The following is a 68925-nucleotide window of genomic DNA, read 5'->3' on the forward strand; positions in this document are numbered from 1 at the left end:
AAGTAATGTGAACTGACTAATTTTAAGTCAAGAGGGTAATTAATTAGCTGTTCATAATTTGCCCTCCCACTGAAAAGTTTTCGACTTACCCTGCGCATTCAAACTTCATTTTTATCCGCTCCACATATTTTTGCCTGTTTCCCCTCCCCACTGTGAATATTTGAAGCTCCCCTGCCCTGTAGCGAAAAAACTTGCAGATTTCCCCTGCCGTTGAAAAAAATTCCCCTCAATATATTGTCATTCCCTTTCCCCTGCAGACATGAAGCTACCCTACCCTGTGATAAAAAACCCTAAAAACTGTCAATTTTCCCCTGCCCAGAGAAAAAATTTCCCCTTAAAATTAACATTCCCATGCAGACACATACTGCAGTGGCCTTGTATTTGGTTTCCATCTTGCAGTACATAGAGTGAGATGTTGGGTCAATCGATAGGCTAAGTAGTCTGGGTAACCTTTAAAAGGTATAAGTACTTGCACTGTGTCCCCATCCCCGGGAACACCTTGGCTGAATTTCCCCTGTCCCCGTTTTAAAAGTAGCTTCCCCTCTCCTCGTTTTTCGCCAAGCCCTGTCCACAAAACAATCAACCAATATCTGCCCTGCCAGACAAAAAAACTAAAATTTGCTCCCCTGCCAGCTAAAAATTTGTCCCCTGCCCTAGCAAAATTAAAATTTCCCCTGCCCTCAAAAATTGCTTGCGGAATAGCTTTTTCGATGAATAGCTCCGTTGGCTGCACCTGATACTTATACATGGTCACCATGTCTAGACAGGTCGGTCGTCTTCAAAGATGTGGTCCACCACAGTCAAACAGACTGGGGTTCTTACTGAAGTCAGTACGTCAGAGTGTCAGAGCGTTTACATCTCAGTGTCTAGACAAGCATAAAGTGCGAATGAGGTCTCTCCATAGTCCCTCCAAATTACGAGTAAAAGTTGTCAAGGACGAACTTTTAGCAGTCAGTTGTTTCATATAATGATTGGCAGCTGCACCCTACGTCATTTGCATCCCAGTGAACCGCTTCGGCGTGCGATTTGCATATATGCTTGTGAAATGAGATTTCAACCCGTCGTTTCACTGGGTTGAAGCGGTTCTCGACTGGACAGTTCTTCACGGCGTTACATGGCATGACAACGTTTTTATTAAGTTTTATCAAGTACAAAATATAAAAATAAAGACTTTGTTCCAAGTGTTTGTTCAACTGAATCGTTCAGCTCAAAAGGGAGCAATATATTTGCGGGTAGGAAAAGCCTTGTATTGTTCATCCTAGTTGTGAGAAATGATGCACAGATTTATCCGCAGATTTTTTCCCCTAAAGCTGACAATTGATTATTTTCTGAGTCTACTTTTGCACAAACGTCTTGGTAATATTCCACTCTTTCTCATAACAAATAGCAGAGAAGTGAAGTATTCAAATTAAAAAGAACTTCTACAGATGAGTTAACGTGGGTGTGCGCATTTAAAATGCTTCATTTGTGTAATATTTCTATCATTTGACTTGGTCTATTTTATCTTATCTCATTTTGTCCCGATTGTCTGATGAACCGTTTAAAGTGAAACATGTCGTTGGCAATAAATTCCGTATAGTTTTTCAGTAGGCGTTACTACCCAAATATCAGTGAAAATGACTAAGTCATTTATACATTTTTAATGGAAGTTAAGGCCTGCAAACGTCTAATAAAACAAACAACTAAACAAGAAAACAAAGAAACAAAGAAACAAACAAACAAATAAACAAACAAATGAACAAACAAAACACTGCAGCCAAAAATAATACACTGTACCTTTTTTTCACTTCAGAGATTTCTGAAGGGATGAGGTAAATTTAATGTAAATAGAAAACACTTTAACATACACAAGTAATAAAATTAAACATCTTAGTATCACCTTGTCAAGTAGTAAGATGGGCATTAATGCTTATGAAATACTAACAACAAAGTAAATGTCACTAATCTTAGTAGACCCCTGATAGCAATCAAGATAACTTTTCCCGTTTATTTAAAAACAATAACGACAAATAAGCTATGTGGCAATACAAACATACAACAATTTGTAAAAAATATTTTGTCAAATTGAAAATTTAGTTGTCGTTTTTGTTAGTTACAGTGATAGAATTGAATGGATAACGTGTGTTAAAAATAATAATTGTGCACTGAAAAAAAATAGTTGGGCCTTCCCAGCGACACACCGAATATTTAACAATAGTCCAAATGCAACATGGTGAAACCTACCAAATATTGTTGCCTGTTTTAAGTAAGTTCAAGGGTAGAACAAACTTTTTCACGCCACCTTTCTTAAACATTGCCATATTGTTACAAGTACAAATAAGAAAAATTGTATCATTGAATTAATCTAAATCTAGAAATGCACAATAGGAAGGTCATTTTCTCACTATCATTCCGTTACTCACGTAACTATAAATTCGTATAACTTAACTGGGTTTTACTACAGTATACATGTCACTTGCAATGGTATTTGTTGATTTGTTAAGTGTTTTTCGCCCCCACCCATCAAAATTTTAAGCGCTGTAATACTCTTCTGTGTTCCAGTGTCTCTAAGACATCTCTGTTCATAGATTTTTGAACATCTGTAGTATATCTTGTGTATCGATTTGGCAGTCTCTGTGGCTTAGAATTTTCAAGAGGTTGGTGAAATTACTCTCATAGATACACTCGCCCTCAGTTGCTGAACCACCTTCATGCTTTCGTTTTGCCCATCGTTTTGACCACTCTGACAAGATGTGTTTTGTAATTGACCTTGGAAAGGCTGTGACTTCCCAAACTGCAACTTCGGCTTGATGGAAGCCCATCAGGTCAGCCATGACTCTATAGTCAGGTCCAAAGTCCTTCTTACGATCCATGATGAGCGAGATCTTCTGTAGAGTATCGTTTAGCATCCATTTTACATCAGTTAGATAACCAAACCTACGAAGGACCATCGTATCGTGACCAATGCAAAGCAAACTACTTGTTTCTTCTTGTTTGTTTTCTATATCGTCGTTGACTTTCTCATTCATTCTCTCTGCTTTTAGTATATTATGCTTCAAGTAGTAGACGATACTTTCAAGATCCCTGTGATTTCTTAGTGAGTGTGAACTCAATATATGACAGTCGATACTGGTACCTGGACAACAGATATTCACCATGTGATACACATAATCTGTGACTAATTCTAACATTTTGTGGCATTCTCCAATTTCTTCTTCCTTCTCTGCTCTGACACACACATGTATTGCTCGCCAACCCTTCGTCATATATACTAAACATTCTACGTTGTGACATATCTTTATACCATTTTTCCAAAGACTTACTTTGGGGCAATTCAAACATCTAAAGTGCCTCCCAAGACGAGTTTGAAGGCGTGGGAACATTCCTGGCGAGAAGCTATCTGTATCATTTCGACATTGTAATCTTCTACCGTAGTAGATCTTCTTGATTTGATCAATTTGCCATTTATGTTCGGGCATCACATTCTGCAACAACCCAGGTACGATGTAAGACATATCAGTGTCCCCGTAAAGTAGTTCCATTTCACAAAGGAGATCTATCAGCATGTCGATATCAGCTAAACCGTCGAACACCTTTTCGAAGTCACTTCTTTGATATCTTGTCTTTGTTTTATCAGGTAGTCGCTTCGTGTATTGTTCAAATATTTCGGTGGCAAGCATCGGTCCGATTACTCTATTACACAGCCATTGAGGGTTCAGTACAACTATGTCATCTGTCTGTGTTAGGGTACTTTCAATACGAAGAATCTGGTAAACATAGCAATACAAATAATGATAAATTTTAAATTAAAACTATTATAGTATGTGCAATAACCTGCAGTAGGAAGGCACGAAACTGATACAAAGTGCATTGTCCTTGGACCAAGTTGCTGTTACTTGGAATATAGCTGCTGTTCTTTTCTATGTCGTCGCTTACAGATAAGAGCGACAACATAAATATAAAAGAAGGTGACATAATCATATACATACCTCCCCGGAATAATGGAGAAATCGTGTGGCTATAGCAAGGAACTCCGTATCAACCATTGGATCTATTTCTCTTACTTTCTGGACATATGAATGCCACTTGACAATAGGAAAGGACCTATCAACCCACTTTTCTTTGCTGTCACTTATTTTCGCACACAACTTCGGGATAAATTCTTTCTTCTGGAATACATTAATAAGACACAACAAACATTCGAGATTTGTCTCGTCAAAGTCTTAAATTAGCGTAAAAAACTAATTTCATTACGTAACGTGAAGAGTTTGAAAAATTGACGAATTTCGTGATGATTCACCATTGCGGGAAGTCACAATGTTTTGTATAGAATGAATTCAAAAATGAAGCCAGGTCTTTCAAATGCAATTGATCCACTTTTCTTTACTGTCATTATTTGGAGAGAAATATTTGGCAGTTAAAAAAAACGTTTCGGAAAGAAACATTGCAGGTAAAACACTAAAAGACAAAATCACAATCATGGAAAAAGATTTGATTTGAATACTGGTATGGGCCCATGTAGGCTCCGTATCGTTTGTTGTTGCGAGTTTCCTGTGTGGTATTGTTGACACTGGCTGAGTCACTGTCAAATAATTCCATCGTTATGGAATACCTGCTAAACCACACTGACCTGGGCCTTTCTGTCTATTCACCTGGGAAGTAATTTTCGATCAACATTCACCTAGTACCTTATCACACCCCCGATGAAGGCACAGGGTGTCTTTTTCTGATAATAATTTTGATATAAGTGGCATGTTCAGATATTCTGCAGAAGTCACTAACTCAGCCTACAGGAGAGTCAAGAGCGCAATGGTTGAATGTGCTTCCCCTGCTGTAGTGAGATTCAGGAAAACCTATCGCCAGGATAATTCGGAACCTCAGGAAAAGCCACTAAGAAATTTGCACTATTATGTTCAAACAAATGAGGGAAGTTCTTCTACGCTCATCCGCGTCAACTCACTGCTGGAAATGACTTTAATTTTGTACAGTATGCTCCTAAACCACAACTGCTATACTTGCTTAGTCAATTTTGTCTGCTGGTGTGGCGTACGCGTTATCAGTTCGAAGTTGTGGCGTCCGTGTTTGTTTCAAATAGGCAAACGTAACAATATTAACGATATGGTAAATACGAGTGCGGCACGCGTTAACAAATATTTTGCTTATATTCAAAAGTTCAGTCGTGAACGGAAGTTGATAATGCATAGCCAACAGTATGATTTTCGGCGTGAACTGATGGTAGTGTGAAAGTAGAATCTTGAAAGTAATGGCAAAAGTTTCAGCCATTGGGGCCTTATTCGGTTTCTGCTGAACCAGCGTACACACTCAGCACAATAGTATACACTAAGTTAATTTACCCGTGTGCTCCTACATTGCTAAACACATTCACTCGTTAACCAGATGTAATTAATGGATCCTTACCTTTTCTCCTCGAAGGCACTCACGCAGTCTCATCATGTCTGCATGCTGTGAGTCATGACAATTCAATATAAAGATCTCCTCTGCTATGTTCAAATATCTTCCAAACTTTCTCTGAGCTTGTTCAAATACCTCTCTATAACGCAACCCGGCTGGAAGAACAAGAAAAAAAAACAAAACTATGTGACAGAGTGCATTCAAAAGTTGGATGAAGCCACATCGAACCAAATGGGGCGATAGGACCAAGCGTACGAAAAACATATGTTAAAGTAACAAACAAATGCAAACGCCCAAACCATTTTCAACCAAAACCGACCATAAATGAGCCTAATTGATTTAAATCTGAGTTGAAAGGTTTACGTTATGAAGCAATCATAAGTTAGGGACAGGACAGGTTGGGTCCAGGGAAATTGTCCATTATTACTGCCCTTAGCCATAGCCACACTTCATACTTATAATACAATCACTCATGAAAGTTTATGCTTTCGTCTCCACATACTTTTTGACAGACCATAATATCACTGAACGACTTATCTACACCTATCAACATATTGTTCTAATCTCTGATACAAACTGTCGAGCACTTTCTCTGTCAGTGCCGGTCATATCTACCGTTATTACTCTTTAGATATTATGTAAAGATCATATTAGAATACTTTAGCAAAAATATGAATGTTAATACTAAAGAAGCGTGTGTGATAACGTATAAATTACCTAGGCTGTACAAAGTATTCAGTTGAAACAGAAATAAGCATATTTTCAAGGCTAATGGTAATATAAATATAATATAACAAAACCAAGTGACGCTGATTAAGGGAGCATTAAATGGCCTCTCCAAATTGGCAAGCAAAAAAAGGTCACGAGCTTTGACCAAGTTTGCCATGCCGTTGATCCCTTTATTTTTTACCTTTTCGACTTAAAATGTCAACATTTCTTTTGGCTGCATACGTCTTTTATCAACACTAACAACATATTGAACTTTAGGAAGACGATTTCAAACACACTGAGTAACATCATCAGTTCCAGACAAATGTCTACCGTTGTGGTTCGAAGATGACATGGGAGCAATGTTTGCCTCTGTTGTACGACGACCTTCAAAATAACACCTATAGCTGTCTTTCATTGTGTCAGTAAGCTTTCTTATGTTCATACCTTGTCTCTTGGCTCCATCTTTCAACAAGTCAGCTCTACTTGCTATCAATATTACAATTGGCTTCACATGTCCCTTTCCATCAATTCTCATTATGATTGCCTTGATGAAAGCAAGCCACGAATTTACCTATTATATAGAAAAGTATCAAAATTCAACCCAGTAAACAATATATATATATACATAAATATTATATATATATATATATATATATATATATAATATATATATATATATATATATATATATATATATATATATATATTATTATATATATATATATAAAACCATTACTATGGCGTTTACAACTAAGTGAATACGACACATGACCAGAAGTTTGTGTTAGATGTTGTTGAAAAGTGTACTCTCGAAAATGATTTCATTGTTTACCCCAGTGACATTAGTGATGCCATAGGGAAACTACAGGCTGGTAAATCTGTTGGCCCTGACTATCTCTCAGCTGAGCATTTTATGTATGCTAGCAGTAAAGTTTCAATTTTACTCAGTATGTGTTTTACGGCGATATTTGTGCATAATGTTTGCCCTAGTCGCCTATCCGATACTGTTTTAGTTCCCATCATAAAGGACAAAAACAACAATATCAATGACAAAAGTAACTATCGTCCGATTGCAGTTTCGACAGTTGCTTCTAAGCTTATGGAATTAATTTTACTTAGAAATATTGAATGTTATCTTGAAACGTCACATTACCAGTTTGGTTTCAAATCTGGTCACTCGACCGATATGTGTGTCTTTGTACTTAAAGAAGTAATCAATTACTATAGAAAGCATGGTAGTAATGTCATTGTCACTTTCATGGACGCCTCCAAAGCATTTGACAGAGTCAACCACTGGGTTCTCTTCAAAAAGTTGACTGATCGCATAGTACCAGTGTATGGTATCGAACTCAACAGACTTTTATTCGCTGGGGTGCATGTACCTCCAGTGGTTTTACTGTCTCCAATGGTGTAAAGCAAGGTGGGATCTTGTCACCAAAGCTTTTTAATATCTATATTGATCATTTGAGCTTTATGCTGTCTAATTCCAAAACAGGTTGTAACATTGGAGGACTTTTCGTCAATCATTTAATGTATGCTGATGATATTTGTCTGATTAGTCCTTCTGTCAAGGGAACTCAGAAGTTGGTCAATATTTGTAGTGACTATGGTGATACTCATGATATTTTGTTCAATAACAAAAAGACCAAATGTATGTGCGTGAGATGCGATTCATCTATGATTCGTCACATTCCTTCTGTGTATCTCAATAGAGTTAAATTAGTATTTGTCACAAAGAAGACACATTTGGGTTTTGTTCTCAACGATCACTTTCGTGATGATGACGATATCGAGCGACAGATGAGATGCTTTTCTATATCAGCTAATATGCTTATGAGAAAATTTTCTCGATGTACTTTTGAAGTCAAGAGTGTTCTTTTCAAAACATATTGTTATCAATTGTATGGCGGTCCAATTTGGATGAAATATTCTGTTAATATTATGAGGAAATTGAAAGTAGCTTACAATAATGCTGCTCGTCTTTTATTGGGTTATGATAAACGTAGTAGTGCAAGCTCTATGTTTATATCTAACAGAATCAATAACTTTGATGCCTTGCTAAGAAGGCAAATTTATGGTTTAAAGCAAAGACTTCTGAGAAGCAGTAATGATATTGTACGATGTGTGTATGACTCATTATATTTAAACTCCGAAATGATAAAGTTATGGAACAAGCTTCTTTTTGTATAACTTAACCAAGCTGTGTATATTTATCACCAGATTTTCTTTTGTTGTTATATGGACAATGAGTCCGAAATAAAGTCTATAATAATAATAAAATAATATATATATATATATATATATATATATATATATATATATATATATATATATATATAATTGACAAACAGATATCTACACATGTGAGAGAGAGAGAGAGAGAGAGAGAGAGAGAGAGAGAGAGAGAGAGAGAGAGAGAGAGAGAGAGAGAGAGAGAGAGAGAGAATGTAGTACCTCTTGAAAGTCAATGTACCCTAAAAGAATAAAAGCTCAAAATCTACGAAACACATCAAACTGTGACAATACAATTATACACGCAGCAATGACAAATGACTCTACAGGTACATATCGTATGCTTTAACCGAGTGGTTTTGATTGGTTGCCGTACATTAATGAGTTCCAATCAAACAGAGAATTTACTGAATTCTCTACCCATGGTTTATAGATCAGCTGGTAGCTGGTATACCCCTGAAGCTAACTCCGCTCAGTTAATGCGATAAAGTCACCGAGTTGATAAAGTTCGTGAAAGATGTGTGATTAGGCAGGTGCTTCATGAAGTCAAAGGCGTGAGATGGGTCGCAACCAGAATAATTGTAACACATTAGCTCGGTTATTTAACACTTTTTTAAAGGGTGGGGATTCGGCCTACCATTTTTGACGATGTTTTCTCTAGGTTAAACGGTACCGTATGTCTTGAGTTGAAATTATATCGAGAATTTACTGAAATTTATATCCTGAAATCTTCGACAGGCTTGTTACGCAATTAAGCATCACAAATTTCATTTATTAGATCATCATTTATATAAGAGTATCTTACTCTTACATGTCATCATTTTTGTCTTATATAGTTTCGAAATGGTCCAAATCTTTCACTATATTTTAAAATTTGTTGTTTCTCCCTTAATTCTCGGCATGCAGTCACTTTGAAATCACCATTGTTCCGGTGAGTACATACATCTAAATCATATTTGCTGAATTTTATCCTCAGATGACATTAACACTCACTTTCAAGCATATCTTTGTACATTTACATGACTGAATTCTTTTTGAGGAAAACTGCATTTTCAACACCGTGCAACATATATTGTGAGATCAGTTAAGGGTCTTAAATTGCCATTAACATAGGCCCAGGTACCAAGGCCTTCGGCAGGGTTGGAAGAGCAAAGATAATTCAAAGTCTTATGATACGGAAACAATATTGCATTCTTGTTCAAGAATTAAGCTATCTTATTGTGAGGAGATATGCTGCCCATAACACAGTCACGGTAACAAGCCATAATAAACACCTATTGCCTGGTCATGAGGGCTATAGCGCCCGTCTATTACCCCGAGGGGCCGTCTGTTACCAGAAACACATTGCTTTTCCCCAAGGCTGTAGGCCCCATGCTCATGTTGTATTGTTATATATTTTTTAATCCATTGTGACAAGTTTACTGGGCGATGTTTCCACAGCGGTTTCAGTTGTACGTGGTACCACTTTCTTTCAAAAAATATTCTAAGCATACCTAGCGACATCCTTAGTTGCACTTTAATCTTTTCCATCGATGAGCTGTTCAAGTTCCTACGCTGTTGGAATGTTGAAAAATGTTGACAAATCTGTTTTAGAGAATGTGTCGTCTCCTGGACGCACATCACGTTCTAGTCACCCACCATTGTTGCAAAGCTGCAGACGACACTACGGTCACGTGACCGGGCACTTTTCCAAATTTGGTCTGAACAATTTTCCAAGGGAAATAGCTTTAAAAAATACCCTCTGACGTCACTTTTGTCGATCCGATGGGGACTAGACGTATCGATTTTCTCGTCACTTGACGTATTCTGGACAATCGCGACACGGAATTAGCATGTGGCGTGTTATAATTATATTTAATATTAATCTCTAGAAATTTATGATGCATAAAGGCGTACTTTTATGTCCTTCCTGTACAGAAGTTATGGAAATAAATTTGCAAAACTTCTGTTTTCCAAGTAACTCTTTTGTGCATATGTTTCTGAAAACCTTAAAGGAACCTGTCTTTTCGACTTTCATGATAAAAGCAATCAAGGTAAAACAAGCCTACATAGACTTGCTTTCGACTTGATAGCATGGCAGAAAATGCAAAAACTTGTATTGAGGCAATAATGTATTTGGTCAAGACAATAAATAATGAAGAGAATATCCTTCGCTATCACGGATATTTTTACACCGAATCAAGGCTTCTTTGAGCCGGTTGGACCTGTTTTTCTTCATTTACAAATCATGAACCTATGTTACCCTGGGTTGGTTGCTCTGCTGGTCGACAGAATTGTCCCCGAGGTTATCGTTCGCCCCTGTTAAAGCAATGAATTCGTTTCTTCGCTTCGATAAAGTTTGTATGTGCGATGTGTGATAGTGAGCACGCGTGCGTGAGTGCTTCACAAACTGTACAACGTGTGGAGCGGTCTCAGTCAGAAAAATGTAACAACTTAGCCGGCTATTGAACCACTCTTTTTTGGAGTGGAGATTTAGCCGAGCGGTTCTCTCTGTGGCCTCTCTGCTAGGCGACTGATGCCGTATGTTGTGGGTTCGAACCCGATTGAAAACTAGCCGTATTTTCTACCCTGGGTTGGTAGCTCTGCTGGTTGACAGAATTGTCCCCGAGGTTATCGTTCGCCCAGTTAAAGCGATGAATTCGTTTCTTCGCTTCGATAAAGTTTGTATGTCCGATGTGTGATAGTGAGCATGCGTGCGTGAGTGCTTCACAAACTGTACAACATGTGGAGCGGTCTCAGTCAGAAAAATGTAACAACTTAGCCGGCTATTAAACCACTCTTTTTTGGGAGCGGAGATTTAGCCGAGCGGTTCTCTCTGTGGCCTCTCTGCTAGGCGACTGATGCCGTATGTTGTGGGTTCGAACCCGATTGAAAACTAGGCGTATTACATTAGTCCAAAGACCCACCCCTTACGTTCGTATTTGCGACGGCGACGTAATCACTGAATGACCTCTAAACATAACCTGGTCGAGTCTAAATAATACTTTATCGTTTTTTATTGATAATTTATAAACAAGCTACGATTTTACGGTTCGCACGTACTGTTAGTTTAAATTCTCAGTGAAAGCTACAACGGAGAACATAGGCGTAGTGGATATTGGATTTGAATTTACTTTTGCTTCCTGTCTTATAGATTTGATCGCTATTGCTTCCTGTGTTATAAATTTGATCGCTGAATAGTTTTAACCAGGAAATATCATTAAAAAAAAAGACAAAAATCTAGAAGGCAAACGTTGACGTTTGTATGTGAGTATTTTGCGATGAGCCGTCGTTGTTGTTTTATTGGTACATAACACTCTTTTCAACAAATTACTGCTACAAAACAAAACCCCGGCCATACACGGCAATTGGCAATGACGATGGGAGGATTGAGCTATCGTAATTATTGTCAACATTCCCCCTCCTTATATCGTTCACGTTCGAAACCGAGTGATACTCTTCTAAGACTTCGCAAAATGCCTTGCTGCACTATATTATGGCTTTTATTAACTTTGTCTGTTGAAAGTGCCCGCAAAGACAAACATTGGCAAAATTATAAAAGTAATGAAAATTATATATATATATATATATATATATATATATATATATATATATATATATATATATATATATATATATATATATATATATATATAGATATAGAGATAGATAGATAATAGATAGATAGATAGATAGATAGATAGATAGTTCGGAAGAAAAATAGTGCAGACCTTGACGTTTTGATATCTGCATGGATGCTTGTTTAGTTTGAACTTCAACGTCAAGAATTTTTGTAAAGATGTTTTTTCTGCCTCAATCAAAATGCAGACTGTTTTGAATAATGGCTGAAGCATTTGTTGGCAATATTAGGAGTTCTAGGGCTAATTGAAATCAAAACAATAAGCCTGAATTTCGTCAAAAACACCACTGAGGGCGCTATTTTAATCGCTATCTCAAAATTTCTGTGGGCTTGCCCACACGAAAAATTAATCAGTAATCAAGCTGACATTGACCTAACACCTGTTAAGAGGATTCGTGCCGCTGAATGTTTTAAAATAGGAAAATCGAGCTCAACGCTACTGTGGTGGCCTATAGGAAATTAATTAGTGGTCTTGTGCCATATATATATATATATATATATATATATATATATATATATATATATATATATAATATATATATATATATATATATATATATATATATATATATATATATATATATATATATATATATATATATATGATTGCGTCTAAATGTCAGTGTCATACATCGACTCGTTGCTCCGTAACCGTAGATTTTAAATGAATGTCTGAACTGTATGTATGTACAGATAAAGCAATGCTGTTTGCCGTTGGAATATAAATTGATAGAATTAGCTTATTACTTAATGCAGTAGTTAATTCATCTTACCTCTTCCTCCTGTATTGCGGGTTCGTCGGTGATATTAAAGAGGAGCAGAAAGATAGCGTTCTCCGCCCTAAGGAACATATTATGTGTAATGTAATATTCCACTTGTCCAGCAAAGTCCCATACACTGAATGTTCCAACTTTGTAAATATGAACTTTGTCCACGTCTATACCGGGAGTGCGCACGTAATTATCAGCCCCTGAAGCTGGTGCTTTTTCCTTTGAACGTTTTTTCGTTTTTGCTTCAAGGAAGCTCTGAAAGCCAATATGATGAATAGTCAAATATGGGTTAGTTAAACAGCGTGACTGGATATTATTTATTTTTATCAATAAATCTAATGGTAGATTATACATCAAAATTATGACAATATAACCCTATCATCAGACGTTATTTTTACATCCTAGAAATATGGTATCTCTTATGTTCTTTGTTTTTTACATTGTAAAAAGACTTATATTACGCATAGCCCGACATAAAGAAGATTCCTTGATAAAACTCAATATCGTTTTGCTTGTTTACAAGTACATCCAAGTAAGTCAACTTGATTTTCCATAAAGCTAGCGCTGCATCAAAAATTCCTTCCTTCCTTTATGCAACCACCACCACGAAAACGACGACAGAGTTTTCGTTCCATTCGTTCATGTTCTTTTTCTTGATTGGCAAACGAAAGTGACGAAATATTTGCATATTCAATTTTCTGATTGACTGCATGGAAAGAATGAGCTATTGTCGTTCCTCAAAATGTTTGCGCCTCGCTCTCATTATATATTCACCATGTAATAACTCCCGTCTTTGAAATACAAGGAATAACAGTGAACACAGATTGAACAGAGTTCATCCACCGTGATTTCCATTCAACTCGTGTCATGAAAGTATTTCAATCTGTGCTCAGTCTTTTTCTTGTATTTCAAAGACGGCGGAATTACATCATGGTGAATATATAATGAGAGCGAGGCGCCAGCATTTTGGTTAACAACAGCTCGCCCTTCCATGCAAACAAAATGAATATGCAAATATTTCGTCACTTTCGTTCAGCCAATCAAGAAAAAGAATGCGAACGAAAGGAACGAAAACTCTGTCGTCGTTTTCGTTCAGCCAATCGGAACAAAGGATTGCATACGAAAAGAATGAACATTGCAGTGTCTAGCCAATCATAGGGCGTGTATCGTTCCTCTCGTTTCGTTTTGTCCATGCATTTAGCAAGCTCGCTATTTAAATGGGCTTCCATTAATACACTTTAGCTTGTAACAAAAATGTTGTAACACATATACCTACCATAACACTGTTATATCAGATTGAAACAAAATTTATCAGGCGGAAAGAATGGTGAGTAATGCTTCTGACATAAAATATTGTAGATGAAAAGAACAGACTGACCTGATTGTGTACCAAAGAGTATACCATCTTTTCCGCATTTTATCAAATCGGTTCAAGTATATCGTAGCATTGCAATTGACTCTGCATAGCATACGCGTACATTCATACTTGATTGGCACACTATGATCAACTTAGTCTCTTTTTTGTCCAAGGGAAATAAGTTGATTGTGGGGACAATCTAACAACATATTATGAGACTTAGTGATATGGATTCGCCCGAAAGGTTTTTTGACTGTTGTCTTCACAAGGTGACTAAGACTAAGTACGTTGTTGTTTGGGATCCGATCGAAAATTTACTGAATTATAATTATTTACACGTAAATAAGCAATGCAGTACATACCCGTTCCAATGAATGTTTAAGAGTTGTCTTTCCTCTACCACCGTATCCACAAAGACAAATTCTCATGATATTGCGTCGAACACCTGGTTCCCTCATTAAAATATTATATTCCTGTTTGTGGCGATATTGCTAATTGTGTAGAAAGGAGAAAAGGGCACAAAAACGACAATTTTGATCACTTTTACATATAGTAAGTCAACGAAATTGCAAAATATTAAATTGAAATCAACGAACCATCAAACGTTTTGGCGATTGGATTATGTATCGGGAACCTTTGCGAGTCATATAAACGATAATGGAAGATTTTAAAACAAGTAGGGAATTTCAATAATCAAGAAAACAATTATTTTGTGACTTCATCCATTGATGGTTGCACGAGAAAATGACGGTATTGCTTAGTGCCCAAGCGAAAAATGCAAAAACAATAATATTAGTGACTTCATAGAAATGCAAATAAAAATAGTCAATAACCCAGAAACCCTAGTAACAACCCTCGAAAACATAAATTTGTTTAAAATGTTTTTGTACCTCACAGATCAATTTGGTTGGATTATTCGACCAAGTATTATCTGTCGAATCTAAAATTTCACAGCAAATAATTCCAGCTCGCCATTGCATTGTGATGGTGTGTCAATGAATTCATTAAACAAATGAATGTTAATCTATCGCCCTCTACACCGAGGCAAAATAGGTCTGTAGATGTCTTTCAGCATTAAGGTGGTTGGAAAGGCTATTTTTGCACCAATTCTTTTCTCAAGTTTCAAGTGTTAGAATCAAGATATTTAGTTCAAATTTTCAGGATATCTCCCTCAGTTAATACTTTCTCCAAAAAATATGAAAATTGTATATTTGCAGCCATGATTTTGAAATATGACACCAGTAAATATTAAAATTTTAATTTTTCAATTTTTTTTACATATTTGAATTTTATAATAATTGGATAGTATTAATATTACCAAATTAGTTATAAATACGTTGACACCATTTATTGTAAGATTTGTACGGCAGGATTTGTAAATAAAATTTGTTTTTATGATTTTACATGGGTTTACATATCAAAAAATTATTAAAAATTCTTTCAAATTTCAAAATGTGATTTTTCAAAAAGTACTTCAAATACAGGAAAATTGTGCCATACAAATCTTATGTGTAACCTTATTAATGGGCTGTAAAAATTCCATGTCAATATCTCATTTCAAAGGTTTGATTAAATTGGTATACAATTTTGTAGGAAAACTGTTATTCTGTCAAAAATGTTGAAAACAAGCCATATTTGCACCCCTCTTTTGAAGTCACAGAGCAGTTTTTTTGGTTAATCTCACTTTTGACACCTCTTTGACACTCAAAGAATCTAAAAATGCATTTACAATAGCAGTCACTCACTCTGAATGCCAGCACCGCCTTGTCAAACTTTCCTGAAAAACAGCAAATAATGACTTTCCCTTTTCAAACATTTTATTAAAAGCTAGGGGACCTCTACCATAGTTTACACACTAAGGACTCCCCAACTTCTTCTTATTTGGTCAGTTTTTCAGAAGTTTCAACAGGCTATAACTCTGCAATGCCTTTGTGCCCAAATGTCTATTTTTTTTTATTCCACAGAGAATGTTGACTACTTTTATATTTTAATAGTTTTATTGAAGTTTATAACAGACGCTCTAGCCTTTCCAACCACCTTAACCAATAGCAAGTCTGTGTCATTTCGAACATTATTTCTGGGGTTAACATTTTCGCTCGATGGATTCAATTACTATAATACCTTCTGGTGATTTAGCAGCTCCATTCTCATATCTCTGTCATCAGGGGCGTTGATAATAGTCTATAATATAGGAAAGATTTACTAAAATAAGATTGTATGAAATAACTCAAATTTCAAAACGACACTGCATCATAATGACATCAACAGTTCAGGACTTTTCACATGATTTGCAATTTCTTCTTTCTTAATGACTAACACTGCAGAGCTTCATTTTGACTTTAAAACGGGGTCTTAATATATTATAAATTCAACTTAATTGTTTCTGCCTTTTAAATGCGAATACATAGATGGCACTTTTGAACTTCCGCTATAATTTTCAAACTTTCATAGACGTAAAAAGTGATAATCAGTTAACACCATTGTAATCTCGTACTCCCTTTTTAGCAGCACCCAGAATCGTCATCGCCACACTGACTGCTAAGTAACAGCAGTACCGTACTGATTTATATTGTTTGCCCTTTACTGCAATCGTCGATCTTAGTTTCAAACGTTTCCGTCTTGCGATCTCATTGGTCTTCTCAACTTTAGGTTAACCCATACTGTTTTTAGGAAAATAGCTATGTCAACTTAACTCATATGTGTCAGCAGCGTTCGAGATCACTTCAGTGGGCGCGCACAGATATACACAAGAAACCCCATGGTCAATTTTACCACAAAGAGCGGGAAAGATCTGACAATCTAGTTGTATCTTTTTTAAATCATTCCTGTGAATACATCTAAGCCAATCAAGACAATCGAATGATGCAGAATAGATATTTATGTTTTTCCCTTTCGTTCTGCCCGTCTACTATTGTGCTTCACTGGATTTGACATTTTTTTCTGTTTCAAAATAATACTAAAAAAACAATTTCCTACAGGTACGACGTAACTGTATGATATTAAATTCCTTACCTTGCATACTTCATTGTTGTCATAGTGACATTCAATGAAAGCTTTTGCAACATCTTCGCCCCTCAGATTTGATAATTCTCTTTTTACTATATCAAGAGGTCCTTCGCCGTCCTTAAGGAAGAAATCGGTTTTTAGACTATATAATATGATAAAGTGAAACATTTGATTTTGTCGAAAAAGTAATATAATAAACGACACCGACATAAAATCATAGACATATAACACCCGTTCAATATATTTAAACTGCTTTGAAAATCAAAAGTAAAATTAATATTAGGCTTAGCTGCTACCAGGAAGAACTTTGTCTACAATCTTAGTATCTTTTACTTGTGATTAAGACCAAACTTTTTCGTCAAAAATTTAGTTGCCAGGTCATGCCAGAAATAATATAGGCTATTCTGAATAAAAACTAAGGTGTGATCGCGTCACATATACCATATAACTGACATATATTTAAGAAGGAAATAAGTATATTTGCATAGCATGTAGTTCAGAATAGTTCTTTTAAGGTTCAATAGTTACGACCTTTTAATAAAATTTGAGGAGTATTTACCAATGAGATATCGCTTTTCCTATACATTATGCATTGGGGCCGAACTGAGAATATGCATATTCTTGACATAAATAATTGTAAGTCCATGATGGATCTATATCAAAGTAAGATCTATTCAGGTGAGCACGTCATAATTGCACTAAATGTGTACGAATTTACGATTTCAATAGCCCTCAAATAACATTTTGTTGAGTGTTTAACGATGAGAAATGGCATAACCCATGATAAACACTTCGGATACGATATCTGTCACAGATAATATTAATCCATGATGAATCTGTTTCAAACTAAGTTATATTTACAATAATACATTTATTGCGCCATATTTAATTGAAGTGACAATATCACCTGGCTTCTTATGTAAACCCGGAACGTGTTTACCTATAGTTTAGCCTATACCGTTATACTTTGAAAGTTACATGACAAAAACATACGATGCTTGACAGAGATGATATATTTACTGCATGGTTGATCTGTATCAATATTTTTGATAACACAACTAGCATTCTGTGTTTATTTGAAGTTTCAATATTAACATCTTTCTGGTAAACATTTCGGAAATGCTTACCCCGGTATCGAATATACTGGCCAACATTGCACAAAATAGTTCAAAGTTGACTTAAACTATGTTTACTCCATGGCGGACATTTGCCAAAAATATGAGATTTCAATATAAACAGTCTCATTATAAATATTTACGAAACAATAAGCTACGTGATGCAGGGTAAGTGATAAATGCGGCCATACTGCACAAAACGGATGATGCTCTTGATGTTTTTGTCAAATATGTAAAGGTAGCAGCCTTTTTAGATTAAAATAAACTGCAAATAAATATATCCACAGATGAGGCGCAAAAAATTGCTGGCTCACCCAGCTATAATAACTGGACGCCCTGAAAGTTTGCGTAACGACCTTGTGGTGGCGCACTTTCCATGGTAAGTTGAACGACATTTACAAAGGTGACCATGTACCTTTTTACGCAAAGACACAGCAAGACACATACAGATATGCTTTCTTATCTCCACGGGATTGGCAACGTTGTTTTGAATCTATACTCGCCGACCCAATGCGTGCAAAGTGTGTGACAAAAGATGTTGCTGTACCACCAGCTGCAATACATATGACTGTTCATGTAAAGCAATCAAGGCTGAGAGTCATGTCACCAATGTACGGACATGCTGTTCACTACAATCCGTAATATTACAGGTTATAAAATATAGTTTTCAGGTACTTTAAAAATTTGCATTTTATCATGATATGAAGATGCATGATTTAAACATGTGTTCAATAATACAATGTTCTTTTGTGTTATGAAGACCAAAGATGAATAATTTCAACATTTTTCTATAGTGATTGCTTGTATTTTCTGAAATAATATGACTTTTTTCTTAAAGTTTGCTTAAAGTCATATTTTAAATGTTTTTGTTTTAATTTATGAAGATAGTATCTATGAAATAAACGTGAAAATGTTGAAACTCTTTGCTTTTGTTTTCAATTTGATATATCCCCCAAACCATTGTAAAGCCCACTTATAATTTAACAATTTCTATAATGACTTTTTCTATTTTGAATTTTTGTGAATTTTATGAATCTCCATCATTGTGAAAGCCAGTATGGTGCTGACCCACTAGGCAGGTACCTGATCCATAAAAGTAAGGAAAATTATGATAAATATTTAATAGACACAAAGTGATGATGCAAGGAATGTTGCTGTGTTATTAATTTATAAAATAGAAATAGGATTCCTTGCATACTGTGAAAGAACGCCATAAGCTCATTGCATGATCTGAGGGTATAGGATTTATTTTCATGAGTGATGCAGTGATATTCGGCTGTTGATGGCAAAAGATAAACCCTATTTTGTTCAGCCAGAGTTCACCTTCACTACATGCTTTACTGATACATCATAGTGTTGGGATGTTTTTTTTTAATTGGAAGCTATCTACCAATATGAACAAGTAACAAAATAATTATTTTTCTGAGAGGTGGTGACTTACAGAAAAATTTCAAGAATGTTTTTTTGAAGAGTTGAATTAAAAAAACTTTGAGTTACTACAAATATTTGGTTTAATGATATCAAGCAGAAATATCTCGTGTAAAGCTATTGTCACACTGTCAGACCAAGCCAGAAAAACTATGGGCGATATCTTTGTTATGGTTTTAAACACGAGCACTTTACTTTTTAAAGCGGTTGCATGACGAAAGCATGTACCACAAACAATATATTGTGTTATCAGAAAATGCAATAAAATAATTTTACGAGTAAATATCGCAGTCACTCACCTTGTTCTTTATATTAATAGAGGCTTTGTGTTCCAACAGTAACGTGGCAGTCCTCTCTACACCCCGCTGTGCTGCCAAGTGCAATGGTGTATTACCATCCTACAGGAAAGCCATTAATACTAAGTTTAATAACATCAATGTAGCATATTGATTGTTAAAATACTATGTAATTTTGCAGTCACTTTCCCTCTATTAATCATCAAGTAGAGTATTGCAGAAATTTTGTCTGCAAAAGCTATGGCAAAAGGAATGATTTTTTAGCGACAGCCTGTAATGTATATCTTAAGCGAGGACTGAAGTATCGTTATATGCTGGTTGAAAAACTATAGGATGGTTGTTGGTTAATATTATTGTTGTCTTGCCACAACATTCTGTTGTCGACAATATAACTCTAACATGCACTGTAAAGTTAAGTGTTCAAGGATAGAACACCAATTAAGCGCCTTTTGTAACACTTTTTGAACGCGTCTAGACGTTCAGAAATTTAACACTTCGTGTTCAACCAACGTTCATTTTTGTACACACGTGTGCAGATTTTGAACACTATGTGTTCATCACACACCATATTGAACACCATGGTGTTCCATATCTGAACACACATTGCACATGAAATGTGTTCAAAAATTGAACACATTTACGCGTTCAAAGGGCTGTAACACTTTTTGAACGCATGGACGCCGTTCAACGATAAGTGTATCAAAGGCTAGAACACACGGTGCGCACTTGTTGAACACCTTTAATTGCGGGCGTTCAGGGGGTGTTCAAGCCTGGAAATAACAATACAGAACCGTGATATTCAGTAAAATTATTTCATTCTAAAATTACACAATTTTTTTTTGAGTATTTCTAATTAAACGACGCATGTCACTTCTGCTTCATATGAGATCAAATATTAATGTTTTCGATAGCGGTAGAGCATAATAAATTACAGTTTGAATAAGTCGAAATAAAATGCATGCCTGTTGTTGTTCAATACGATGGTATTTATGCGACATTGTGCATTTTAACGTCATATAGCTTCATGAATATTTAATAGAAACAGTATCCACTCTTTAATATGTTTCGCTGACAAATATTCTCGATGGTATGCAGAATTTTAACTGCGTGCATCGTCCTAACATAAGCGCACGCTTAGGTTTTCTTAAAATCTTCTAAATCTTTGTAGATTCACTCGCGAAAAGTTCAACTACAAACTTGCTAGACACTTTACTATGTATAATTTTTTATGGAAGCCGTAGAGAATTCCAATGTCTGTAATATACTTCTGACGTAGAAATAATGCACCGTGATTAATAAAATAATGAATCGATCTAGATACCGCCATCATGTGAATATTGGTCAATAGAGATAAACTTAATTTAGACTTACTTTGTCCTGAACGTCAATCTCTGCTCCGGATTGCAAAAGCAATCTAGCGAAGGATTCTTTACCGAACCTCGTAGCATAGTGTAACGGTGTCCAATCATTCTGTTCAGACATTAAGAAATATTGATTAACATTCCAATGCCTGTGTCTAGAAAAGGGTAAAAACAGCATGTACAATATCATGCTTTAAACGCACACTTTTGCACGTGCGAAATCTTACCGTTCCGTTGTTTTCTATGAATATTCGACTCCTCGTATTTTGAAAATGCTCAAAATCTTTCAACTCTCTCAATTGCAAGCCAATTGAGCTGATTTTTGTAGGATTATTGAAGTCATAGGTGAGAGTATAGATAAGCGTGCGTTTCTAAAATTTCCGGACAGTTTATGAGATATCACCGCAAAACCCTTCATAATTTCACAAAATGACACAGTAGATATTTTCCTGTCCAAAAAATCGTTTGTACTTGAACAGATAACTTAATCCATGCTAGGGGGTCTAAACAGGTATCTGATGTGTTACATTCTTTGGAAAATTTGGTGCAAATTTGTAGGAGCTGAAGCGTTTTAAAATAGAGCTGTGAAAATTTGAATATGCGTGACGTCACTAATCAATCGTTTGACAACCCTGCGTCTTTTGGAATTGTAAGGTTCTATATATCTTTATTATGCAAAGAAAACTATGAAAACTTTGCATTCTGATTGATTTTGGAAAATACCTTTAGCAGCCGTTGCTTAGCTTAGTATCGTCTTAATAGACGATTTTCCGCTGATTGCGAGATCTCGCGAGACTTTATACATGCCCGTAGAAACAGGTTTCCAGCTTAGTAATACAAGTCAAACTTTGTATGGAACTAGAAAACGTGCAGAACTGAGCAAAGATTGCAACTTCATATATTTTATGCAGTGTTTAACGTAATTAGCGACTTGTCCTGTTTTACGCAGTTTGTCCTGTGTTGCGAGAACGCGTCCACTGCGAACCATATATTCTCGCGATATCTCGGAATGTCTCGCGCGGTTCGGAACATGGTCTATTGCATCTATAATTTCCAAAACCCACTGCCTACTGCGTGCTGAGCCTTCCTAAAATCGGTACCGTACACGGATTACAAGTGAATGGCGTTGTGTAACTCTAATAATGCAGAGTGAAGAAAAATCCTTGCGTCGAAATTTAAACTCCAGGAACCACGGTTAGAATGGCTTACTCTGCTACATTGTGAGTGGTAACGAACATGTAAGGCAACGGCACTACGAAGATAAAATCCATGCCTGATATACTCACCGCATCCGTAGTATTTACATTGCAACCATTGCTGATCAATACTTGAGCAATGTCTACATTGCCTTCTCTAGAAGCCACATGCAATGCTGTGGATCCATACTAGAAGGGAAATATCAAATTAAAGCTGTAAGCAGCACTTAAGGACCCAAACAAAACGATAGCACGTTGATAAAATGATATGCTTGCAGCGTAATGATATGTCACTTGATGTTTTTCTTCGATGTACAAGCTAAGCAATCATTATTGTTGAAATGTATTACACGATTGGAACTAATTTCGGATAGTTGGATCTTTCAATTTTTCAAATTTCTCAAAAGTGTTAGGTGCCCTATAAGGGAATGTTGCAATATTACAAATTACTCTTAAAACAAGGGTATAACTTAATAAGAAAAGCATAGGAGGCTACATTTGCAGATTAAATCGACATTACTTCACCATCCAATTATCCCGAATTAGTTCCAATCGTGTTGTATGTGCATCACTCACCAAAATGTGTGGTTCGATAAATCCAATAATAAACGGGATAAGGTTTGTTTTTCAAAAATATTGATAAAGCCTTATGAAAAAGTTTCATATCCTCCCTACGGTGAAGCTTACTTTTAGCAGCACATTTTACTACTAGAGTCAACAACTTTAATCTACTGTGCGTCGAACACCTTTGACCCATCTCCTTGGATCCATGACCTTTGAGCTAGCATTGAGGAGGACGCCTCCTCTTATGTGATGCACTATGTAACAAGATTGGAACATTTGCTAATTGAATTCGCATATGCGAATTATCTTTGTTTGACGATGTCTCTATATGGTGGCATTATTTTACGTTACCCAGTGAAAAACGTGTTCTCTACCACCATTAAAATTGAAGTATATGTAGGGAAAACAAAAAGCCCAAGCACTTTTTACTACATGTGCGGTACACGACTACTCACACCATAGCGAGAAAGAATTTTTGTCACGTGTATCGATAGCACTACATACAAATGTCTGTATATGCGAACATGAGGCCTGTGCCCCTTGTTGGGCATACTTATACCATTTCATAAGAACCAGCTTGCATACTTATCCGTGATCGTCATATTATTTTAGTGTGCGAGACCAAGAAACAAGTGCTATATCAAAATGAAGGCTAGCGGGTGTAATCTGAATTTAATGTACAATACTACAACTTGACATATCTGAAAAAATTGACAACGAGTGCTTCAAAGGTACGTATATGTGTGCACTTACCTGCGTGAGACATCAACAAATTTAGCGACATGAAAATAAGACTAAGATAAATTGACCAAATGCTTCATCAATTTTCTTTAAACTTACCCAAGGAGCACCATGTTCATCAGTGTATATACCTTTACCGTTGACATCATATTCTTTAGCGACCAATAACTTAATCCGCTCGATATCACTTTCTGCGGCAGCATCAATAAGTTCCTGTAATTAAGAAAAGGGAGCTCATTATAATTTGTGATATATTATTATACGATATACAACATATATAAAACTTTAAAACAAAGCAAATATCAATTTATTGATAAATCCCAGTATGCTTCAACGGTGGAGGGCATTCTCTCTGCAGCAACGCATTTTTGGTAGATGAAAAAGTATGCAATAAGGCAACCTAGTAGTTTCGTACTCAGTAATATCGGTAAATTCTCGATTGAATTTGTATGTACAGTATAAAGCATAAATTCAGTTAGCGGAGACATTTCGACAGCAGTCAAAACTACTCTGCTAAATCTCTAATCTTCTACACCGTCGTGTTACAATTTAAAGAGTCGAAAAACAATATTGGAACAGAAGTACATTAGTAAAAGCCAGAACTGGTCGTGTCCTCTTTTCACCAGGAAGGGGTCAAGACAACATCGCAATTTAGCTGCTTTAGCCCTGGTCAGTTCTAACATCAAACGGTAGCTATATCATGACTTCTTCACAGGACAATATGCACCCACTTTTGGGTCTTTCTTTCAAACGTCGACTAGGACATATATGCGCAGAAATTCAAACAGTAATTTGCGTTTGTCCCAAGTGCGCGTCTTTGTGAAGGCTACTTAGGGAGCGTTCAGTTATTACGACCGGGGGTGGGCCGGCAATATCCAGGGGTCACCTTAAATTTTAAAACTGCAAAGGGGGTCATGTACTTTTCAAACAGCTCAGAGGGGGGTCACTTAATTTTCATAAGTATATGTCCCGTCAAAAAGCAGCTTCAGTGTTCAGAAATATTCTGAGAGATAAAAATGATTCGCTGCATGATTTCATTCTCTGAAGTAATTTAGCTGTAAATCTGAACAATAGTGTAATTTTCTGTCATATGGACATCTTGACTATGCAACTCTGAGGCTTGTCTTATTGTAAATCAAGCACACTGAGGTCATTCCTATTACTTACATTTTGGAGATATAGCAAGTTTTGTCAGGCAAATTATTTAACAGTTACCTATAGACTACAAATTATTTAACAGTTACCTGTAGACTACTAGTACCATGAAAAGTGAAATTATACTTTTAGGTGAAATTCCAATATAATAGTTGTCAACATCTGGACTTTCAAATACCCTATTTGAATAAGTACATTGGTATCAATTATCAAACTTAGGCGCAAATTAATTAAGTCTAGCATTGTAAAAAATTATTCATATTTTTCTCACAGACTCCAATGTATAGTAAATCAACATTCTGGTGAAATTCCAAAATCAAATTCGTTGCACACATATCAACCTTTAACCATCCTAATCTAAGTACACTAAAATAAATTATCAAACGTCCATAAATACACAGATTTAGATAGTTTTGAATTGGAAAATATATTCATAGTTAATTCATAAACTACCGTGTATGGCGAATCAACATTTGGGTGCAATTCTAAAATCCATTTTCTTGCACACATATTCATTTGTAACCACCCTGGTCTAATCAAGTACATTAATATTAATAATCGAGAGTATATAAATACACAGATTTACCTAATTTTGGATTTAAAAAACATATTCATAGTTTCCGCATAGACTCCCATGTATGGACATTTTCAGTGAAATTCCAAAATCAGATTTCTTGTACACATAATATGCACCTTTAACCAACATATAAAATATTCAAAGTTTCTTCATAGTCTCCCATGTAGGACATTTTTCAGTTAAATTCCAAAATCAGATTTCTTGTACAAATAATATGCACCTTTAAACACCATATTCTAATCAAGTACAATTATGTTAACTATTCAACGTCTGTATATGCACAAGTATAGCAACATTTTCATTTGAAACAATTATTCATCATTTTATCATAGGCTCCCATGTATAGTTGATGAACATTTTGGAGAAATTCTAAAGTCATTTTTTCCACATACCAGTGGTAAAACCTTATTTCAATTGAGTACTTTTATGTCAACTTTCAAATATCTATAAATGCATTGATATAGTTTTGTTTTGAAAAAGTATTAGATAGTTTTCTCATAGACTACGATGTATAGTGAATCAACATTATCAACAGCTGATTATCAATTAAATCCAAATATCAACATTTTGTACACACACGCATGCGCAAAAATATTGCGATCCACCTGTAATTTCAGTGCGATACCTTTGAGGGTAATTTCAAAATTATAGCAAGTCAGAAGGGGAAATTTGTACATTAACATCTTGTGAGTTTGTAAGGAGAGGGTCAATTGAAAAAATTCTGAGAATCATTGTTTTTGGATTCCATCGCCCCCTCTCTTCCACGGGTGTATGTGTGTACAGCTTTACTCAAGGAATGTGGTGGGGGCGGTCATGAGATTTTTGTCATCTTATAAGGAGGTCATCAATTTTTTGGTGCAATGGGTAGGGGGTTTACTTATTTTGACTGATGCCCAGGAAGAATTTGCCGGCCCCAGGCCATGATAACTGAACGCTCGCTCCCTTAAGTGGAGGTACCTTACATTGTTTAGGATGCTGTACGTTAAAGACTAATCCCCAGATATAGCATTTACAAGCATCGGTAAAAACGATTACATTTTTCAGTTGCAGGGTTAGAGGCTATTGCTGATAGAGTTATTTGGTTCATGCAAAAAAATCGGCATTTCAACGTTCGCGTATTAATGCAGGTTTTGCATTATGCCTGCTGTACGGCAAACATGCGGGACTTCACTTGCAGATGCACTGAACAAACACTTAAGGAACACAGGATGAAAAGCCAAATTTAACATTCTTTATGCAATTGCATAAATTTGCATAAAGTTGGTCAGCTCCTTTACGCATCTTTATGCAGTGCATAAAGGTGTGTAAACATGGTGTCAGTGGTGGTGCCTATATGCATCTTTATGCACTTGTGCACCTTTATGCAATCCAAGGAAGTTGCATAATTTTACGTGTGAGGTAAAGATTGTAAAACAACACTGAGGATGACAATTTACAGTCTCTACAAATTGGAAAGGACTATATGTGTTAAAGAATAGCTGGATGTAAAGTGAGAAACATCTAGTCACTTCCCTGGGCTCACATTTCTAACGTTCACTCTACCTATCTGGAAACCATCTTGAAGGGCTTAGGGTTTGCACTTTGGAGTCCCCGCACTGTAGAAGACACATCCCCCTCCTTTAATTCTTATCATTTTGCAACTGTCTCTTTATCTTTCAACTGAAATAAAGATTGCGTTTTGTGTACCACAGTATGTTGTTGCAGTCATGAAGAAGATATTAATAGGTCAGGCAATGGCAAGTCATGCACGGCTCTGATTCATTGCTCCATTGTCTCAAGGTGTAAATAGCCATATGTCATTAACATATCAGAAAGGTTGCCATCGATATCGCCACAGCAGTTACACATGGGATACTTCCCTTTTCGTCATCGTTCATTCAAATGACAAATGTGTGGAGTCAGTAGATGACTGCCTATCTTGTGATAGTATTTGGTAGCCAGTATCAGACGATCTGCCCTCTTGCGAGTTCGACTTTGTGAAAAAAAAAGATATGACCTGCGACCAAAATTGCTTATTTGACACATAACCAGGAGACCTGCATTTCATTTTGCACCGGTATGTCATAAAGAAAATAGTGATAGGTCAGGCAATGGCAAGTCATGCAGGGCTCTGATTCATTGCTCCATTGTCTCAAGGTGTAAATAGCCATATGTCATTAAAAACAATCAGGAGGAACCCCTTGACTGTATAAACAAAAGCGGTTTTCTTGCTTCTGTCACTGTTGCTAGAAAGTTTAACTGAAAATAGACTTTGTTCAAGTCTGCAATTTACATCAAACTCTTGTAAACTTGTTTTCTTTTAAAAGTTGATTGAACGCATTGTCATGGAGTTGCACCCGAAATCACATTTGCAGGATCGCTGTCAGCCCTACTGCACTATGGATGGAAAAAGGAATGTCATAATTTGAAAGATTTTTGTGATGTATAGAAAATTATCAGTGAAGTTTGTTGTGTGTGTGTGTGTGTCCCTGGACGTACCACAATACGTCCATGGAGTGTCTTGGCCGTCCTGATAATGGCAGCCATGACACAGCTGAAAAGGCCAGCGTCGACAAAGATAAAATAATAGGTGTGAAAGGGATTATCAGGCCGTCCTGTACCCTTACATCCATGACTGCACAGACTCCACTTCTAGTGCGTTCTACAACTTTTAAGAACGTCTACACTCAAAAAAGTAACTTGAGTAGTTTTGCGTGAAATAAAGATGACCGTGATAGCCGTGATTGAAACAGCCTTTGTTTGCTGTGTTACTCGACCTCAGCCGACTACCATGGCAAAAGTCGGAGACTGCTGAGACGGGAAGACAATTATCAATTTGAAAATTGTGAATGTATCGGTCATTTATCTAGATGATTTAGTGTCCTTTCGGATATTAAGTGGTCGAACCAAGGCCCCCGGTATGCACTCTGTGGTCACAATGCATATGCAGTACAGTCAGGGTGACGTGTGCAACACAGACAAGGGGAATTATTTGTTTGTGTGTGCAACAAGCATTGTCAGGGCAGGGACTTCCCTAATTACCGTGGTCAATGTCGGAATGTGGAGAGGTTGCCTGATGTCCTCCCACATTAAGTGTATGGCATAATGTTATGAACACTCTGGTGCACGAATGCTTCAATCGTCGTTTGTGTGCAGAGGGTCTGTGCCTTGATGAAAACTCTATGATACAACGAAGACTGTGGTGGAAAATGCCTTTGTGGTTTGTTGGTCACGTATCAGGTTATGACGGCCATCGCTACTAGTATTTCACAGATAACGGCGTACACCTTAATGATGCATGTATTGGACGGTACTAGTGTACAGGGTGCTCTGCTTCGCGTTTGTCGAGCTAATTCCTAAAATTCCCACAACTTTTCGAAGCCTTAGGATATCTGAAAATCATGAAGTTCTGACAGGGGAAGAAACCACAATACTAATGCGTTGCCATAGTGTGTTGCACAGGTACTCGTTTGACCTTTTGTAATACGAAAGTTGACAGGGGCAATTGGCAGGCTGTGCTTTATCTAGACTGCCATAGCAGTAAGTAGGCCCCATTAATTTACTGTGATGCTTTGATATAAAGTAGGCCGATAAAGGTCAGCCAGACTTGGCATGTACACTGCCAAAAGAAGGCTATTGCACGGACTGCAGTGTATTGTTCCTGTATTTAGACCGAAATTTAAACTGCGACCTGAGGCGTGTTGACGTATTGCATAAATTCAAGGCACACAAATGTGAGGACCAAGACACAATACTAGGACAGGCTGCTTCTATTTCTGGACTGCAAAATTAACAACGAGACGTTTTTGATGATGAACGGATTATCGGCAAAGCTCGAATAATGACATTGAAGGTTAGAGAACAGACAAATAGAGAGACAGTCCTCTATTTGTCTGTGGTTAGAGCTATGCAACCGTACCTTATTTAAACATGAATTATTTAAGTGATATATCACACAGTATTATGCACCATAAGATGATCACTGTGCTGATTAGCTAAACTGTTTAAAATATTTACTCGACTTATGAAAACTTATAGTGCCATTTACGCGTATTAAGTCCAGTGCCCGTATTCTGCAGTCCAGTGCCCGTATTCTGTTCAACGTCTTCCAATATCGTCGGTCTTTATTCTGAGTAAAAAGTGCGTAAATCATCATATCTTGGTTTCTGAATCAAGAATATTTGGTTCTACGTGGCATTTTGTGTGGTAAATGATCATTTTTAAGTAATTAATTATTGAAGAACACCTCTGTGCCCATTTACGAGTGTCCTCCTTCAGCGCAAGACTCTGTATCATCAAAGTGTCACTCTAACAGTGCTCTGACGTTATCAAATTTACCCTCGACTTAATGTATAACTCTAAATCAGAAACACATAGTCATTCAAAGGGAAAGTCAATACTGATTCACTTAAGCTTAAGTTTGAACAAAATAACACATACCAGAAATCCAAGGACAGTATCTGTACTATGTCAGTGTATGCTAAGCCACAATGAAATAAATTGAATTTTTTGATTTGAGGAATTGTTTAGGCTAGGCTGTATTGAAGGGTCTAAAGTACGCGCCTATAGATATATTTTGCTTTTTTGACAGAGACGCTGACGAATATTATATATATTTGTTTGACAACACGGACCGCGGATACATTCGCAAGCAGGGTGCGTTTAGTTACTTCATTGCCCTGTATCCTTATCAAGCTCTATAACCTTCACACAATCATAAATCTGACGTCCCCATAGCCATATTACCGTCATGCGACCATATTATCTTATTTGCCACTTACTTCAGTATTGTTGTTCTTTGTATCAACAATGAATTTTGATTTACCTGTCAAGCTTGTCTAGACGCCTAGTATTTAGCTTGTGAAAATACCATGTATGAGTGACAAATATTTTTATTCCAGTGACGGAAAATAGTAAATTCTTTGTTGAAGAAAACAATAAACAGCTTTTTAACGCGCTTATAATTGTTGTCATTCAAACATACGTTCCAAATGCCTTCAGGTTTGCGTTTAAAATCGCCTTTTTTCAAACATTTTGTAAGATGTTGGTGTTTTGCATGTTGCTCACTATCGGGCCAAATTTTATCCCGATATCATTAAATGAACTTTGTCGACATATTACCGACTTTTATGTTACCAAGAGTACCTTATCAGAGACTAGTGCTCTTCAGTAAATTTGCGCGCATGAAATGTTAGGCTAATCAAGACAGCATGCCTTGGCTTAATTTAACAAATAAAAATGAAATTAAGGCATCTAAGACAATGTATATTGCTCACACCCAAACTTTTCAAAGATTCATTCAATTCTCATTCCACATTTGTTGTGGTTCATTTTTAGCATGACAAGCATTCGTAAGTTGATTCAAACCTATATGTGAATTTATGCATTTAATTTCTTAGATTTCGTTTACCTCACATTTTGAATAACTACACTTTATAGGTGTTAAATTTGTCCGCTATTCACATATTGTCCTTTAAATGTTGCAAAACGACAATTTTTGTTCGGCAATACAGTTGTCATATAATTATCATTTGAGTTTTTGCTTATAATGATTTTACTAACTTTTGTGAATAATGATAATAATACTTGATACTACATAATATTTTAAAGCGCTATAACAATTTAGGACGTATTCAAATCTTTTATCAGAAAAAGTTAAATTTGCAATCGATCGCAAACTTGGAAAATCGCCACATTTTAAAGCCGACTACATATTTTCTCAGTGTAGTTGGCAGCATTGATAGCGCTAAAGTCACTCAGTGATATCTCGAGCTTGTTGTTTGGTGGCCGCTGAACATAAAGTTCAAAGTACACAAGGCTGTGATCGCACTCAAGAGACTTGTCAACTCTGACGGAGGGAAGAAAAGAATCAGCCAGGCGCGTAATCAGCAAATCCAGAGTGTGTCTTTTGGCATGAGTCGATTCGTTTACATGTTTTAGTTTCATTGAATGAAGCAAGTTCGACAGCTTGATGGTATGTGGTGAGTGAAGGTTGTCAAAGTGAAAAATAAAATCACCCGCAATTAGCAGATGGCGAGGTGAAGACACAGCTGTTTCAAAGAGTGGCGAGAATTCAGAGACAAAGTCACAGGTTGCTGCTTTATTCTTCTTAAAGGTTGGAGGACGGTAAATAGCGACAGTGTCAAAGGGTTGACTGACGTATTTGAAGGTAATGTCTAAACTTTCAATGGATCGGGACACATGTGATTGGTTTGCGACGACATGGAGATTCCAACGTGCAAGTATTGGGACACCGACTCCCAGACGAATGAAGCGAGACAGCTGATGGATGGTGTAACCAGTTAATGAGGAATTGATCTCAGCAATAATTGAATCATCTTGGCTATTCAGCCATGTCCAGATTAATTGATTAAGTCCAAACCACAGCCATCCCACACATAGTAAAATAATACATAGTATAAATATCACAGACGTAGGGTCATTAGAAGTGGCCAGACAGAAGGGGTGACTGAACACTGAAACAGGTGTTAATAGGGATTTTACATGAAATTGATAGACAGCTACAATAATAATAAATTATATATCAAAAGAAAGCTCTCTTCGAGACCAATTGATTGCATTTTGTTTGATGAAAATCGGTTCAGTACAAGCAGAGATATGTCCTGTTGAATTTGAAAAAACTTCCTCCTATTTAGAAATTATGCCATGGTAGACACCTGTAGTTATCATAACCACCAGGTGACCCCATTTTGAACATTGTTTGAGGAAACTAGAATTGCAATTTCTTGTGCTTTTTGCAATAACTCAAGCATTTCTTATTGAAAATTGATGAAATTTTCTGTGGATATTGCTGACGAAATGTTCAATGGTTTTTAATTTTTATAAATGAAAAAGGTTATTTAGAATGCTGTTTACAAGGTAAACAAAAACAATACCTGTAAAAAATCAAATGATACCTGTGACATTGATCGCTGTATGCATTATGTATTGTGAACATCAACAGAAATATGATAATCATATTCCATCATATTTACTTTGCATATACGAAAAAAGTTATTTAGATTTATATTTACAAGGTAAACAAATTAACAACAATACCTGTAAACAATCAAATGATACCTGTGACATTTTAGAACTTGATTTATATTTAACAAAATATTTTTTTTAGATTTTTTTTAATTTGAACTTCGAATTTTTTTTTAAATTTTTTTTGTGTGATTACAACTTTTATTAAATGAATATGAAATATGTCTGATTAATGTAGATTTTAAGTTAAAACAAAGAACTTTTCCAAAAAGTCAAAAAACTTCGTTCTCAACCCTTTGTCTATGCCGTAAAACAGCAACATGCATTTATAGAATGAACAACTGCATTAAACTGGATGCAAAGTTAAGCTGCCACGGAAATAACATAGACCCTCGAACATGTCGAAGTCAGCGGTCCGAAATACAAACCAGTATAAATACAACTTTTTCAAAGTCCGGGACACCATCAATGAGGAAAGAACAAATTAATAATCTATGGCCTTGTTCTTCAGAGAGAACCAAAATAGTCCCCTTCTCGGGAACTAAAGATAGAAACTAAAATTTCAGTATAGTATCGGCAAAGTGTGGTGCTCGTCCGTATGCCTACACTGCAGTGCAGTGCTGGCTTGACAACTTCTCAGTGTCTATCGAAAAATATCACCCGGAAGTCAAACTACTTCGAACAAGATAACGTTTGAAAGGGTAAAGTATATTTCTCTAGATCCTTGCGTTAGATAAGAAATCAGACAAATCTAGCTGCAAAATCATGAACGTCGGAACTCAGCTTAGACCTCCTGACACAGAACATGCGGCGAAGCGCCGATTACTTGTATGTGATTCCTGGGAGTGCCCGGATGTAAAGTTGGGGTGAAACCATACTCGCTAAAAAGGGCCTTAAGCATCATTTTCGCATCGTCAGACTCGTAATTATTGCAGAATTACAATTAATATTTATCATAGAATTAATTTTGGGGCCGAACGTTTAAGGAAATCAAGATTTTCTTTCAAAAAAACACAAACGAAACACAAAGTTTGATCACAGATTGAGTTTTTCTCGGCCGATTTTAACGTTTGCCCCCTCAAAATGAAGCCCATGATCGCTACTTTTGTACCAACAACCCCCCAAAATAGTGATGCGATCAGAATAAGTCATGCGGACAGCCTTTCAAAGAGGTATATGTTCGATCTCCTTCGCGGGACATTCGAGGTCACGGCACAACGCTCATAATGGACGCCAAAATCGCCGGTACGCGTGAGTTTGTAGTCGTGCTGCTTTGCCATTATCGTAGTAAAAAAGTGAAAATTTCCCAAAATGAAGTTAAAATGATAATCTTCAACACTACAGTTTCATTTCTCTGATTATTTGGTCTATTTAAGAATTAACACGAAAGTTCGGACTAGACCTGCATCGAACGCGTACGTTCAACACAAATGTCACGTGACCTAAAATCCCTAGTGTTAACGTAAATTTACCGTTTAAAAAGACGATATTAGTCACGTTGTCCTGAAAAATTTGTCCACGAAAGGGACTCAACCTTGCTGCCAATAAAAATAGTCGAGGGAAGTAAGATTTCCAAATCCGTTTATAGCAGAGATTTACCCTTCAGAACGGTCATCTTGCGACTACATTATACAAAGCAATAGTTTGCCGAACCGCCCGTACTATGCTGATCCAGGAAGCCATGATCACGAAATCGACATATCACATGGGAAAGCAAACTAATGATGTACGATTTGGGTTAGCCGAGTGTGTTTGTTGAAATAAGTAGTATGTACGTTTCGAAACAGATTTCGTGACCCAACATATGTAAATTTCTAATGAATTATTGATTTTGACCTGTCACCTTTCAAGGCAAACAATCAAAGACTTAGCACTCTTGTCAATAGTGGCATTATATCATATATGGCAACATACAATAGTGTCGCGTTTCCTTACTCATTCGATTTTGGTTTACCAGGGAATCGTCCCGACCAGTAATTCATCAGATATCGGAGGCACATAGGCTGATAGAATGAGAGTTGATAGCTTTACTTACAAAAAGGCACTCTACTCGAGCTAATGTCGCAACTGTGTTCAGCTTCACTCTGGGTTTACTTGGGAATAGCCTCAAGCTGTCCGTTGCGAACAGTAGACGTACGTACCAGATACAGGAGCTACCACGGTACCGTAATACTTGTGTTATTGAAGACGAACACGTCGGTAGAATTGAGGTCGTAAATACAATAAACTAGCCTTATAAATTGAATATAAACAAACAGACAGCTGGATATCCTATGAAATTAAACTTTTCGGAGTCCTAATCTTAAAAGTAGAAAAAACATAAAAACCGGGCACGTTACTGTTACAGCTTGCATATGCACTTATGTGACTCTAGAATGCTTAAACGTTGGCTGGAGAATTTTGACTGGTTAGTTATAATATATGGACTGCCATTGCAGTAAGTAGGTCCTATTCATGTATCACGATGTTTTGTCATCGTGCATGCCTTTGGATCATATCTCTGGTGAAGGTCAGTCAAAAGCGGCGTGCACACGTACAGGGAAGGACATATTAGTTTCTTGCACAGACTTCAGTGTATCGTTTCCTAGACGGAAATTCAAAGTGCGACAACAGGCGTATTGAATGTTACATGAAGTTAATGAATTGTGGTAACAAACGAGATGCCCTACACAATGCTAAGACAAACTACTATATTCTGCAACTTCAAAATGGTAAATGCTTTTCAGTCCCGAGAGCTTTTACGACACACAGGGATGTAGACGTGGTCAGATGTGGCCATCGCAGCATAAGGGGACAACTAGCAATATTCGTGTTTACAATATCTCTCAGCTATCAAACTAATGGCACCCTAAAAGTCACTGGTTACCACTGACGTTAGATCGGTGACCCCACATAACTTTAGCTGACCACACTTTCTAAATATACTTGAAGTCATTGTTAGCCCAACTATTAAAAAATGGACTTTCCTTTGGCTGGTTAATAATGTAGCACCATGAGCCCGCGTTACAAGACACAAAATATACAGCATGTCAACAAAAGTTATGAGGTCACGATCAAGTTTAGCGCTATTGAATGTGAGATCGGTGGTACTGTGAGAAATCCTAATTATGATCTTTTTCTCTTATAATTTCAACAAACAGTGTGACTTTTACACCCTGCAATGCAACTAGAAATTGACGCAAGAAAGTGCAAGCACAGAGGTTTCTTGAGGTTAGCAATGACCAGCGGTGGCACTGCACTTAGACTTGATTAAGTAAAATAAGGGAACGCGGTTCTACATTCGTATTCATCATAATCACGTTGTTTATTGTGTTTTGTGTCGGCTATTTGGAGTGAGACTTTAGCCATGGCGAGATGAAATCGTATCAGTTATGTCTGAGACACAACACATTACCTAACATGAACATATACAAAAACAGTCATAAAACGAGCACACATTCAGGTCATATCAAAAAACATGAAACCGCAACTCCTAGCACAATTTTATAGCAGATATGTGGAGTCATGTTCCCTTATTTAACTAATTCTAATATTTCATATGTCAACCAAGGAGGAGAAACACGTCACGTTACCTCCATGCAAAAACAATGAACACACATTAGTGAAGGAAAGACTTAACAAATAAACGAACACCATCGACGCAGTCACAGCGTCATCTACACAAGCCTAAACAAAGTCAAACATAGACATTTTGTAATACTTTAGAAGAACACAGCGATCAAACATAAACCAAAAGACACACAAACTGAAGCGACTGATGAAGGAACTATCTGGCCGAACACTGGAGCAAAAGTTTACATGACTTTACTATTTAAAACGACGATAATTGTCACGTCCTGTAGAACTTGTCCCCAGAAGGAACTCATCCTTGCTGCCAATCGAATTATAATGTCGAGGAAAAGAAAATTTCCCCATCCATTTATAGCAGAGATTTACCCTTCAGAACGATTATCCTGAGCCGGCGATATAGAAAAAAAAATAAACGACCCGCCCGCCTGCAAATAAGCAAAATGTTTCTATGCAAGAATAGCTAGAGATGTTATATACCTTAAATGAGGTCACGCTAAAAGTGCCTTAATATTGCTCTGTTCGTTTATAGTGAAGAGGAAACTTCAAAGTCACAATTTGTTAAATACAATGATCTTTCAGGGTTAACTCGTTCGACCTCTCAATGGTGGAAAATATGATATGTTGTGCCATCTGAATTATTTTAGCTAGAAAGATCTTAAACCAGCTCACCTGTCGACGACCCCGTACTATGCTGATCCAGGAAGCCATGATCACGCAATCGATGTATCACAGGGGAAGGCAACCTAATCGGGGACGATTGAGGTTAGCCGAGCATGTTTGTTGAAACAAGTAATAAGTAATGTTTTCACAACAGATCTCGTGATCGACGATATGCAAATTTGTAATTTGTGTTGGTTTGGGGCTGTCACCTTTCAATACAAAAACCAAACACTTAGCGCGCTTGTCAATATGCATACCAGTTCAGGTTTTTTTGTAGAGTGTACTTTATTCAAATTAGTATAAGTCGGCGGCGCCTGGACAGATCTGCCTGAATTTTCACCCGTGGACAGTGAATAAATATATCGGATATATAGTGTCTCGAATTCCAGGGAAATAGCCTGGAAGTGAAATATCCTGACAAACATTAACAAAGGATGATTATTTATGCAAAAATCGTCAAGTTGACATTTCGAAGGCACATTGTGCGAAAACAAAAGCAAATGTCAAAAAAGCTAAGAGACGATTATTTCCAAGTATACCCAGCTTTTGATTGCCGTCACCTAGGTCGATTGTACATTTGTACTAACATTTTCTGTAAAAAACTAAAAACACGTGTTTTTGAGTAAAACAACCGTATGAGCACTGTTTTTGACAAAAACTAACAAATTCTCTGAACTCTTTGGTGACCGAGCTGATAAAACAGTAGCACATGTTGGGCTTGTTACCTCTCCTTCTATGTGAAAATGCGGATTGAAAATTCGTGCCAATGAACCTGAGTCGCATCCTTAAAGGCAGGGGGAGCCTATAAATACCCCCTATCTCCCTGGGGATTCATAATCCAACATGAGTTGCACATTGTAACAACGTCAACGAATGCTCCCGAAAATCTGGATCTTTCAACAACCATGGTGTAAATTAAAGCACTGTTCCAACATATTACGTTTTGTGAATACTTGTGGCATCACCCTGTTGGCGAAATTCTCTCATTTTTTCCATTTTAAGTTGATATTTTATGCCAAAACTGCTTCGATGCTGTGTTCGAAGCGTCCAACAAACAATAGATGAAAGCATTCAAACAGCTGCCAATCACGAGGGGACGCGCAAAGGTGCAAACGATCAAACATTTGTTGTGTACATCGGATCGATTACGATGTCAACAATGAATAAACGATTCTTACTACTGAACGAAAAAACTTGACCAACGGTTACTGAACACGCGCCTCAATGAATTCAGACACAAACGGACTACTTCATGGTTTCAAGCAGATTGCCTCTCCCTTTTTGTTCGTTGATATGTGTACCTGTAGGCCTATGAATGGGTGATGTGTGTGTTGACCTGCAGTACGATATTTTACGATAGATCGCTTTTGGAAGTATGTTGTGGCCTAGCCCTGCGTACGATGCCGTGTGTTCCCGGCGTTATACGGCCCCCCACCACAGCTCTGCTGATTACCATGGACAAAACCGGCAACATGCGGATCCAATTTGGACGGAGCACGAAAAACTATTTTCTAACTGTATTCGGCCGAAATCAACTCGATTCCGATCTACATGTATGCAGCCTACCCAAACCACTCAACCGCTCACAGACTGCGAAAAAATGCTCTCGTGACGTCCAAAACCGTTGTTTGCTCGCGATGCACGGTCAATGGCTCATGCAGTGGACGGGAATATGCATTGGATACGTTCATGCCACGATTACATGTATACAGGTGCCCATGAGCTTCATTATTTCCTGTCGGGTCGGGGCGATGAAACTAAATCGTGATTGATTCATCTCTGTCGGATTTGACCAAAAAGAGACACTTGACATAGATTATAGCATCAAATGTTGACCGTTCAGACTGAAACATGATAAAAGGTCTGAAGATCGCCGTGATCGGTGATGTCGTTCTTCTCTATACGTTTTTCTGAGCTAGTTTTTTACTAAATTGTTCGAGTATTAGCTGACGTTTTTTTGAAAACTTAATCAACTTTTCTTTCCCAACCAGGGCACAACATTACCTTTTTTACTTTCATGGTAACCTATGATGAATTAAATCGCATGTTCTTCCTCGACTGTCTGTGACTGATTTTGCTATCCAATATCGATATTGCGTTCGCACTCGGGTGTCTTGAAACTTACGTCATTCACTGAAATAGTTTTCGAACAAACTCAAGAAATTCGACAACTACTAACGAATAGTCGGCAAAATTTACAGAGACAAGCAATAATAATTATGGTCATTTTACCGTCTTTTTTACCATTTTTGCCGTCTTTAGATAAGCGGACTCGTTTGACGGAAACAGTATATAACGATCTGAGTTCCCATATTTTTACCCTACCGTGCGAGTGTAGTATTCGAATGAGTGAGATCATAATCTTACGCTGTTCCGAGTGGTCTGGAGATTTTTTATAATATACAATAAATTGACCTTATCAAAATTACTCTGTTTTACATTGCTTGGATATTGATATTTTTCCGTACGTTTTGACTGTTGATTTGAAGTCTTTTGATTCTCCATTGGCAGCAGCACATGTACGGTTACAACCGCCATGTGATGACCAGAGTGTGATTGTAAAGTTGTCGGGAAGTTGTTCAGAAGAAAAATCATTTTGTATTTAGAGGCTTCAGTTCGGGATTTTTCAAGATAAACAAATCATTATACATTTCCTACGTCTTTGAAACGGGGATTACGGTAATGTGATGAATGTGATGAAAATTTTGTGAACGTCTTTGCAATGTGTTCCCACGATGAGTGTGAACTGATTCTTTGGTAGTAAAAATCGTCAGAAATGGTCCAGTGACCGTGATAAAATAAACACAGATGCAAAACCATTGCGAGGAAGATAGTAAGAAATTCACATTGCAATATTTGCTGTCGTATTTCTCAGCAGGAATAACCCATTTTTACACGTTGTGTATAAGAACAGCAAGCAGGTGTTCGGCGGTCAATTGCTTCTATCATAATGATCTTGATCGCAGCTATTTGGCGAGAAGACAGCGGGTACTTATAATCTCGCAAAATTATTGATATCATGTCTTTGTGTTAAAAAATTTTCGATCGGAGGCAGCTCAAATCAACAGCCGTGATATATTCGGAATCGTGTTCTCACTGGACACCGAACTATCTGCTATCAACAGTACGTTATGTACCATCGGCGGTAACACATTGGTCGTAATCTTGTCTAATTCTGCCCTGCCGTTTGTACCGTCCAGAAATTTCAAAGCTAGATTTTTTCACCCTGACATATAATACAGCGACCTTGCACACTAATGATCATTCCACTGTTTCTATTGGGGTTTGTTGGTTTTTTAATTTGCTCCGTGGCCCCGGTAAGATTTTTTCAATACGATACACAGTTTGAATTTTTTTCAAGGTAAATTTAGTATATTCCCAGTTTGTGGGGTAAAGTTTTCTGGAGTGAAAGTTTGAGTTGACGCTGATAGAGTAGACGTTGAGCCCGGCACAGTTGACTGGGACCCAGTTGACTGGGACCCGGTCGGTTTGGGGTCGTTTAGTCCAGAAACCTGCAGCAGAGTTCTGTATGATCACCGTTCGGCATTTGGGTGATTTTTTGGTCAAAGTAATGCAGTAACAATGTATGCCAGATTCTTTTTGTTGTTTTTGTCACAACCGTCATACGCGTATACGGACGGTTTTAGATTAAAAACGGTATGTAGTAATATCCAGTGCTCGTAAATGCGTGCAAAATTTATTCAGTGACTGTTTACGCAGCAGTCGTAAATACGACTAGGATTTACCACCACGTAACAACTGTAAACACCGCATCAACAGTCCATACGAAAATTTTGTGCTGAATCGAGAGAGATAACAATTGCGGTAGAAAAGGTCAGTCCATCATCCGTCAAAGTTGTTGATCGGAAAAATCTTCACTGAGCGCCAACTACATGAGTGGCTGTTATAGTTGTACACGTAGTTCTGTGGGCTTTCCACTGTCCCTTGTTATGAGCTATGTTCAAAGTGCGTCAAGCTACGAATATTTTCATGTACTGAGTTACAGACATCGGTGAATTACCGGGTACATTGATTTTGTTCAAAACCACTGCCTGTTTGTTCCTCGTATTGTTTTTTGTGTCCCTAACGTCGACTGGCTCTATGTGCGTACAAACATAGCAGTCGGGATTAAGATTTCCTGGATAAACAGATTTATTCCGCCTCTGACGCAAAGATACACACTGTTTTACATGTGCCACTCCTAGGCCCTGGGATCGATTTCCATACCTTTAAGCTACTGATGAAGGAAGTTCTCAAGGTTCTGAAACGTAAGAATCAAAGGATCACAGTGTCTAAGACATAACCAATCCAGCTAGCACAATAAATTGAATATAAACAAACTGACGGCTGTATTAACATGGTAATATTGTAATAAAGTGTACTACTACTTTTCATGGTAATAAACCAACCAAATGAAGTAAAACTTTTCGAAGTGTTAATCGTTAAAGTAGAAGAAACACAAAAACCGGGCACGTTACTGTTACAGCTTGCATATGCACTTATGTGACTGTAGAATGCTTAAACGTTGGCTGGAGAATTTTGACTGGTTTGGTATGTAATATCTGCACTGCCATTGCAGTAAGTAGGTCCAATTAATTTATTATGATGTTTTGACATATCGCATGCCCTTGGGTAATATATCTGGTGAAGGTCGGTCAAAAGTGGCGTGTACCAATACAGGGGAGCACATAATAGTTTATTACATAGACTACAGTGTATCGTTCGCCAGACAACAATCGTTTTGACATGTTACATGAAGTTAATGAATTTTGGTAACCAGCCCTACACAATGCTAAGAAAACCTACAATATCTTTTAACTTTAAAATGGTAAATGCTTTTGAGTCTCTATAGCTTTAACGCACACACGAATCTAGACGTGGTCATATGTGGCTATCGCAGCCTAGAGGGACAACTAGCCATGTCTATTAATATTCATGTTTACAATATCTCTCAGCTATCAAACAAGTAGTAAGAAGGTCCAAATAATTTATTGCGATGTTTTGACATATCGCATGCCTTTGGTAATATATCTGGTGAAGGTCGGTCAAAAGTGGCGTGTACCAATACAGGGGAGCACATAATAGTTTATTACATAGACTACAGTGTATCGTTCGCCAGACAACAATCGTTTTGACATGTTACATGAAGTTAATGAATTTTGGTAACCAGCCCTACACAATGCTAAGAAAACCTACAATATCTTTTAACTTTAAAATGGTAAATGCTTTTGAGTCTCTATAGCTTTAACGCACACACGAATCTAGACGTGGTCATATGTGGCTATCGTAGCCTAGAGGGACAACTAGCCATGTCTATTAATATTCATGTTTACAATATCTCTCAGCTATCAAACAAGTAGCACCTTAAGAATTACAGTGTAGCTCTTTCGTTAGATTGGCTTCATCTTGCCATGGCTATTTTTAACTTCACGGACAAAAAGATAAATCTAAAATAACGCTTCGGTATCGCTAAAGAAATTCGGACGATTGAACATTAGAAGTGACCAGACAAATGCTGACCGAGCACTGGAACAGAAGCTTACATGACTATATTTGTCACGCCCTGTAAAACTTGTCCCCAGAAGGAACTCATCCTTGCTGCTCAACGAATGTCGAGGAAAGGAAGAGTCCCTAACCCGTTTATAGTAGAGATTAACCCTTTAGAACGTTTCTGTGGCGCCGATATAGAAAGCAATTGTCTGCCGACCCGCCCACCTGCGCGCAAATAAATCTTACGTCACTATGCAAGAATAGCTAGAGTTGCTATCTGCCTTTAATGAGGTCAAGCGAAAAGTGCCTGAATACTGCTCTGTTCGTTTTTAGCGAAGAGGAAACTTCAAAGTCACAATTTGATAAATATAATTATCTTACAGGGTTATCTCATTCCAAATCTCAAAGGTGGAAAATATGATGTGTTGTGCCATCTTAATTATTTTAGCTAAAATGATCTTAAACCAGCTCACCTGTCGACGACCCCGTACAATGCTGATCCAGGAAGCAATGACCAAGCAATCGACATACAACAGGGGAAGGCAAACTAATGAGGTACGATTTAGGTTAGCCGAGCATGTTTGTTGAAACAAGTAGTAAATATCTTGACCGACGATATGCAAATTTGTAATGATGTGTTGGTTGGTTAAGGGCTGTCACCTTTCAAGACAAATAACGAAACACTTAGCACTCTCTTCCATAGTGGCATTATATCCGAAGAACACAGCGATCGAACATGAAATGAAAGATACACAAACTCAAAAGTTGTTTTGGCAATCCCTGGGGTCGCCTTTGTTCTAGTGTGTTAGAGGAATATAGAAGTGTCATAGCCATTTATTTTCCATTGAAACTGTAATCTGGTAAGTAAATTTTCTGATTAGATAATCTGGCCCCAACACAAGCCTTTACGTGACTATTGAGGGAACTGCTTAATGTTCTGAAACAAAAAAGGTCAAAGTAGTATGTACGTTGGCAAAAAAGATCTCTTGACGGCCGATATGCAAATTTCCAATTAATTGTTAATTTTCTGGCTGTCACCTTTCAAGGCAAACACTCAAAAACTTAGCACTCTTGTCAATAGTGGCATTATATCATATATGGCAACATACAATAGTGTCGCATTTCCTTACTCATTCGGTTTTGGTTTATCAGGGAATCGTCCCGAAATGTTCGTTGGAAAAAAGTGATGATTCATCGTCAAGTATTCATCAGATATTAGGGGTGCAACGGGACCGATGTACTTATGTAATTGAAGGCACATACACTGGCTAATTAGGGTTGATAGCTTTGCTTACAAAAAAACACTCTACTCGAGCTATGAATTCAAAACTCTGATATCGTCATACAATAAATACACAATAAAAAATTGATATAAACACAGTCCCTCTATCCACCGGTCTGGAAACGTGGTTGGTTTCTTTGTGACACTCCGTGATATGAACAAACACACGATTCACACCTTAAACAAAGGACACTGACAATGTTCAACTGGCCGTTATATCAATGTCGCTACCCCACGATCCTATGACAGCCGCAATGTGATCATTCAAAAACATGACATTTGTGGGTTGTTATTTTCAGAATATCAAAAAACATTACAACTTGTTCCCTTAAGAAACACTAAACAATTTATTTTTTCACTAAATGGGTAACGTTGCCCCTCTAGATAAAACTTGAAAGGGACCACACATTATGATTGCATTATGATCACGATCGAAAAACAAAATGGCCACGCACTGTTCGCAAGTGTCACGTACTATTGCTCGAAATCAAGAAGACAGGCAAAATCAGCTGAATGTTAACATCTACAGCTGAGTAGTTCATTACCAAACTTGTTATTGTGTTGACATGATAGCATTTTGTAAAAGGTATTTACTGTGCCTGAGCGCGAGCATACGTATCGAGAGTTCTCCATATTGACGCTACATGGGAAAATATGCGAATAAAATCTACGTGCATTTCTGCAGTTGTCGTTCCTATTCTGCTCAGTTAACAGACATGATTTCACAGAATATTACACAGAAAACATATATAGATCATATTTGGAGGCACTGACTACTAGCATTGCAAGAGAAAGGGACGAAAAATTTTCCGGTGTGTTTCCAGCCGTGCCTGAGCGAGCGTACGTATCGAGAGTTCGCCATATTGACGCTGCATGGGAAAATGTGCGACCACACAACTAAAATCTACATGCATTTCTGCAGTTGTCTTTCCTATTCTGTTCAGTTAACAGACATGATTTCACAGAATATTACACAGAAAACATATTTAGATCGTATTTGGAGACACTGACTACTAGCATTGCAAGAGAAAGGGACGACTCCACCCGTTGCTTGTGCTACGTCAACACACTCGCAGCGGTCAACCCCAGAAATTATCGCACACTATCATCAATTACGATGGGATAAGGATCACGAAAAACACACACCATTTTCAGGATATGATAATTTCTGTCTTCGTGTCGTATATAGACGCAGAGAACACTTAATAGAGACAAAAACAGCGGAAATTCGAGAAAAGCGTACACACAATCGGGGACTGTGGCATGCAGGACAAACCCAAGCTACGCATTATCACGTGACTGGTCTCGTATCGCGGTTCGGCTGTGCGGTCTAGGTGATTGACACCTTTTACAATAGGCGTTTCCAGATCGGTGGATAGAGGGACTGTGATATAAACAAACAGACGGCTGAAATATTCTGTGAAGTACAACCTTTTGAAGTCATATTTCTAAAAGAAGAAGAAGAAACACACAAACCCAGCACGTTGCTGTAATGGGTTGCATCTGCACTAATGTGACTCAAAATGCAAGAGAGTTGGCTGGAGCATTTTGACAGCTTTTGTATGATATATGGACTGACATTGCAGTAAGTAGGTCCGATTTATTTATCAGGATGTTTTGACATAGCGGTCATATCTCTGGTGAAGTCAGTCAAAGGTGGCATGTACAAGGAAGGGCACAATAGTTTCTTTCACATAGTACAGTGTATCGTTCGCCATACTGAAATTCAAAGTGCGACAACAGGCGTATTGACACGTTGTATGAAGGTAATGAATTTTGGTAACCAATGGCATGCCCTAGAAAATGCTAAGACAAACTACTATATTGTTCAACCTTTGAAATGGTGATGCTATTAAATCATGACAGCTTTGAGCCACACAAATCTAGACGTGGTCAGATGTCACTATCGCAGCCTGGAGGGTCAACTTGCCACGTTATTATTATTTTATTTCATGTTTACACTACCTCTCAGCTATCAAACTAATGGCTCCCTAAAAGTCAAACTTATGTTGGATTGGTAAGCCCCATAATCTGAATAAACCTGAAGTGATTGTTAGGCCAACTATTAAAAATACACTTTTCTTTGCGCATGCCTAGTAAATAAATTAGCACCAGGAGCCCGCGTTATAAGCAACAAGGGATACAGTATCAAGTTTAATGCTAATGAAACTAGGAGCAATAGTACAGAGACAAATCCGAACTTTTGATTTTTTTTATTTATCTTTCCAACAAGCAGTGTGGCTTTTCCACCCTGCAATGCAACAGGAAAAAGACGCAAGAAAGTGCAGGCTGCCAGATGTTTTTGGTCAGCGATGGCCAGCGGTACTACTGCAAGTTGAGTTGGTAAAAGTAAAACAGGAAACGCCGCTGCAAATTCATATTCATCATATTCTGTTGTGCACTATGTTGTGTGTCGGCTATTTGGTGTTACAATTACAGATAAAACCAGATCATTTATGTGTGAGACAAATCACAGTGCATAAAATAGTCATATATAAAATAGTTATTTAACGGGTAAAGAGTCAGGCCATACCACAAAAGATTAAATCGCAAGTCCCTACCATAATTTAAAGGCAGATGTGTAGATCCGCGTTTCCTTATTTTACTTATTCTATTATTTCTTATCTCAACCAACGAGGAGAAACAAATTCCATCCATGTGAAAACAATAAAGGCACGTTCGTGTAAATTTCACAAACAAGTGAACACCAACGATGCAGTGACAGCGACATATCTACAGAAGCCTCAACAAAGCCTAACATAGACATTCTATAATATTGTAGGAAGAATACAGCGATCAAACATGAACCAAAAGATAAACAAACGCAAGCGCCAGGTGAAGATACTACTTAAGGTTCTGGAATGTAAGCGTAAAAGGATCACAGACATAACTAATCCGGGTTCATCTTGTCATGACTAATTTTTTAATAGCCGGCTATTGAATCACTCTTTTTTGGGAGTGGAGATTTAGCCAAGCGGTTCTGTCTGTTGCCTCTCAGCTAGGCGACTGATGCCGTATGTTGTGGGTTCGAATCCGATTGAAAACTAGCCGTATTTTTAACATTACAGACAAATCTATAATGTATTTGTCTGTGCTAACACCAAATAGCCGACACAGAACATGGTGCACAACATGAATAGGCAAAAATAGTCAGTGAACGAGTATCCGTTTAGACCGTCACTAAAAAGTACACAAGTCCAAACAATATTTAATTGTGGATGTTAGAAGCAGTGTTTCCTTATTTTACTTTATCGAGAGCCTCTACTTTATAACCACTGAGAAGGAACTTGATTTGGCGTCTCAAATGAAACTTTTTAATTGTGTAACTGCTTTTTTTGTAGTTAAGAACTTATTGTTAAGCGTAAGCATGTCTGACATTAACACCTGACCAGTGCATAGGCTTAGGGTCAGTACAAAAGGCGAGAACAACCATTTTATCTAATCACGTATGCGTTTCGTGAAAGGTATTAAATCACTAGGTTGATCAAAAACTAGTAAATAAACATCGAGAACAATAGTATTAGTGGGTGTGTTATAATCCCTACCAGGCCAGCTTCTGTGGTGGAATATTTGAAATTTTTGCGCGGAGAGGTCTCTGTAGCATTCAACTATGATTTAATGGCACTGAGATCGAATCGAACATCTCCCTCACATTTGCGGACCAATCGAGTCATAATACGTTTGGCAACATTTTGTATGAATCTGTTATATTATCACTCTTGTAATGACAGTGTTTCAATAACCCTTACCGTACATAGGGTATAGGAGGGCCTTTTAAGGTGTGTCTAGCCGCACTAAGGAACTGGACCTGCTGACGCGGGGTGGGGGGGGAGTGGGGAGTAGGAGGTTGACAGCTAAAAGTGCCATAAAAAATCGCACCATTTGTATAGTCAATTGCTGAAATTTTCTCTGCAGCTAAACAAAGCCTTATCTGATTAGTAGGGAGTTTCATACTGAAAAACTGCCGGGAGTGTTGTAGGTTTCACTGCGAACAACTTTAAATATTCTTTACGACATCGATTTTCTTTGTGGTCAATAGGTTAATGGACTAGCTTCCATGAAACTACATAAATGCTTGCTGGAATTTTTGTTGGCCCATGGCAGCAAAATTACACAAAGGTATGCATCGCCATTATAGTAAGAACACATTGTATCTCCCTTTTCTGTCGTCCAAAAAATTGTAGTTAAGACTTTTCTGGACCACGGCAAGCGGATGTAATATTCTTGATACCGACCACTATCTCACTTTTACCTTCCCCTAAACGTTTTAGTGGGAATTGATTGCTTTGCAGCCAGAAAAAATCAAATCAAATAAATGTTAAGAATTTCTTCTTCAAAAAACTTCTCTCTAAGTTCTCCATAATTTGCCACTTACAAGAGGGTGCTGTTATTGAGGTGCAAAACGTTTCTGGCTCAACTGCTATTCTGAGGAAGAGTAGATCGCATTACGCCTGCAGGAAATATGCCAAAAGATATACAGACAGGATGGCCAGCTACCCAGACAGCTTCAGGCTCAAAGAGGATCTGCGCCCAGTGGTCCTGGCAGTAGATGACGCACAGGCAGCACCTTTAGGTGATCTCAAGGCGCTATTGACGTGGCTCAAAATCTACGTGACTAGGACTGAAAAGTTCGTTATCCATCCCAGAGGAATATTCAAGAACACTACCATTGCCTAGAGAAATGCAAAGAAGGCCAAAGCTTGGTTGGCCAGTACTGGCCCGAGCAGTTAAACTTCACTGTTTGGTGTGCCATGGCTGGTTGTAGCGTAACTTTTCAAGACCACTTGCTTGCCTCCTCTCTGCTCCCTTTGATGGGATCCCTTCTCCGTTTCCATGTGTATTTTTTTCACCAGGTGCGTTCTCCATGGGATGGGGGTTTCACTGACTGACAATAGTACTTTCAAGGTTTTGAACAACCCCTACGACATGGTTAGTTATGAAGCCCTAAGCCAGGACTATGGCATCAGTGACAATGAAGATTTCAGGTACAAGAGGGGAGCAAATGGAGGCCTTGGTAATGGCTACACGTAGGTCACCCACAGAGGCCCCTTGCTGAGCAAAGGCACAAAGTTCAACGGCCCAAACAGCAAATATTTCAACACCAAGGACATATTCGGCCAGAAACATGAGCATAAGAGGCTGGGCAACGAGGGAGCCCACTACTATTTCTTCAGAAATGAAGGGGAAAAAGAACAGTATAACTAGTTTGTTACTACTTGCAGTTGCGGGAATGTGGGCAGCGGATTGACACAGGCAGGCATGGTCAGACTGAACAAAAGAATCAAGGCCAATGTTTACTGCATTCAGGGGCCTAAGCCAGCATCGCAAGCACAATCAGGAGGTACAGAACAGGCGTGGGAAGAGCTTGGTGTTCTCCTTGAAAATGATATCATCAACCTGAACAAGGACACCAGCTACTGAAGGTTGGAAGACATGATGGACACCGCCAAAGTAAAGCTGGATATGACGGTTTAGCTGGCTCTGCAGCTTATGCCAAGCAAGATGCTAATAATCACTGGAAGCATCGCAGGGTACAACAACAAGCTGCAGTGCACGGCAAAATGAGTTTTGGCTACAATGATGGCGTAAACGCTGAAGCAAAGAAAAACATGGCCTACAAGATGGAAGGGTCCTGCCAAGACAGGTAGTCTCACGGGTAACCAGGTCCCTGTAGGGGTCAGCCCTCTCTCACACAACCCCCACTTCCTACCCCTACATTTAAAGGCAAGACAGTCCCACCAAGACAGACAGGCTCACGAATAATAAGCCCTAAGATGCCCTATTACTATAGGGCGATGGACAAAGACAGGCTCGTTGCATCCTTGGACTCCATACTGAAGGAGTATGAGAAATCATACAAGTTGGCATGCTGGCTGAAGGACAGCATTTACACAGGCCAGGGAGTGTCGGCTGCCAGTATTCTTCTCATCTATGTCCCAGCTGTTGGGCTCATGCTGGTAGCCTTTGTAGGACTAGTGGGTATGCCGATGGTGGCTCTTCTAATCCATCCAGCCCACCAACTCATTGTATATCGGCTTCTCTGCGTACAAATACCGCCAAACAATAATATTTGTGCAAAGTGTAGAAGCGATGGTAAAATCGTGTAGGACGTGTTGAAGAAAGCAAGCTACGAAGAGGCGTCCCCCCTCTGGAAGAGGAAGAGGAGGAGGACCCGTAGAAAAGAAAAAGCAGCACCTCCAGTGTGTTGTGATGGCCTGCCAGAACAATTATTTGCTTAGCAAGGCTTTCATCCTGGACGCAATCAAGAAAATGAAGTGTAGGCTTATCAGCAAACACTATGCCATCTAAGAGACAGCGTTGAATGCCTGCATGAGCAAGAACCTCGTCAAGAACCTCGTTTCTCTGGCTATTAAGGGCCTGGGCTGCTTGCTGCCAATCAACAGCACAGAGGGGCTTTTGAAGGATCTGAACGCCAATTTCCTTGTCAAGAGGTAGATGACTAAGCTGGAGGGTCTTTGCTTACACTTTGGGGCCCGTTCTTGCTGTTGTCAGTGCAGGGCTGATCACAGCCAAACATGACGATATAAAAACAGGGGGCCAAAAGATACGGGTTCTTACATAGACAGAGATTACCTCACATACAGTGGAGGCAGCCGATCTCCCTCCAGTGCAGACTGTGGAAACACTGGCAGCAGAGCCTGCTGACACTGCAAAGGTGAAGAAGATTAAGCTTCCAAAGAAAGATATGAGCCCTGGTTGAATGGAATGGGGAAGAAGTTGGCTGAGATCAGCTAGCAGACACAGAAAGGGAAAGCAAACTTAAGTGACCCAAAGGGTCAGTGTAGCTCCTCCAGACAGTGGTCCTTAAGCTCTGGAGGCTGCATGCTCAGACTTGGTGATATGATTGTAACGTTCTCCTCGGGGTGGCTGAGGTCACTTTGACAGCCCTAGGCTTGTTCTACTCAAAAAAAGCACTCTTGTCCTCCAGCCTGTCTGCCGACCCTGGCAGGGTGAATAGGCCTCAGGGGCCCTCCTCCTTCTCCTCCTCTTGCTCCTGCTCTGTGGCATTCTCTTTACAACATGGAATAATTTAGGAAGGGCTAACCGATGTCTACTCTACGGGTGCGGAAAAAATACTAAAGACGGAGATCAGTGACCCTGGTAAACCCACCTTGAACAGGGCCCTCAAAATAGGGGAAGCTGTGGCTGTGGCTGATGCAATGAAAGACGTGAGCAGAAAAACATTGTTCCAAAAGATCCCACTCTTTGAGTGCAAATGATGGCAGTTGTAGTTGGGATGACAGTTGAGTGGTCGATTCTCAACACAACCGCCTTCACTTGTGGCAATGTATTTGCTCAGAAACTGTCTGGCCAGGTGGGGGGGGGGGTTCTTTGAAGCGGAAAGAGAAAGGCACAACAGAGGCAAACTTAGAGCCGATGCAGCAGATCCAAAAACTAGAAAAGACAGACACAGAGCCAAGAACTCGATACCTAGAGACAGCTGTCTTTGATGGATGAAGACTGGCAGCTCTCTTTAAAAGGTGGGGAATGGCCCCTCTTATGGCTGACTAGCTCACGTTTCAAGAGTACTACACACCGGATGCTTGAAAAAAAATGGTAATCGATCTGTCACGGAAGGCCTTGTCTGCAGCCTTGTAGTGTTTCTCCTTTGATTGGGGCAAGTCACTTGCTGCTGGACTTGCTGCTCACTTGCTGTTTGGCTTGCTGTATTTCTCTATGTCTCTCAAAGGCTAGACACTTGCAGTCAGTTATATGTGAGACGAAGTCACTTGCTGCTGGACTTGCCGTATTTTTCTATGTCTCTCACAATCAAGACACTTGCAGATGGTTGTGTGAGATGTCAACAATGTTCAGCTTCGTCCAGCTTTCTGCCCCAAGACCTATGGAGATCCACACACCCTGCGTACAGGATTCAGCCATTCCCTTACTCTCCATTGACTTGCAAAGGGCGTACATTTCCTAGAACGGATGGCTCCTTCACTACCACATGAAGATGAAGATCCTCTGTATCTTGCTGGCAGAGGTCAGTCGGATGGCCCAGATGGAGGCGTGGAAACCTGTCGTTCTCGAGAGCACCAGCACTGGTGAGGTCTTGATCGTCTTGGCCCACATCTCCAGCTGAGCAATAATCCTCCACAACTACTTTATTGGTTGTGTTTAGGTGGATAGCTGAGTTGCACAAGCCTGGCCCTGGGAGGTAGCTATAGCTCTACTGTCCCCCTTATAGACTAAAAAAATATAGTAGCCATTGTAGGTGAAGTGTAGTCTCTTAGGCGTGCCCCTCATTTTTCAGGGTCTGATTGGCCACTGCTGCCTTTTAAGGGGCAGCTGCTCGGTAAGCTCTCACTTTACTGTCGGCGAGTGTGTAAACCCAATTTTTTGTGATCCAGTGCTTGCCGTCGAAGTGAGACAGAGAAATCTTGTTCAAGAGCTATAAGATGCCCCATTTAATGCAGTATGTCCGTGCTATGGTGGAAGCTCTGCCTGCTGAAGAGGGCGTCTTTGAACTGCTCATGGAGGATGAGCCATATCAGCACATTTTTTCCATGCCCTTGGCCCTCTTGATGACTGCTTCCCGGCTTCTTGGACTGAGTACATAAGGCCAACATACTTGGCATTAGGGCACCCAGCACACCAATCATTCATCTTGCCGAGCACCTTCTGGTTCTCTTGAGCGAAGATGAAGTGAACATGCTGGTAGTTGAACGTGTCTTAGAGGGGCCGGTACCTGGCCATGTCCTAGTAGACATTCTCTGTCTGGACCTCAAGAAGGAACGAGTGAGCATCCATGTAGAGCAGATAGCAGTGCTATCCATACTGGGGTTCCATCTAGTTATAGAAAAAGTCATAAATGTGGAGTTTCGAGAGGTCCAGGATGCTCATGCCCGCATACACAGGGTTGTTAAGAATAAGCCGGTGCTTGTGGAGCTACACTGCTGTGAGGTTATAAGCAGGGCAGGCCAGCAGGCGCCAAATCTTGCCCTCCTAATGTGCATGCACAAGCTGCAAGTCGACCTGCTTTCAGCGGTTCTCCATTGGTTTCCCACAGACCGAGTTGTTCATCAGTTTCTAGACGTCCTTTTCAAAGATGGTGGCTGCCTGGTTCAGGGTCTCTGTGTTATATTGGATGTAGGGCTTCACCAAGGGGCTCTGCCAAAACTTCAGGGCACGATGGATCTTCTTTAGCCCCAGCCCCTGGAAGAGGTACAGCTACACTGTAAAAATAGCGGACGCCAGACGTGTCTTTACGCGTTCAAAATGTAGATTTCGGTGTTCAAATTTGAACGGCTAGTGTTCATACTGTTAACACTAGTGTTCATATTATTAACACTGATGTTCAAAAGCTGCACACTGTGTGTTAACAACCATCTCCTTCAAGGGTTCAAAAACTCAACCGTACAGAAATTTTACAATACTGTGTAACAATTAACAATCTTTTGTTTTTTTTTCACTTTACTGTGGCTATGTTAAATTTACTACTGCCTCGCTGTCCGGCAAACGTACACGGACTTTGATGTAACGAATGTTACTGGAGAATGAGCTTTCAAATACGTGTAGTCTCTCTTATCAGATGCAAGGGTGGAATGAAGAATTTAAGCAGAAAGCGATATAAAATTCACAGTGAAAAATGTACACTCTGAATTTCTGAATTTTTGTGAAATTTTCACTTTGAATTTTCTGTCGTTTTCTGCTTCAAATCTTCATTCCACCCTTGCATCTGATGAAGGAGACTTCACGTCTTTGAAATCTTATGCTCCAGTTATATTTAGTTGATCATAGCCTGCTACCAAATCTTAGATTATTTTGTATTGTAGATCAACACGTCTTTTGTTCTCGATTTGTTACTGTTTTAAGCTTTGCTGTTAAGGACGCAGAGCTTATATCATAGGTGAATGTGTGTGAATGTGTGTCCTCAAATTTTTACATCACAAGCTTTTTCTTCAAACTGGCCACTATGATTCCTTTAATATTTGGAGGACAGTTTTTCCAGGGATTATCATAATCATATATGTACAAGTTATGATGAAATACGCAAATTTGTATTTTGAGACATTAAAGACATTTCAGACATTTTTTAGACATAAGGAATTATCAGAATGTGATATATTCAAGTTAGCCAAATTTTGAGCTTTTTCAGAACAAATGTTTTTGTACGTTTTTACAAGTACATACATATAACGTAACGTTTTTACATATAACGTAATCCACAATATTTATGTAAAACCTGTTTTGTCATTACTTTGTTCATATTGTTTTAAAACGATCTACAGTGTTTATGTGAATTTTCTTTTGTTTATGTTTTGATAGGAAGGTGTAACGCCGTTGGTATTTCCTCTGACAAACTTTACAAAGTGGCCATGTTTATTTTCCCAATTTACACTAAATAATTGAATTTTACTCAAGGAATTATTGTGTATTTTTAAATAAAATTCTTTTATAGAATATCAGTGGTCTGTTTTGTTTTTTCCAGGCTTGAACATCCCCTGAACGCCCAAAATTAAGGTGTTCAACAAGTGCATATCATGTGTTCTAACCTTTAACACACTTATTGTTGAACAGCGTCCATGCGTTCAAAAAGTGTTACAGCCCTTTGAACGCGTAAATTCGTTTAATTTTTTGAACACATTTTATGTGCAACATGTGATCAGGTATGGAACACCATGGTGTTCATATAATGTCTGATGAACACGGAGTGTTCAAAATCTGCATACGTGTGTTCAAAAATTGAACATTGGTTGAACACGTAGTGTTAAATTTCTGAACGTCTAGACGCGTTCAAAAAGTGTTACAAAAAGGCGTTTAATTGGTGTTCTATCCTTGAACACTGAACTTTACAGTGTACAGGCTGTGGTTGTGGAAGATTTAGCACTCCATGCTGCAAAGGTTTTGGACCAGCTATTCAACTTCATAGGGCATTCGCTTTCCCACTAATATCCCTTGCTGGTTTGTTGACAGCTACTCTTCCTGAACCACCATGCTCTCTGGGGCCAGAAGGTAATCATTTTGAGCCTGATGCAGCTCGACAGGGTACACAAGTAGGACTTGAGGATGAAGCATTCAGGAGCGCCTTTGGGTGGATGGCAATTGTCACATCGAGTATTCTACAGTAATGAACCGGAACTGCCCAAGTGAGAAGAAAGTATATTTTTCTGTGTTATTTGGGATGCAGGTGATCCTGCCCTGTACTTTCGAGACGGCCTGCATCAGAAAAGGGGAGTCATAGCCCCGAAGGTTATGAAAGATGACTGGCATGTTTGTGGTTTTGGGGCTCAGCTGCAGCTTGAGGTTACAAACATTGTAGGCCACCCCACAGTACTGATTGTGATGTAGCAGTGGTCACGGACAGAGTCTCTGGCCAAAGGCTTCTGGCATATGTGGCAGGCTGCAAATCTTTGGGGCAGCCAGGATTTTCTTGATCATGCACTCCTCCTCTTGGACAGCTCCAAGGAAATGCTCTGTCAGATAGGGTGCTCTGTACCCCACAGGGGGTTTGTCATGATATCACAGGGCACGACCACATAGCAGAAGCTGGAGTGCTCATGATGCTTGGTCACCTGGTAGTTACTAGCCACGGAGTTGAGCTCGAGGCCCTCCATCTTAGTGATGACTGCCTCGAAGTTGGCAAAGATCACAAAGGTGGCGGGGATTAGCTAGTGACAGCTCTGTGGCAAGCTTGCTTTTGCTTTATTTTGGCATCTCGACCCTTTTTCCGTGAGAGTTGCATGCTTTGGGGAGACTTACATGTTGTGAGCCTCCTTCGTGAAATGGAGGCTTAGAGAGAGGGGATGCGTCAGAACCGGCAGTTTGTCTACTACTAACAGACTTAAAGGTGAAATGAAAAGAAAAAAAAATTCCAAAAAATTATCCTGGTCTACGTATTAGGTATATACAAGAAGATTTGAGACAAAAAAGTTCAAATCAAACGTCTAGAAAAAACCTTTCGTTTGGCCAAAAACTCGATCTCAAAGACTGACCCAGAATCAGTTTGCCAGTCGATTTCTCAAATTCGCTACCAGAGGGCGTTTAGTGACGTCATGTGAGTCATACATAATATTGCTCAGTGACAGCGAGAACGTTTACACTCTATCTCGAAGACTTCGCCAGAGAACAGCTGTATTTTGGCCAAATACTCTCAATATTTCATTTTTTTTCTATTAATTGAATAACGTGAAAGACCAGTTTTAAAAATAAAAAGCGCACAACTCTGTAAATGACTCTGTACACTTGCACGATCAAAAATTACAGAATACCATTCGCTATGGTGTCGAGGCTATGACACCCCGTACTAGCGCATTGAAGCGATCAAGGTACTCCAGGTACCTAATGCTGGAAAATCTTTACTATCAGCAATGCCGGCTGATGATCGACGGCCGAAGTATTCCAAACCCGTTCCCGGTCACCAAGGCTAAAGATGATGTTGATGGCAAATTAAACGAGCCAAATTTTACAGGATTGTGGAGCTCGAAACTTATTAAAATTTTCATCAATTTGTGTTTGAAAACATAATGGTCTAAATCACTGAAAATATGAAAAATACAATTATTATTTCTGTCAGAGGAAGGACTGTCTTTTCGTACAATCCACTTCACTGTAAACAAACAACTTGAAGTTCTAAATGTTATAACAATATAACAATAAAGACGACTGAGGTCGGATTTTTATCGCCTACATTTCAATTTAACTTTTAAGTTATGACTGAATTCTACACACGATCATCAATGACTCCGATATAAAATGTTATGCCAGTGTCACAGTTAAAAGTAATAGTCTAAGATAAGGTAAGGGAAAACATGGGACCGGCCTGTGTTGGGGGATTGGGGGCCCCCACTCCTCCAACACAACCAGCCGAAGAGTGGCAGGGCTATGGAACCGCAGCAATGAATAGCAAGCATGCCACTTTTGTTTGACTCACATGACGTCACTGACCAAAAACCGGAAGTACGGACATTTGCAGGCATTTCAAATTGCGTTTAGTTGGCGGGGCTGACACCCAACTACTTTTTCAAGAATTGCAACTAATTTTTCGAATCGCCGACAATTGTTTTATTTATACAACCATATGTGAGAAAGGATAAGCAATATACTAATGTTTTTGAAAATTTGTAAATTATTCTTTCATTTCACCTTTAAAAAGATTACGATTATGGCAACCAATAAGCGACGGCAACAACAACAAGTTCCTCTTGTTCTTAAGAGACAGCAACAGTAACAGAGGAGATCATTCAAGCTTGGCAGTAACCAATATGTCAAAATTACTTTTTTGTGCAACACACACAAGTAACTTAGATAGAATAGAAAATAAAAAGAACCGAATCTTTTGAGTGCTTTGATAGAGCTGTCAAATTACTTATCAAGTTGATAAGATCTAATCAGAGACTGAAGTTAGTCTGTCACAAACGTCTGAGTGACTGCATGCATCCGTTTATTCCACTTAGAGTTTATCTGAGGTTCCATAAAACTGTATGGCATCCATCTGCATACATTGTGTTTATTTTTCTACGCAGAGTGTCTACTCCTGCTGTCTATATAAAATAATCGCAATTATATCAATCCATAATCCGATAACACTAGGTCAAAATTCGCAATACAATAGTTATAAAAACAAATGACCAAGAAGTGATGTCAGGTGTTCCAAAAATAGCAAGTGCATCCTGCCCCGCATATGGCACCTGCCATATATCAATCTATAAGTCAAATTATTAATGGTCACCAACTAAGGCCCAATATCACTGATGCCATCAGTGATCATTTGTCGAATAGACATATTATATTTATCTACCAGCTTGCGGTACCTGCAAAAAAGCGTTTGAATGTAGAGACAAGTCTTTCTTTGGTGTAACCTTGATTTAACAGTTAGTAAGAGAGACGGTTATGTATCTCTACAAAATCACCATATGAAGTACATGCCCTTGCATATCGAACAACCTGAGAATGTATACCCATAAGTGGGTGACACTGGAATATTACTGATGAAGTGTGGGAAATTGATGGCATTAAAGTTGAAATCATCTCTCTTGTCATATCGCCTAATAGAGAGATGACTGTTAGTGTCATATTTAAAGAAAATATCCAGATATAAAGCAAAAGAGGCCATTTTTGTAGTTTCTTTAATCTCCAATTCTGGAGAATAAATCATAGCGAGATAGTCACTGAATTTAGAGTTATTCATTGAAATAACATCGTCCATGTATCTAAATTTTATGTTGAAAATTCTAGCTACAGAGACATTTTTATGTTTGATTAGGTTCTGGATAAATTCTGCCTCGTATGAGAATAGAAATAAGCCAGCAAGCAAGGGAGCGCAGTTAGTACCAATAGGAATCCCTATACACTGTTAAAAAATGTGTCCTCCAATTGAACAAATATGTTGACGATGAGGAATTAAAGCATACTGATAATGTTTTTCTTGGTGTAAAAAACTTTAGCGTTAGTAGTATTTTTAACAAAATATGTTGAGTTCTATCCTAATACCACATATTTGTAATGGCATGAACCGTTTTTGTAGAAAAATGCTTGGTTGATGATGTTTTCCAGGTGTTCTTTCAATTTATCATGTGAAATCAATGGTATACAATGTGGGAAAATCGAGGGTTTTAATAGATGTTATTTTTAAACAGATCATGGTTTCAAATTATCCAAGAGTTCCTTTCGAATTCTTTAATATCCACATTTGATTTATACCACTCCTAGAAAAGACAACATCACAGTATGCTTGAAGTCCCTGTTAAACGGTACAAAGAACAGAAGTCAGTATCTTAGATATATCTGTTGTTGAACATTTTGAAGCTCCTGCAATAAACCCAGCTTTGTATGGTGAGTTTTTGGTATCTAGTATAAGGTAGGCGACTTATTGTGGTCATCCTATGTTGTAATATTGAAATTATCCATGAATGACTTATGGCTTGCCAAAATTTCACTTTTACTGAACATTGATTGTCTATAATTGAGTTGATGGAGGTTATAGTTACGCCAAGTTCGGCTATAAGACATTCAAGATAATGCTTCTTGCAGACAAATACAATGTTATTGGCAGCTTTATCAGCAGGGTAGACAACATATTTGTCACAGATATCATTCAAACACTTTATAGCATCCGCATCTTTAAATACAGATTAGAGTTTTCTGCAAACATGTGATTTACGTCGACCAATACGGCTACGGACTATTTTTCTCACAGATTTGACCCATCCCGACAGTGTGTCTAGCTCTACATCCTCCCTGAAGTCCATTTCCTTGAATATTCTTCAACAGAGTCAATAATGGGCTTAAAATTATGATTCCTGATGATCCTGAGAGATTCTCTGATATTGGGTCCACAAGATAATACGGCTAGTTTTCAATCGGGTTTGAACCAACAACATACGGCATCAGTCGCCTAGTGGAGAGGCCACAGAGAGAACCGCTCGACTAAATTCCTACTCTCAAAAAAGAGTGGTTCAATAGCCGGTGCAGAGAAAACGAACAAAAGGGTGAACTCAGCAGTTAACGTTTAAACAAAATTTATTACGAAAATAAAACTAATTGCTGAGTCAGGGATAGAGTACAAGCTTTAAAAGTGTACAGACTACTTATCTCAGCTGTGACGGCAAAGCTCCAGTCTCAGAGTTGTAACAGTCTGTCGGATGAATGAACAGTCCTTTTGCTTGCAGGCTTGAAGTTGCACAAAGTCCAAAGTATAAATCCAGCGTTGGCAGTGAAGGTCTTGAAAGGTCTTGAGAATGACTACTGCTGGGTTTCCAAACACATGTAGTAACACACAAGAGACACGATCCCAAAAGTCTGACTGGAAGCTGTGCAAGTCCCTTTTATACCCATGTGCTTACATAAGAACAATCTAGAACTTTTATTGACATGCTAATTACTGTTCTAAAATTATCTCTCTTACACAACTAATTAAATTTCTAGAACATTCCAAACATGACTAATTGAATTCAAGGTTGTGAGGTCATTAAGGGCAGTGACCTTGAGAATGTTCTAGACTAATTGAACTCAGGTCATGATGCGTGTGGGGGAAATGACCTACATAACACACCCCCTCTTCAAAAAAGAAAATTTTTCAAAGAAAAATCTTTCTTTTGCAAATGTAATCTTAAAAGTGTGAACAACAATAAGCTCTAAATACGAGAGAGACAGTCTGCAATTAAATCGTCTCTGCCTTTGATATGTCTAATGTCAAGATTAAACTCCTGTAACATTAAACTCCATCTTAACAATCTCTGATTTTTGTCTTTAAATTTCTGCAGTAAAACAAGAGGGTTGTGATAAATATAAACCACTATTGGCTGATTTGAAGAAGTAACATAAACTTCAAAATTCTGTAAAGCTAATATCAAAGATAAACACTCTTTTCAATTGTAGAGTAGTTTCTCTGGGATTTGTTAAATTTGCATGAAAAATAGCAAACAGGATGATCTACACCATGACTATCCTCTTGCAATAAAACAGCACCAGCAGCCGTATCACTAGCATCTACAGCTAATTTGAATGGCAAGGTGAAATCTGATGCAGACAACACTGGGGCACTTTGCAGTATGGCTTTAAGTGTATCAAATGCCTGTTGGCATTGCTCTGACCAAACAAACTTTACTTTCTTTTTAAGTAAGTTAGTCAAAGGCTCAGTAATTGTGGAGAAATTTGGACAGAAATTTCTGTAGTAACCAGCCATACCGAGAAAGCACATCAGTTGTCGTTTGCAGTTTGGTATGGGAAAACTTGAAATGGCACTGATTTTGGCATCAACAGGTTTTACCTCACCCTGCCCTACAGTATGTCCGAGGTAAGTCACCCTCGCCCTACCAAACTCAGATTTGGCAAGGTTGACAGTCAACATTGCTTTGCTCAGTCTCTCAAAGAACTTCCGCAGAGCTTGATGTGTTCCTCCCAGGTGTCACTATACAGGACGACGTCGTCAACGTAAGCTGCACATACGTCTAGCCCGGATATGACGTCGTTGATCATCCATTGGAACGTTGCCGGAGAGTTCTTCATTCCGAATGGCATCACCTTGTACTGGAACAATCCGTCTGGTGTAACAAAGGCGGATATTTCACGAGCACGATCCGTCAGAGGGACTTGCCAAAATCCCTTCAGTAGGTCAAATTTCGTCACATACTTGGCTTTCCCCACTCTGTCGATGCAGTCATCAATCCTAGGGATTGGGAAAGTGTCTGTCTTTGTTAAAGTGTTGACTTTCCTAAAGTCCGTGCACATACGATAACTATATATGATCTGATTTGGGAACAAGTATGCACAGCGAACTCCAGTTACTTTTACTGGGTTCGATAAAGTCATTGTCCAGCAGGTATTTGACTTCTTCCTGGAGATATTTTGCTTTTGTTGGATTCAGTCTGTATGGATGTTGTTTTACAGGCTTACTGTCCCCAACATCAACGTCGTGGTATATGACGTTTGTCCTCGTTGGAACATCTTGAAACAGGTGTTTATATTCGTGGAGCAGTTCTTTCACCTGTTGTTGTTGTTCTGGTTGGAGGTGTCCAACTTTGTAGACTCCAGCTTCTCCAGGATTTCTGAGTTCTGAAGCTTGACCGAGCCCAGCTTTGAGTTTAGAGTATTTTCACTCAAGTCAGTTTCAGTATCACTATCTTCATAATGGTTTGAACTGACTGCACTGACAGGCTTAGTTTTAGTAGGATTATCCCTATCCAAATATGGCTTAAGCATATTTATGTGACATAGCTGTTTTTGTTTTCGCCTGTCAGGTGTTATTATGATGTAATTTAAATCGCTCAATTTTTTATCAATTAAGTATGGCCCAAAGTAACGAGCATGGAGTGGTTTGCCAGGAATTGGAAGTAGAACAAGAACCTTTTGACCTGGTTCAAACTTCCGTTTTGAGGTGCTTTTATCATATTTAATTTTCATTGACTGCTGAGATGACTCATTTTCTCTGGCTAATTCACATGCTTTAGAGAGTTTTGTACGAAAATCTGACACATATTGCAAAATATTCAGACAATCATCATCATCTGATAGGAATTTCTCTTTAACGAGCTTAAGTGGGCCACGGACTGTATGTCCAAATACAAGCTCGAATGGGCTAAAACCAAGAGACTCTTGAATTGACTCTCTAACAGCAAAGAGCAGAAAATAAATTCTTTTATCCCACTGCTTCTCTGTGTCAAAACAATAGGTCCTAACCATGTTTTTCAAAGTTTGATGAAATTGCTCAAGAGCACCCTGACTTTCTGGATGATAGGCGGATGACCTATACTGTTTAATGCTTAGCTGATCCATTACTTGTTGAAAAATACCAGACATAAAGTTGGAGCCTTGATCGGACTGGACACATTTAGGGAGGCCAAATAAAGTGAAAAATTTGACTAAAGCTCTCACTATAGTCTTTGTCTTTATGTTTCTCAGTGGTATGGGTTCTGGAAACCGAGTTGATGTACACATAATTGTCAACATGTACTCATTTCCTGATCTTGTTTTTGGTAGGGGCCCAACACAGTCTATTAGTATCCTACTAAATGGTTCTTGAAGTGCAGGAATTGGCTGTAAAGGGGCCTTTGGAATGGTCTGATTTGGCTTTCCTACCATTTGACATGTGTGACAAGTTTTACAGAAATGTGCTACATCCTGCCTGAGATTAGGCCAATAAAAGTGACTGAGAATTTTATGATAAGTTTTCCTGACTCCTAAGTGACCAGCCCGGGGGTTTCATGGGCCAGGCGCAATATTTCAGCACGATAGGGCTTTGGAACCACAATTTGATGTTTTTTTAGCCCAATCGTCATCAACCAAACCATCTGGAGGTCTCCATATACGCATGAGAATACCAGATTTTGTATAATAGGAAACAGAGCTATCTGAAGTTTTACCTTCATCATCTACCCTGTCAAACAAACACAAAATATTTGGGTCTTTGTGTTGTTCTGCAATGAGATTTGGCCTAGAAAATGTCTGGCTTTGGTCAGCAGAAGTTTTACTGGAAGTTTCAAATCCATGAGGGATAACGGAATGGTCCGTTTCAAACACCTGACTGAGAAAGGTGTCATTTAAGTCAACATCTGTGACATTATTTTTGAGAATATTTTGATTCTCCGAAGTTTTCTTTGACATGACTCGAGTAATAGCATATGAAGGGAAAAACCGGGAATTTCTTCCTCTATTGGATCTGGATTTTGATCTAAACTAGGATTACCAGTCACAAGAGGATTAGTAATGACCTTGTCCCCAGCAAGGTCGTTTCCAAGAAGAAGGTGAATCCATTCAAAAGGCAAAAAAGGGCCTAATACCTAAAGTCACAGGTCCAGAAACAAAGTCCGAAGACAAATAGACATTATGGAGAGGAACAGGAATAAAGTCATTGCAATCTACCCCCTTAATAAGAACTTTAGAACCTGAAAATGACTTTTTAGAAAACGGCAGGGTATCTGCCAACAAAAGAGACTGGGATGCCCCGGTATCTCTTAAAATTTTGTCAGGGGTAGTGGAAGAGAAATCACTAGAAAGTCATATAAAACCATCATGAATAAATGGTTCGAAAATACCCATAATGCTATCTTGAGAAGAATTGACCTTGACCTCATTAATTGGGGATAAGAGGGGTTTAACCTCAAAAAATGTGTTGCACACATTATTAGACTCTAATTGAGTTGATGAAGAAATAAAGCCGGTGGGCTTAGATCCACTTTGACCACTTTGACCTTCACGTTTTCTTTTCAATTTGAAACAATCTGACATTAAATGGCCGTCTTTCTTACAATAATTACAAGAAAGTGTACCAAACTGTTTGTCAGAAGGAGATTGAGACTTGGGATCTGATGATGTGGGAGTGTTACTTGAACTCTGAGAACTGTTGTCATTTGATTTCCTACTGTCCTTTGAAAAAGAGTAGTTAAATTTACCTGCATTGTTTCTGTATGAAAAGGACTGGGATGGTTTGCTGAGAAAGGAAGATTTGTGGGTCAATGAATAATCATCGGCCAAACGTGCAGCAAGATAATGTGGTCATGAATATCATCGATAAACGTGTAGCAACCTCCAATGTATCTGCCTTTTGTTCATTGATAAATGTCTTGATGTCACTCTGGATGCACCTTTTAAATTCCTCAATCAAAACAAGTTGTCGTAATTTGTCATAATTCTGACTGACCTTTTCAGAAGAACACCAACGATCAAACAGTTGTTCTTTTGTTCGAGCAAATTCAACATAAGTTTGATCCTTCACCTTCTCGCAATCCCTAAATTTCTGACGGTAAGCTTCAGGCACCAACTCATAGCCTTGAAAATTAATTCCTTCACAGAATCATAATTTGAAGCCTGCTCTACTGACAACTGAATGTAAATTTCTCTGGCTTTACCCACCAAAGCACTCTGCAAAAGCATAGACCAGGACTCCTTAGGCCAATTCAGACTCTGAGCAATTTTCTCAAATGAAGGAAATATTTATCAACATCCTTTTCTTGGAAAGGGGAACTAACCTGAAATGCTTAGTGATGTCAAACTTGTCTGAAGGGAAGAATTTTCCTGACTGTCCAAGCTCTAAACGTTTTATTTCTACCTGTAATCGCTGTTCTTCTAATCGCAATTCTATTTCTCTCTGTCTTTCTTCCATTTCTTATCTTTCCTGCCTTTCTTTTTCTTTCTGTCTTTCTTCCATTTGTAATTCTTTTTCTTTTTCTAATGCCAATTTTTTAAGCTCCAAATTTGCCTGTATTTCTAATTTTCTTAGTTCAAAGGCACACTCTGGCTCATAATCTTTCGGGTTGGATTCCTCAAATTGGCCTAAATCAACTAGATGTTTGCCAATACGGTACTGTATTTCCCTCTTGCGCATAGATCTTTTGACTTCTACTTTAAGGAAATTGGCCAGTGTTATGAGATCGTCTTTTCTGAGGGAATCAAATGTGTCCTGATCAAGGTCATCCATTTCCTCAGGTTTAAATTCCGCCATGATTAAATTCGCTGAGTTCACAGTATACAGTAGTTTTGAAAAAGCTGTCAAAATGTTGTCAAACGGCTCAAAATATTCGTATCCCAGACAAGCTTCCAATTTTGTTACGTGCAGAGAAAACGAACAAAAGGGTGAACTCAGCAGTTAACGTTTAAACAAAATTTATTACGAAAATAAAACTAATTGCTAAGTCAGGGATAGAGTACAAGCTTTAAAAGTGTACAGACTACTTATCTCAGCTGGGACGGCAAAGCTCCAGTCTCAGAGTTGTAACAGTCAGTCGGATGAATGAACAGTCCTTTTGCTTGCAGGCTTGAAGTTGCACAAAGTCCACAGTATAAATCCAGCGTTGGCAGTGAAGGTCTTGAAAAGTCTTGAGAATGACTACTGCTGGGTTTCCAAACACATGTAGTAACACACAAGAGACACGATCCCAAAAGTCTGACTGGAAGCTGTGCAAGTCCCTTTTATACCCATGAGCTTACATAAGGGCATATAAGAACAATCTAGAACTTTTATTGACATGCTAATTACTGTTCTAAAATTATCTCTCTTACACAACTAATTAAATTTCTAGAACATTCCAAACATGACTAATTGAATTCAAGGTTGTGAGGTCATTAAGGGCAGTGACCTTGAGAATGTTCTAGACTAATTGAACTCAGGTCATGATGAGTGTGGGGGAAATGACCTACATAACAATAATATGTTACGAAGGTGGTGATGATCGACCAAGTTCAGGTCACCTGTGATGACGTGTCGAACCGTAGTATAATTTAAAGGAGACATACTGTAGTCACAGGATGCTGGTGTTTGAAGGAATTCATCACTTTTTATGTGCCGCAATGCCTTATTGTAATTGAATATTTTATTAGTGATTGTCTTGGTGTACCGATATAACAGAGTAGGTACAGACTGGTTCTTAAAGTATACAGGTATAGTTATGTAACCTTTTTGGTAAAGTATATTGCTAATATTAATGGCATCAATTCCTTGGTTTGTAAGTGGAATATGAATGAAATGACGATGACAATGAGTCATTTGTTCAGCACAAACAGACTTTTTCAGTCTGTATAGTGCAATACCAGCAATAATACTGACCAGTTTATACGATTGTTTGTTCGGATCCGTAAAAGACAATCGCCATGTATGGGCATGCAACCTTCTCATTTCCTTGATAGACAGAGCAAATAACGAAGTACGAATGTGATGGAGACCTTAAGGCTGTGTAATAAAAGAAGAATTTCATGAAATTTGTCATGGCAATCGGAGGTAGCTATATTTAATCTAGGCCGATAGTAACGCCTATGTCCATGACTACGTCTTCTATGAACAGAAGACTCAAAGAAACCCATCACATTCACTTCTGAACAACCAGGACTTGAGAGATTGCCCATATCTTTAATGTTGTCATTATAACCATAAGGCATAAGTGTCTAATCGAGTGTTGTTCTCTCTGGCCAAGGAATGGTGAAGTTAGTGTTGGTCTGTTGGTTGGATGATATGTTTTTTCATGAATGCGAACACGCATAGACAAAGTGGAGTGATTGTCTTGGTTAAAATGCTTATAAAGTTGAACGTCAAAAGATCTATTTACTCCACTGTGAGGTACGTTCAATTCAGACCATAAGCTGTTTCCTGTTTCACCAACACAAATGAACCCGCACAAAAAACTCAATTCCATGGATTACGTTTTTGGTAGTGCAAGTTTTTCAATTTTTAATGCCACATTTTGTGATGGAACCTCTGAAATCAGGAACTGGAGATCATTTTAAAGAGTCATTCAGTTAGTGGCAATTTGCATGGTTTAATTCTCTGGCAGTATTATCCAAGTCTACATTTCTATCCACTAGGTAATCCATACAATTTGTTAGTGTTACACAACAGAGTGAATGTAACATAAGGGCAACTGTCCACCTAGGATGATCTTCCCTGTAAATGCAGGAGAACGCTACCTGTTGAACAATAGGCTTAATGTTCCTTTCCTGTAGCATCACAATAGCATACGGCTGCGGCCAGCTTGAACAATTATTTATAACCACCATGCAGCACAATGGATACCACTAGCAATTTCTTACAGTGACGCAATGTTATCAAATCCAATGATCGATTTCGTTTAAAATATAGTCAGTAAAGAGTTACAGTGGGTCGACTTAGCAATAAATAGATGTAGCTCAAGGATGTAGCCGTTATTTTTTGATGGTCTTTTGTCTCTCTCTCTCTCTCTCTCTCTCTCTCTCTCTCTCTCTCTCTCTCTCTCTCTCTCTCTCTCTCTCTCTCTTGTACAATTTCACTTTTGCTTTATTTCCGTGTATTTATCTCCTGGAATGTTTCAGTAATTATGTACTTCTTTTCTTTTTTTAATGCCCTAGTATTTTTCCACACAGGGCACTATGTTACACTTTGTTGTACTTTGTTGTACTTTGTTGTATCAGTTCATGACATGACATTACTTAAGGCCTATAATTTGTGGAACACAGTCACCAGTTACTTGTAGTAGTGTTTGTCTTTCAAAGCAAAATTAGTTGGTTTGGCTTGAACGTTTTGTGTATGATTAAATTTAATCATGACGATTTCTAAAACGGAACATCTTGTTTTTTATTGCAGTGAAAGAACTAAAGTTTACAGCTCAAAGGTCGACTGTTAATCTATGCCTTGTGAGCGCCAGACCATGCTGTTTTTATCAGTAGATCTGAACTTATAAATAAATCATTCTTCGTGTTTCGTCCTTCGGGTGACTTTCTTCCTTTTACTGGCCAAGATTTCGAGCATATCACGTTTCATAAATCGATGTTACCAATCAACAAACGCCATCAATAAACGCTAGTTACAATCGGCCGTACAACTCACGTCAGGAAACATGCAAACCCATACGTATGCCTATGCCGAGCGGTTGCGTGGTTTAGATTTGACCCTCTGCTGACGCTTGTATACAGTATTTGCTCGTCCGTACTTAAGAGTGGTCTACATGGAGCGGGGTATATGCAGCAGGTATGTACCGATGATTTAGATGATTTTATCAACAGAAGAAACACTTAATTTCAGATTTTGAGTGACGGTAGCATTAAAAGAAGAGAAGCACAGTCGTTTCCCTGATATATGTTTAAAATAATATATTTGCCTTGAAAATACAACGCATTGTGTACAGTTTAATAAATTGTAGTACAAGCATGGCCATATCATATGTGTTCAAGGGCAGATACCCAACGTAAGAAGGTACATAGTCCCTTGTTTGGGCTATAATGTTTTCATTACAAGCCTAGCTACATAGTTTTCACCTAAATTCAATTCATTCAAATTAAACAATTACAATTGAATCCCCTAGGGCACGCAACTTTCGATTTATGAGGCATGTAACAAACCATATTGACTACATAAATTATTTACTATACTGAAGTCCAGTTATCAACCAGGCCATTTGGACATCAACTCAGACACACACACGGATGCACAGACTAATACACACACAATATGTTGCATCGACAAACTGAACAATAGGCATTTTTATATAATTAAGGAGGAACAAGGTACTTTAATTTCAAAAATAATATCTTTGACCGCATCAAAACGGATTTTAATGCACAAACTGAATACACAATTTAACATATACAACAATTAAAATGTACAAAGAACCTGAGGTGTCAGATTCGAAATCAAAGAGCTTTTGAACTGGTCAAGTTATAGCACAAGACGACAGATGTCTACTTCGCATGTATAAAAGCCATCGTGATTGGCAAAATTTCAATGTTATGAAGTGTTGCTGAACACACTATGTGAAAAGAAATATTATTTATCACATTACGGTAAGCAAAATTCCGTATAATGGAGGCTTATATAATATCGAAGCCTGTATCGTTGACATAGTACTTTTTGGTGATTAGGTCAAGTAATGGTTTAAAGCTTGGAGTCCAATCAACATGAAACGAGCTCGCATTATGTTGATAATATTGTTGTCCCCACAGCCAAAATCACATGTGTCGTCACTTCCAGTCACCGTGACTTTGCCGTTGCATTCCTCTGTGTCTGGTATCTCAGTTACTTGTTGGGATAGAACAGCAGTATAATAGGGTATTACAGTGCGTTTCACCATAGAGAAAGATAGATAGAGTGGCAACAGGTATTGCGTTAAAGGTCTGGTGAAATGGTCCCGTTCTTGAGACCGAATATCTTCCAGGGGGGCAATACTATTACACTCGCAACAAAATTGCAACCTAAAAGTACGCGCAAGTGTTAATTTTTTTGATATTTCTATGCGCGGCTTTCATCGGGTCATTTTGCGACACCAAGGTCACGCCCTCAGCGAGAGTCAAGGTTGGCCGTCTGTGACGTCACAGTTGTGTTCATTTACATCGAATAGCGGTCCCACGCCGCCTTATCTCTGCCCGGTATCGCGCTGCCTATTCGCCACGTTCGTCAATGCGAATTGAAATCTGAAGTGGCGAAAAAAAAAAGATCCTAATTTGCCACAGTGGCGAAACTGATTTTTGTTCAAAAGATATGGCAAATTAAAGAAAAAACGTGGCTGTTTGTAGTCTT

At 38.3% G+C, this 68925-nt stretch overlaps 1 protein-coding gene across 2 annotated transcripts; it reads right to left on the reverse strand.

Annotated features, from left to right (window-relative positions):
* Window positions 1–1763: 1763 nt before the first annotated feature.
* On the reverse strand, window positions 1764–36945 carry LOC139152469 (death-associated protein kinase 1-like). 2 transcript variants are annotated; one of them, XM_070725608.1, is made up of 13 exons: window positions 36725–36834; window positions 23887–24000; window positions 22573–22671; window positions 21297–21395; window positions 19929–20027; window positions 17093–17203; window positions 16202–16261; window positions 14443–14571; window positions 12727–12978; window positions 6547–6673; window positions 5398–5546; window positions 3969–4148; window positions 1764–3746 (listed from the first exon to the last, which is right to left on the reverse strand). In XM_070725608.1, exons 1-13 carry the CDS (start codon window positions 36761–36763, stop codon window positions 2562–2564), a joined length of 2643 nt encoding a protein of 880 aa, XP_070581709.1. In that variant the 5' UTR covers window positions 36764–36834; the 3' UTR covers window positions 1764–2561. The 2 variants fall into 2 exon arrangements, with proteins under 2 accessions (XP_070581709.1, XP_070581720.1); XM_070725619.1 differs by lacking the exon at window positions 14443–14571 and having other exon boundaries at window positions 36725–36945.
* Between the last annotated feature and the right edge of the window lie 31980 nt (window positions 36946–68925).

Source organism: Ptychodera flava, chromosome 2 (assembly GCF_041260155.1).
Source record: "Ptychodera flava strain L36383 chromosome 2, AS_Pfla_20210202, whole genome shotgun sequence".
NCBI classification, from domain to species: domain Eukaryota; kingdom Metazoa; phylum Hemichordata; class Enteropneusta; family Ptychoderidae; genus Ptychodera; species Ptychodera flava.

What these genes read in the sequence shown, in the direction of transcription:
- LOC139152469 (XM_070725608.1), bottom strand. Translation starts at nt 36,763, where the DNA reads ATGGCTTCCTGGATCAGCATAGTACGGGGTCGTCGACAG. An exon ending in AGATTGACGTTCAGGACAAA is followed by an intron (nt 20,028 to 21,296) that starts GTAAGTCTAAAT and finishes GCTTTCCTGTAG; the next exon opens with GATGGTAATACACCATTGCA. An exon ending in ACAACAATGAAGTATGCAAG is followed by an intron (nt 16,262 to 17,092) that starts GTAAGGAATTTA and finishes CCTATATTATAG; the next exon opens with ACTATTATCAACGCCCCTGA.